The 71,162-nt window shown below is 44.2% G+C and overlaps 2 protein-coding genes across 3 annotated transcripts; one reads left to right on the top strand and one right to left on the bottom strand.

Annotated features, from left to right (window-relative positions):
- Positions 1–22,705: 22,705 nt before the first annotated feature.
- Positions 22,706–48,691, bottom strand: ELAVL1 (ELAV like RNA binding protein 1). Of its 2 annotated transcripts, none has more exons than XM_070944756.1 (6): positions 48,472–48,691; positions 37,519–37,708; positions 35,589–35,692; positions 33,039–33,192; positions 30,904–31,129; positions 22,706–24,347 (listed from the first exon to the last, which is right to left on the bottom strand). In XM_070944756.1, exons 2-6 carry the CDS (start codon positions 37,688–37,690, stop codon positions 24,023–24,025), a joined length of 981 nt encoding a protein of 326 aa, XP_070800857.1. In that variant the 5' UTR covers positions 37,691–37,708; positions 48,472–48,691; the 3' UTR covers positions 22,706–24,022. The 2 variants fall into 2 exon arrangements, with proteins under 2 accessions (XP_070800857.1, XP_070800860.1); XM_070944759.1 differs by lacking the exon at positions 48,472–48,691 and adding an exon at positions 48,102–48,151.
- Positions 48,692–54,447: 5,756 nt separating this feature from the next.
- LOC139308417 (general transcription factor II-I repeat domain-containing protein 2-like) lies at positions 54,448–64,134 on the top strand. Its single transcript, XM_070931941.1, has 4 exons — positions 54,448–54,607; positions 56,860–57,026; positions 58,254–60,072; positions 63,731–64,134. Exons 1-3 carry the CDS (start codon positions 54,448–54,450, stop codon positions 60,063–60,065), a joined length of 2,139 nt encoding a protein of 712 aa, XP_070788042.1. The 3' UTR covers positions 60,066–60,072; positions 63,731–64,134.
- The last annotated feature ends 7,028 nt before the right edge of the window (positions 64,135–71,162 follow it).

Below are 71,162 nucleotides of genomic sequence, written 5' to 3'. Positions count from 1 at the left end.
AGGGCAGCTTACAATGCGTTAAGCAATAGCCTTCATCCTTTTGTATATACCTGCTTAGTAGGGCTTTGCCCCCCCCCCAAAGTGGTGTTCTTTTTTTTATACAAAGTCAGCTTATTGCCCCCACAAACTGGGTTCTCATTTTACCTACCTTAGAAAGGATGGAAGGCTGAGTCAACCTTGAGCCTGGTGAGATTTGAACTTGCAGTAATTGCAGGCAGCTGGTGCTATTTAACAGCGCTTTAGTCTGCTGCGCCACCAAGGCTCTTATTCTGTTATTTATCAAAATAATAAAGGTGGGATATTATTATTGTTAAATTTGTCACCCATCTTGTGGTTCTGAGCTGCTTGCAATGTGATAAAAACATGCAAACATCAAAACAATTATAACTACGTTGTGCCCACGTGACACCTCTCCTGCGCGAGCTGCACTGGCTCCCAGTGGTCTTCCGGGTGCGATTCAAGGTGCTGGTTACCACCTTTAAAGCACTCCATGGCATAGGACACGGGTATCTTCGAGACCGACTTCTGCCACCAATAGCCTCCCACCGGCCAGTCCGCTCCCCCGAGAGGATCTCCTCAGGGTGCCATCGGCCAAGTTATGTCGGCTGGCGACACCCAGGGGGAGGGCCTTCTCTGTGGGAGCCCCTGCCCCTGTGGAATGAACTGCCCCCGGAAATGCGTAAGATCTCCGAACTCCGTGTGTTTCGCTGTGCCCTTAAGACCCTGCTGTTCCGCCAGGCCGGGCTATCTATGTAAATGATTTTAAATTGGGGTTTTAAATTTTGGGTTTTGAATTCGGGCCAAAATTGTTTAATATTTTTAACTATTTTAAAACTGTTGTTTGTACCTTGTGTTTTTAATTGGCTGTACACCGCCCCGAATCCTTCGGGAGAAGGGTGGTATATAAATTAAATTATAAAATAAAATAAAATATAAAATAAACTACAAAAACAGATTAAAATTACAAAAAAAACCCCAAACAATTCAAGCAAACTGATAGGAGCCTGGATAGCTCAACAGACAGAGCTCTGTAATTTAACATCAGCTGTCTGCAATTAAAGTAAGATCGAATCTTGCCAGGCTCAAGGTTGACTCAGCCTTCCATCCTTTCTAAGGTAGGTGAAATGAGGACCCAGTTTGTGGAGGCAATAAGCTGACTTTGTATAAATATACAAAAAGGATGAAGGCTATTGTTTAGCACATTGCAAGCCGCCCTGAGTCTCCAGAGAAGGGCGGCATATAAATCAAATTTAAAAAAATAAATAAATAAAGATAAAGATAAAGATAACAAATAAACTTGGGACAGCAGCTTTTTGCCAGTGCTTTTTTTTGGGGGGGGGGATGTCAGAGCTCCCCCTGCTAATGAAAAAGTGGCAAGGTTTTGGTGTCACCGTCCAAATTTTATTTCATGTGAAAATCAGAACCACTTCTGGTTTGGGTTCTGCTCAAACGCAGCAGGCCAGAACTGGGGAAGAACTCTTGGAACTTGATGGTCTTCTGGTTTCTGATGAGCTTATTTTTATTGTTTTGGACAGATTCCTAGAATTGGGATGGTTCAATGTTGGTGAGAGAAGATGGGAGGGTGGCAATATTTTGCTTCAAAGATCTCGGACCTGCGCGCTTTCCGCCATGCCATCAAAACATTTCTTTTCCAACAGGCCTAACCTCTCTTTTAAACTTTTTAAAATTCTAAAATTTTTAAATTTTAAATTTGTCTTTGAATTTGGGGTGTTTTAAATTTGTTTTTCGGGCCAATTATTTAATTGTATTTTAATAGTTTTTTAACATTTCTAATATATGTATTTTATTTGGCTGTTCACCGCCCTGAGTCCTTCGGGAGTAGGGCGGTATACAAATTCAATAATAAATAAATAAATAAATAAATAAATAAATAAATAAATAAATAAATCTGAAAGGCCATCGTAGAGAGAGTTAAGCCTAATTCTTAATTGTTCCAGGAAGTACAACATGGAATCCCAAAGATGCTTTTTCACGAGGCAACGGGATTTGCCTGTTTTTTCTTTTGAAGTCGTTTCGTTTCTCATCCAAGAAGCTTCTTCAGCTCTGACAACGACCCTCTAAAACAGGGGTCACCAACCTTTCGGACCTCAGGGACCACTAAATTCATAATTTAAAATCACGCAGACCACTAATATGATCTGCTTAATGATCGATTGGATGGGCATGGATAGGTGGGCATGTGCCTGGGTGGGCATGGCCAACTCGATGTCACTTGCTCACCCCTCCCCTCAAAGTCACTCCTCGTCTGCCTTCCTGGGCTCCTTAGGGCCCCAACAGGAAGCAGTTGTTGGAGCTAAGCAGCCAGCACCAGAAAGAGTTGGCAAAACAGCTCAGTTCAAATTGGATCTGACTGAGAAGGAGGCTCAATAGAAGCACCTCAATGAGGACTATGAGCATATAGGATGTTAGGATATGGTTTGAGCCTAACAAGTTGTCCAGGCAATATATGTGTTCTGTGACTTTAATATATATATTGTGTGACTTTAAAGTTTTACTGCTGATTCATTGTAATGCTGAATCATGCTGTAATTAGATAATCACTAGTTGTGAACGTATTTAAGAAAGGTACTGTAACGTATTCAGTTGATGATAAGCTACCATTGAGTGTGGAGTTGCTATCATTGTGCTATCATCGTTGGATGGATCTGCTACCATTGTGGTTTGTGAACCAGAGTGAGTTTGTTATTCTAACCAACTACTGTTTGTGTAGTAAGAAGAGGATTTTTGTATCACTGGACTGATTTAATTGGCAAAGACTTGGATTGATTTAAAGACTATGAGATTGTTTTTTTTTCACTATAAAGTAAACTTTTGATAAACCAGTTTGCACATCTCTTATTCATCGCTCTCAGCAACGTTTCTCTGTGCTCTACACTCTGCTGGTTGGTAACACAACAACAATATCCTTAACAGGCTTTCCAAGCAGAGGGAAGACCTGCAGGAGGGCAAGGCCAGGTACCGGCACCTGGAGGCTCAGCGGGCTGAGATAGTCATCCAGTTCCAGGCCATGAGGCAGCCCCACTGGAACAAGGCCCTCTGGTTCTTCGCCACCAGTGACGCTTCCCTCCAGCCTTCGCCCAAAGCCCCACACCAGGAGGCTGAAGCAAACCCCAAGTCGGAATTTCTTCCTCACTCCGACCCACATAAAAAGACCCTGAAGGGGGAGACTCTCTGCAGCAATACAAACATTCATTGCACGTATCTGTCCCAGGGGCCTTATTTTGAGGACCCCTGATTTAGTGCAATATAAAAAATGCAAATAATTGTTCTGCGGACCACCAAAATTTTCTCACGGACCACCAGTTGTTGACCACTGCTCTAAAAGGATGCAGATGATCAGCTGTCTGCAAGGAATATAAATCCTTCCATTCCCCACTATCCTGTCAGAGCTGAGGAAGCTTCTTGGATGAGAAGCGAAATGTCTTCAAAAGAAAGTCCAGTGGCTTCCTGAAAAAAAAGCACCTTTGGGACAAACCATGACCTGGATGACTGAGATTCTCTACAGACTTTTAGCTATACAGTTTGGGATGAACCCCCTTGGAATGGTATGGGAGTAGGAATGGATTTCCAGAGGAAAAAACTGCAGACTACAGGAACCATTTGCACCACTCAGGGGACACAGAGGACACAGAGGACACAGAGAAACCTCCAAGTGGCCTCAACAACCCTCTAAAAGGATGCAAATGACCAAGGAGTATACCGTAATTTTTGGACTAGAAGACGCACTGGACTATAAGACACACCAAGATTTTGAAGAGGAAAACGAGAAAAAGAATAGCTTTTGGCCTCCGCGCGTCCCGTTTTTGCCCTCCCCAGCCCCTAGGAGCACTCTGCAGGCCTCCAAAACTTTTGCATGTCCCATTTCTGTGAAAAACGGGCTGCTTTTGGTGAAAACGGAATGCCCAGGGTAGGGTTTCGGGAAGCCAAAAATGGCTGTATTATGTCTATAAGACGCGTCGACATTTCCACCCTCTTTTGGGGGAGGGGGGGAAGTGCCATCTTATACTCCGAAAAGTACGGTAAATCCTTCCATTCCCCACTATCCTGTCAGAACTGAAGAAGCTTCTTGGAGGAGAAGCGAAATGCCTTCAAAAGGAAAAACAAGCACCTTTTAGACAACAGTGACCTGGAGGACTGAGAATCTCTACAGGCTTCCAACGTGGAATAACTAACTTGAGTTCTAGGAAACAGACCATCCAGGAACTTTCATATAGTGTTTGTTTTTAATTTCTTGCCATATATGAATTAAAGAATCTCTTAAAATATGGTTACAAAAATACCTATGTGTTTTGTACCTAGTGTTCCATAAGAAGGCGTGCCACCCCATCATCAAATCGTGTCCCTCCAAGGTTAACAATCTTTGATTTTTTAAATTCACCCATTCCTTAATCTATGTCAAGATCATTGCTTTATAGTATGTTTCCCATGCTGCTAATCCAAATCCATCTCTGGTCCTATCATCCTGCAGTATATTTGAGTCTTGTCTGTTTTCCTTCCCCTACAAGTTTTGTGGTTATTTTATTCAGCTTTACAAAAAAAACCTATTTATTTATTTATTTATTGGTTCGATTTATATACCGCCCTTCTCCGGAGACTCAGGACGGCTTACAATGCGTTAAGCCATAGCCTTCATACTTTTGTATATACCTGCTTAGTAGGGCTTTCGGCTCCCCCCCCCCCCCAAGCGGTGTTCTTTTTTTTATACAAAGTCAGCTTATTGCCCCCACAAACCAGGTCCTCATTTTACCTACCTCGAAAGGATGGAAGACTGAGTCAACCTTGAGCCTGGTGAGATTTGAACTTGCAGTAATTGCAAGCAGCTGGTGCTACTTAACAGCACTTTAGTCTGCTGCGCCACCAAGGCTCATTATCCTCACTATCCTGTCAGAACTGGATAGCTCAATAGACAGAGCTCTGTAATTTAACACCAGCTATCTGCAATTAAAGTAAGATCGAATCTCGCCAGGCTCAAGGTTGACTCAGCCTTCCATCCTTTCTAAGGTAGGTAAATTGAGAACCCAGTTTGTGGGGTCAATAAACTGACTTATTATACATATTTATACATATTTGTGTATAAATATACAAAAGTATGAAGGCTATTGCTTAACGCATTGTAAGCCGCCCTGAGTCTCCGGAGAAGGGCGGCATATAAATCAAATTTTAAAAAAAAGAGCTGAAGAAGCTTCTTGGAGGAGAAGGGAAATGTCTTCAAAAGGAAAAACAAGCAGCTTTGTGACCTGGAGGACTGAGAATCTCTACAGATTTCCAACGTGGAATAACTAACTTGAGTTCTAGGAAACAGATCTAGAAGACACTTCTAGGAGAGTCTAGGTTTAGGAGATTGCACATTGGTAAATCCTTGTTAGGTATCTCTGCAGTTCAACCATGGATCCATTTGTCTTAGAGCGGAAGTGAGCTAAAGCCTTCGGAGATGTTTCTATTTGGATTCCTGGACTGAAGACAAGACTGGATCGAATGGCCGCTCCCAACTTTGGACTCCGTGTATGATTTTGATTGGTTTTTCTCCCTCCAAGTCATTTTTTTTTTAAATTATTCCTAGTGACCACATAGATCTATTTTATGATTTACTGCAGCTTAATGGCCTTTTGTTTCATAGCAAAACACACCTGCATTTCCTGCTTTCCTGATTTTAAACAAGAACGTCAATCAAATGTTTTATTGTTTAACGCATTGTAAGCTGCCCTGAGTCTCTGGAGAAGGGCGGCATATAAATTAAAGCAAAAAAAAAAATGTTTGTTAAGCATGGAGGAAGATAGTTAAAAACTATGCAGTTGCAATGGTATTGAAACACCTTTGGAAGCGGAGGTAGCTTTTGCCGTGATTTAGGAGTAGGTCTGCGTTTGTTCCAGGTAGCTCACCTTGAATGTTCTCATGTGACGGAGGACCCCCACAAGACTAGTTTGACCTGCCTGGCTTATTACCTGGGAGGAGGGATATGGAGATGTAGTCACTGTTTTTCTGTTGTTACCTCTTCCTGGAAACTCACAGCTTCCAAGTTTGTTTTTTGACCTGGCTCCCAAACACAACAAACCCTCTGTAGGTAAACAAATGTTCTCTTTATTAGGAGTGCCACCAGCCCTGGCAAAAAGTCTCTCTCTCTCTCTCTCTCTCTCTCTCACACACACACACACACACACACACACACACACACACACACACACCAGGCTAACAAGTCTGTCCCGCCGGGAGATGAATAGTTGTCTGCCACATCTACTCATCTCCGCCCCCTGCCTTTTCTCCCCAGAGCTCGTGTGGGGTTTCTCTAGCAGCAGTGACTCTTCCATCCCAAGGACCAGCCCATAGATTTCCGCTGCTCTCCTCTCCTCTTGCCTTCTGTGCATCTGTGCTTCAAGCACTGGACCCAGCTGTTCCTCCTCTTCCTCATCAGCCACCTCCAGACCTGGGGGCTGTTGACTCTCCATCGGAGGGCTGACAGAAAGATGAATAGATGTCTGCCACATCTATTTGTTTCCTCCCCTTGCCTTTTATCCCCAGAGCTAGGGTGGGGCTTCAGTAGCAGCGGTGGCTCTTCCATCCCAAGGACCGGCCCACAGATTTCCACTGCTCTCCTCTCCTCTCCTCTCCACTCCACTCCACTCCACTCCACTCCACTCCACTGTTCTATTCTATTCTATTCTATTCTATTCTATTCTATTCTATTCTATTCTATTCTATTCTATTCTATTCTATTCTATTCCATTCCATTCCATTCCATTCCATTCCATTCCATTCTTCTCCTCTCCTCTCCTCTCCTCTCCTCTCCTCTGCCTTCTGCGCATCCACGTGTCAGGCACTGGACCCAGCTGTTTCTCCTCTTCCTCATCTGCCACCTCCAGACCTGGGGGCTGTTGACTCTCCATCGGAGGGCTGACGGATGGCCCAGGTTCTGCCTCTCTCTCTCTCTCTCTCTCTCTCTCTCTGACAGCTCCATTCCCTCTTCCCCCTCGGAGCTCTCAGGCTGCTCTGATGCTGGTCCTGACTCCCACACCGCCTCTTCATCTGATTCAGCTGCTGGAGGGGCAAAAAGTTTGTTTGCTTTTTGCAAGCGAAACCCATATTTTGAATATGAAATGTCGCCATCAATTGTATTGGTTCTCTATAATCATATGTCGGTGGACTTCATTTTGACCGTTTTTATCTATTTTCCTGCCACATTTATATTATCATTTTTTGGGGCCATTATGCTTGAATGTTTCACAGCATGGTTTATAAGTAAACGCCAGTGTCACCTGGATAAGTAGTGGGAAGGACATTAAAAAATGTATAAATTACTGGCGGAAAATATCCACGGAGATTCTCAATTATCTAAGACAGGGGTCCCCAATCCTTCCTCCCCTTGAAGATGTTTCGCTTGTCACCCAAGAAGCTTCTTCAGTTCTGAAGATGGGGAATGAAAAGTTTTTTATTTTATTTTTTTAAATTTAATTTATATGCCGCCTTTCTCCGGAGACTCGGGGCGGCTTACAATGCGCTCAGCAATAGCCTTCATCCTTTTGTATATTTATACAAAGTCAGCTTATTGCCCCCACAATCTGGGTCCTCATTTTACCCACCTTAGAAAGGATGGAAGGCTGAGTCAACCTTGAGCCCTGGAGAGATTCGAACCTGCAGTAATTGCAGGCAGCTGTTCTTAATAACCAGCTTAATAACAGGGTGCCTTAGACCACTGTACTATCAAGGCTCTTCATAGAGCCTTCAAGTTTATATTCCTTGCAGTCCTCTGGTTGTTAGCACTCTCTCTGAGAGTCATTGAGGCCACTTGGGGGTTTATCTGCGCCCTCAGGGTCACCTGAATTAAGAGTGCAAATGGGTGTGGAGCCTTCTTGGAACTGCTGAAAGGACTGTGTGGTAGACAGGAGATCGGTGGTGTCGTATCCTTCCCCCTCTGTCGAGAGGGAGCTGCTCAATTTTAACACAGATGATCTCTTTAACCCAGTGGTGAAATCTAAATTTTTTTCCCTACCAGTTACTGTGGGCGTGGCTTGGTGGGGGGGGGTGATGTGACTGGGTGGGCGTGGCTATATAGTCATGTGACCAGGGGGGGTCAAAAAACAGAAACTCACTTTAACAATGTCCTGCTGGAGGAGCAGGGGGTTGGACTAGATGGCCTCCAGGTCCCTTCCAGCCCTAGATTGATCGCTGTGCTCTTTCAAGGTATCCTATGAAGCTGCGTCTAGTGCCAGGTTTGTGATCCTTCCTTCCTCTCCTTTTTCCCTCCCTCCCTTTTTTTCCCCTCCCTCCTTTTTTTTCTTTCTTTCTTTTTCTTTCTTTTCTTTCCTTTCCTTTCTTCCTTCCTTCCTTTCTCTTTCCCCCATCCCCCATTTTTGGCCTAGCAGGTCTCAGGGAAACCTCCTGGGAGCAAAAACGGACCCCCAACCCCCCCCCCCCATTTTTGGCCTAGGAGGCTTCAGGGAAACCTCTTGGGAGCAAAAACAGACTTTTCCCAATAGGTAGTAAAAAAATGCTTTAAAAGGTTAAAAAAAAAAAGTTCCGAGGATCACACAGCACAGCTGATTGTCACAGCTGATTGTTGGAATCTTTGTTTTTACTTTTTTAAAGCATTTTTTTACTACCTATTGCCCGAATGGGTAGTACAAAACTGCTTTAAAAAAGTTTAAAAAAAAGAGTTCAGAAGATCAGCTGTGCCATACCATCCTCGGAACCTTTTTTTTTTACTTTTTAAAGCATTTTTCCTACCGGTTAGGGTGAACCGGACCGAACCCCTTTCAAAAGACCACTGCTCCACTGAGACAGTCTTGTCTCAGAGTAGGGAGCCCCTTCTGGGACAGAAAGGGAGGCCAGGAGGTGCTCCCCCTCCTCATCTTCCAAAAGTGGTGGAGGGGCTGCCTCGTTCATGCCCCTGCAGAGGGAAAGGGCTGCATCCTTGGGGGGGGGGAGGAGTGGGCTGCCTCTCCAAGGTCATCTTTGTGGGGCCTGGAAAGGGGTGCTTGCAAGTCCAGGCGGGTGCTTCCCACCTGGACTACTGTAATGCTCTCTACATGGGGCTCCCCTTGAGGAGCACCCGGAGGCTCCAACTGGTCCAGAATGCGGTTGTGCGGGTGGTTATGGGAGCGACATGGCGCTCCCATGTAACACCTCTCCTGTGTAAGCTACACTGGCTCCCAGTGGTCTTCCGGGTGCGATTCAAGGTATTGGTTACCTTTAGAGCGCTCCATGGCTTAGGATCTGGTTATTTACGGGACCACCTACTACCACAAATGGCCCCCCACCGGCCAGTACACTCCCACAGAGAGGGGCTCCTCAGGGTGCCGTCGGTCAAACAGTGTTGACTGGTGGCCCCCAGGGGGGAGAGCCTTCTCTGTGGGGGCACCTGCCCTTTGGAACGAGCTCCCCCCGGAGATACGGAGGATCCTGGATTTACGCACTTTCCACCATGCCCTCAAGACTTTTTTATTCCAACAAGTGGGGCTGGCCTCTTTTTTAATTGCTTAATTTTAATTTGTTTTTAAAAATGGGGTGTTTTAATTAGTATGGGCCAAATTTATTGAATATGTTTTAAATTGTTTTTAAATTTTATATTGTATGTATTTTTATTTTGGCTGTTCATCGTCCTGAGTCCTTCGGGAGAAGGGCGGTATATAAATTCAAACTAAACTAAACTAAACTAAACTAAGTAGTGCTTCTGCCCAGTTTATGGACCTGGTTAAGAGGGATTCCACAAAACTGATGGGTGGTCCCCTCCCAGCCCCTCTGGTTTAAGTAATGGATGGGTTCAATTCAGGGGTGAAATGCTCCCGGTTCATACTGGATCGCCCCATCCGGTAGCGATGGCAGTGGGTGGTACGGAGAACCTATAGCAAAAATCCCTGCACCCCACCTCCATGCACAGCTGAGCCGCGCGATCATCAGAAGCTGGTTTGGTTTTTTTTTACTTTTAAAAGCATTTTTTCTACAACCTCTTCGGCCGAACAGGTTGTAGAAAAAAAAAAAAAGCACCTTTAAAAGCCTCTGGCAATCCCAGCTGAGTTGCCTGATCGTCAGAGGCTTCTGAAAGCATTTTTTTTTCTGCAACCTCTTCGGCCGAAGAGGATGTAGAAAACAATGCTTTTAAAAGTTTTTTTTTTTTAAAGTTGGTCACGCCCACCCAGTCACATTACCCCCACCACCACCAAGCCACGCCCACAGAACCAGTAGTAACAAATTTTAGATTTCACCCCTGATTCAATTCAATCCAACCTATGCCATAAGCAGGCATATAATAATGCTCTGTCTATGTGACTGTGGTGAAAATCTACCTATGCTGTCACTAGGAGCCAAAAATGACGTGATAACACAGAATCAATTACACAATTGTAGCATTCAGCCAAATTTTTTTTTTAAACCAAGTCTATTTTAGAGGGGTTCCTGCTCAAACAGATGAGCCGAGGTGGCGCAGTGGTTAGAGTGCAGTACTGCAGCTACTTCAGTTGACTGCTAGTTCAGCAGATCAGCGGATCAAATCTCACCGGCTCAAGGTTGACTCAGCCTTCCGTCCTTTCGCGGTGGGTAAAATGAGGACCCAGATTGTTGGGGTGCAATATGCTATTTAGTATACTTTAGTCTTCGGTGTAAGCCGCCCAGAGTCCTCGGAGAGTGGGCAGCATAGGAATATGACTAATAAAAAATAAAATAATAAAAAACCCAGCATGTTTTCATTCTCAAGGGTGGGAGAGGCAGTGGGCACACACCTTAACATGGCAGTGAGATGTTCCCAGAGGCACATCGCAATTAAGAGGGCTTGTGAGCAGAGAAATAAATTACAGAAATATAGAAAACATGGGGAGGACACTCCACACACACACACACACAATTCTGGTCTGGTCCCCTCAAATACGCCCTTTTGCAGGAAAGTCTCTAATCATTCAAGGATGCTATTTTCCAGGAGGCCTTTGCAGTTAAGAGACAACAAAGGATTGAAAAGAGCCTTGGTAGTACAGGGGTTTAAGGCACCCTGTTATTAAGCTGGTTATTAAGACCAGCTGCCTGCAATTACTGCAGGGTTCGAATCTCTCCAAGGCTCAAGGTTGACCCAGCCTTCCATCCTTTCTAAGGTAGGTGAAATGAGGACCCAGTTTGTGGGGGCAATAAGCTGACTTTGTATAAATATACAAAAGGATGAAGGCTATTGCTGAGCACATTGTAAGCCGCCCTGAGTCTCCGGAGAAGGGCGGCATATAAATCAAATTAAAAAAAAAAAAAAAAGGAGAGAGGTTTGGACAAAGCAGGATCAGAACACAAGTCTCGGGTCTGCTCCCCAATATTTTATTTTATTTATTTATTTATTTATTTATTATACCGCCCTTCTCCTGAAGGACTCAAGGCGGTGAACAGTTAAAATAACATATATATAAAATGTGAATATAAGATGATTAAGCCAATTTGGTTCATCGGTTAAGAATCTTCAGCATAAAGATTTAGAACAATTAGAAGAGATTTATGCCAGCCCGGCTTGGTGAAACAGAAAGATCTTAAGTGCACGACGGAAAGTACGAAGATCTGGGATCATTCGTATCCCTGGGGGTATCCTGTTCCAAAGGGTAGGTGCCCCCACAGAAAAGGCTTTTTCTCTGGGAACCACCAGTCGGCATTGCTTTAGTGACGGCACCCTGAGGAGGCCCACCCTGTGGGAGCGTGCTGGTTGGTGGGAGGTTATTGGTTGCAGAAGGTGGTCTCATAAGTACCCAGGTTCTAAGCCATGAAGCACTTTAAAGGTAAGAACCAACACCTTGAAGCGCACTCGGAAGACCACCGGGAGCCAGTGCAGCTCACGTAGGAGAGGTGTTACATGTGAGTGCCATGTCGCTCCCAATATCACCCGCGCAGCTGCATTCTGGACCAGTTGGAGCCTCCGTGTGCACCTCAAGGGGAGCCCCATGCAGAGAGCGTTGCAGTAGTCCAGACGGGAAGTGATGAGGGCATGAGTGATTGTGCGTAAGGAGTCCCGATCTAGAAAGGGTCACAACTGGCGAATCAGGCGAACCTGATAGAAAGCTCCCCTGGCCACGGCTGTCATATGCTCTTCTAAAGACAGCCGTGTGTCCAGGAGGACACCTAAGTTGCGAGCCCTCTCCGTGGGGGCCAATGACTACCTAGGGTCATTATCATCTCCTTGAATGCCCCCCTCCCCCCAAAAACAGGTGAGGCAGGGTGGGGTGGGGCTGCTCCACGCACCTACATTATCCCTTTTTCACCTGAAACTCACCCAAACCTTTGGTTCCAGAGACATGATAAAGCTTTCTTTGAATCTGCCTCCTCCCAACTTACCTGCGGGCCGCGGAGGTCTTCTCCACCACCTCCTTTCTGCTCTGGTCAGCACAGCGCCACGATGGAGAAACTTTACGTCTCTCGCTCCTTTCCAGGTGCAGCTGCAAAAACTTTGCAGGAGCCGTTTTTCAAACAGGTTCATCATGTAAAAACCCTACAAATTAAAACCATTCGAAATATGGTCCTCTTGATGTCCTGGACCGTAATCATCGACAAGTGGGGTGTGATCATTATTCAGGATTTCCACCCTGGTTTTTTTATCAGGCATTCCCAATGCTCGATCGCTTGCAGGTAAGAAGATCCGGTTGGTGGCTTGGCTACGAAAGCGTTGGATTGAAAAAAGCCAAGTTTGGGTTGCTGGTCTGATGTTTATTCGTCAAACAAAAATTACAAATTCAAACAAGCAAAATGAAATTAAAACGCGCCAGGGACGATAGGCAAGTTAGTGTACTTAGTGATGCCCCCTTTAAGGACCTCTTAAATATTGAACTTATGAAAGTTAGTAGCCGAGACAACTGAATGAGGTAGAATATTCCCAACTTTGACAACTCTTATTACCAATAGAATTTTTTTTACAATCAGAATATTTTTTTTATTTTTTGTTTTACAGTTCAGGTCTGCCTCTAGCTAAGCAAGCAATACTAGACTTTAATCTGGGGTTGTTGAAGGAAAACCATGGCTTAACAGGCACAGACGTGGCTGGGTGTTTCTTCCAAGACACTGCAATCAAGCAACATCCGGTTGACAAACTGGAGTAACTGCTTTACAAAGTAGCTTGCTCGGAGATTAACCTCCCATCCCTCTACCTCCCCATGTTTTGGAAACTTCAAGAGAAACTTCCAAAAAAGTCGCGGTGTTCTATTTATTCAACTTATATGGGCCACTCAGTCCACCTAGAGGCAACTCTCGGTGGCTAGACTTCCCCTAAAAATCAGGGAATTGTGTGTAGTTGGCCGAGGACCCTCTTAGCTCAACCGTCTGCAATGTGCTGAAAAAAAACAACTCGACTCCACCTCCACAGTGTTGAATTGATCTGAAGTGTCAGTCGTTTTTCTTAAATGTTTTCCCTCATCTAAATTAGGGCCACGGGGGACATTCAGGGGACCCACAGGCGCCTGTGTTATCACTGCGAGTGTGAATGTATCCGTGCCCACACAGAGAGCGCAAACAGTTCACTAGCCATGAGAAGCAATTACAAACAGCTGGCAACCAAAGGGATTCATTTTTACACTTAGGTCAGCTGCCACCTTGTGCGGTGCCGTGCCTCGCTGTTCTGCGGTTGACAAGACTGCATGGGGAAGCGAAAGTAGCGACTGTACCATCTCGAGACGCTGCCCCAAGGTCATCCAGCTGGAAGGAGCCAGCCACTTACCAAGCTGCGCTCGGACTGACCATTATGAAAACTCAATTGCTTACAGTGAGGTAGGAAGTGCGTAGCTGGAACAGAGAATGTATTTCATTCAAATTTTTATAGAAAAATATTACTTTTATTACCTGTTGCCTGTATTTAATTGGTGGCAGATCATTAAGCCAAACTTGCATTCAGAAAACCCCAGTTCTGGAACCTACACTTCTTCCCCTGCTTCCTACGTGTGGGTGTTATGTATCCAGTTTCCCCAGGATTAGAGCCCCCAACCCCCCCCCCCAGCCCCATAGCTTTGAAAGAGAAGGAAACTAGATTCACAAAATTGTTGACCTCTAAAATGTGTCCCTTATCATCACACCAATGTCAGGACTTGCGTGCAAGAACTAAACCATGCTGAAGAGAGAATACCTCGTCCACGCAGTGAGCCCGTATCAGACCGTTCCGCCGTTGCAGAGTCCAAAATGGTGATTGATTGACAGCCCTTTGGACAGTTTAAGATTCTCATTAAGAAGATGTGGTAAGGACTATCACTGGAGCTGGTTGTAGAGCAAAGGGCTTCGTTCTACAACAACTTTTGACCGTAGCAGTAGCCAGATTAACACTGCTCCTTTTTCTGATTATAGGGACTGTGGGGAAAATCAGTTTTCAGATGAAAGGGGCGGCTCAATAGACTAATAGACTTAATGAACTATGAGAAATCCCTTGACGGTTATTAACCACCCGTGGAACGCTGCTTTGCCCCATGAAGTTTTGGGTGCCCCTATCACTGGAGGTTTTTAAGAAGAAGCTGGACAGCCGTTTGTCTGAAATGGTTGTGGGTTGAGTAGGAATAAAAGACCTCCAAGATCCCTTCCAACTCTTGTAGGTAAGAAAGTTATCTGGAGATGCAAAAGGTGGAAATGGGGTTCTTCTGTCCCCTTTTGGTCCACAGAAGAAGTCGATGAATCAAAGGGTCGGAAGCGACCTCGGAGATCTCCTAGTCCATCCCCCGTTTGACACACCATATTTGAACTAGGAATTCTGAGATCGCCCAGGGCTCTCCCAAGGCTCCCAGAGGCAGCCGCTCCTTTGTTCGATGGCTCCATTTCCTCAAGCGTGGCGGTCACCCCGGGTCAGTGGCTCTACTGATGGGGCAGCCCAACCCTATGGAGCCCTTCGGAAGTGGGGCAGAACCAACGGATGGAAACTAGCCAAGGAGAGAAGCAACCTTGAACTAAGGAGAAAATTCCTGACCATGACGACGATTCATCAGTGGGAAGGCTTGCCTCCAGGAGTTGTGGGTAGTCCATCATTGGAGGCTTTTAAGAAGAGATTGGACAGACACCTGTCTTGAATGGTGTAGGATCTCCTGCTTGAGCAGGGGGTTGGACTGGAAGACCTCCGGGGTCCCTTCCAAATCTGTTATTCTGTCCCTGTACCTCAGAGTGATCTGTGAAGAGACTGCGGGTTGGTACATTCCCACAGCAATCCCTGACTCTCAAGATGCCAGTTTCTTTGAAGACCATTCTTCTCTATAGGTGATAGAAGGGCAGGAAGTAACCCGAAATCTATTACATTATCCCTTATGAATATGTATGCAGGTGTACCTTTCCCCTCCTTTCTGAAACGTGTAAATATGAGCGCATCTCTTTATCTGAGGGGTGGATTCTTTTGGAGGAGACTCCTCCATTACATGTAGCAGCACGGTGGCTCAGCGGTTAACACACTGGGTTTGACATCTGGAAAGCCAGCAGCCCAGGTTCGAGACCCAGACACCACGTGACGGGGTGAGTTCCCGTCCTCTCCTCAGCTCCTGCCCACCTAGCAGTTCGAAAGCATGCAAATGCGAGTAGATAAATAGGTACCACTTCGGTGGGAAGGTAACGGTGTTCTGTAATGTCATGCTGGCCACATGACCGGGGAAATGTCTTTGGACAGCGCCAGCTCAATGGCCTTGAAACGGAGATGAGCGCTGCCCCTTAGAGTCAGCAACGACTAGCAGAGTAATATCCACAAGGACTCCTTCCTCCGTTACATAGTGTCTAATAAATCACTGCAATAAGCAGGAGAAATAGACCAGTTACCGGAAAGTAAAGAAACTCAAGAAAAGGAGTCTCCAGTACACGGGGTTAGAGGGAGCCGATTCCAAAGAAAGCTTGCTACAAAAGGAAAAATACGACGTTGTATCAAAGATTAAAGGACCCAGATAGCTGCCCTCAGTGTGACCTCCATTCGCTACACAAGTCTAATTCTATTCTTGGGGGGAAAAAAACATGTTACTTGCAATGTTGCAAACCCAGAGAAAATACCAGGATCCAGTTCGGCCGCCTAGTCAGATTGTAAGGGAGATGGGCAGTGCAAAAATTTAATAAAGGCAGGCCTCCGTTTACCACCATTCATTTAGTGACCGTTCGAAGTTACAACCGCACTGAAAAAGTGAGGGGGTCCTTGATGCTCTCTGAGCCTTGTTTTCTTGCAGAGGTTTCATTACCCTAACTAGGTACCATCATTTCAAGCCTGGGCTACAAATATTCTCCTTCACTGGTGCTGAAAAAGTGACTTTAGGGCCATTTTTCACACGTTACGACCGTTGCAGCATTCATGGGATCAAAATCCGGACAGTTCACATTTGTGATGGTTTCATGTCTCGGGGTCACGTCATCCCCTTTTGTGACCTCCTGACAAGCAACGTCAACGAGGGAATCCAGATTCACTTAACAAACTTAACAACGTCAATGATTCGCTTAAGCCAGAAAGGTCATAAAATGGGGCAAAACTCACTTAACAACTGTCTTGCTTAGGAGAAGAAATTTTGGGCTCAAGTTGAGGACTTTATCTGCAATAAATCTGCTTTCGGCAAACACAGACAAACTGAGCAAAGATGACAATGTGTAAAAAAAAAAAAAAAATTGGTACGCCGGCTGCATTTGTTAAAATTTTCCGCCGAGAGCAGTTTATCTATCAAATTTCTACACCATCCATCTGACTTGGGTGACTAGTTGATATATACAGTAATGGACATTTTTGTAGATGATGGAAAAGGCTACAGTTTGTTTTCTTTTAACGACACTGGAATCCCTTGCATCAGAGTGGAGTTGGGGGTAACTGAATGGAGCTGAGCATTCACTATCCGGATACCCTTCCTGACACCTACACAGAGTTCACAGTAGATATTTTTTCTTTGCGCCAACAGAAATAAATATCTGCCGCTACGGAGGATCGAACTCATTGTGAGGCATGAGCTCCACCACCAGGCCAACATGCCACTCGATGGAAAAGGCTATCAGTCCTTTTCAAAATTCCATGTTACACTTTTAATTAAAAAAAAAAAAAAATTAGGCAAGAGGCATACAAATGTTCGGATACCTAATTCTTTCTGTTGCTACCTAACACTGCAGTGGTTTTCTGAACAGATTTGTTAAAAAGAACATGGAGGAAAAAAAAAAAGGAAAGCAGCATAGCATATCTTGAAATAAAACACCGAACCATAAATTCAGTTTAGGAAAAAGGGGATAATTCCATACAGCTAGAAATATCTGCAAATATCTAAGACTAGAGCCACATCCTTTCCCGAGACTCGGAGTGCGCTAGTCTGACTCTTCAAAAAAAAAAAAAAAAAACCAGTCTCAACAAACTGACGTATTATTAAATGACGGTCACTGGTATGCTTGCCATCCTGTGGGAGTGTAACAGCAGACTATCAAGAAGCTCAGGCTTGTGGTTTTAAACAAGAGGACTGAGGGCAAATTGATGGCGAGAGCGTAGTAGAAATTTAATCCCAAAGCGGTGGTCATGTAAAATGTCCATCCAATAACACCGGCAGTGCTCCTCAACAGCAAGTGGGAAAATATCCCAAATTTCCACCAGAAATTCCTAGTGACAAAGAGAAGCCCCCAACGCCTCCCACACTGGTCCCACCACACCGTTCAACAGCGCTCTCTCAAGAGAGATGCTGCCGGCCATGGCTCCTAATGCGCTTCCCATGCGTCCCCCCCCTTCCGAAGCCCGATCCGGTCACTTGACGAAGCTGTTCTGAGTTTGCCGTAGGTGAACTGAGATGTCTGTGGATTGGTCAAGCAAGGGGTCTTGGCCATTACATCTGAAAACAGCAGGCACTCGAAAGACACAAGGGGATTCAACGGCAGTGGACACATCAGGATAGCAGCGTCATACTTTATTTAAAGTAAACCCATGTTAAAAACAAAGTTAAAATGAAAAAAGTGGTACCTGAAAAATAAATTATTTTGATATAAAACAAAATCAATAACTTAAAAACACGCTAAATATACAAAAAAAGTTTGTCTTAAGCATATATACTTTACAGTACGGGGAAAACCGATAAAAGCCTTCCGTTGCACAGACGGACGGCTTTATAAAAACAAAAAGAAAAAAAGGGGAGGAAAAAAAAGTTAAACACCAGTTAAAAGGGAAGCCAAGCAAGACTAAAGAGGGGGGGGGGGGTGCTTGTTGTTTGTATCCTACTGAAGCTACGGCCAAACTCCCACTTGGTAAGACGCCACCGGTCCTGCCAAAAGTGTGGAGCAAAGAAAATGTGCCTCAAGGTTTCCCTTCAATTCTTCTGAAATGGTCTCGTGAAAAAGAGGTCGCTTTGTTGTGAAGTGATTTAAATTAAAACAAAAAACAAAAGAAAAACCCAAGAGAGCAAACCTGCGGAGAGTTTTAACTTGTTTGCAGAACTCAATACTACAATTAAGCAAAGAGAGACGTGGTGGGCACTTATACTGTCATGAGGGTTTTGCTACCTTCTGACAAAAATAAGGTAAATTTCAGTTCATACTACATGAAAAAAAAAAAAATCCCATCTTGTCCTCCCAAAAAAACCCACCCACCTCCCATAAAAATGCCAGCAAATCTGCCTTGGGAAGCGGGCTAAGGGAGGGGAGGGGAGGGGAGGGGAGGGGAGGGGAGGGAAGGGAGCCAAGCAGATTCAACACAAGCTGGTCACTGTGTGATGCTGGGTGTCCCCACTGAACTGTGTTGCCTGTTTATTTTTAAACCATGCACTGGGAAAATAACACAACTAACTTATTCTCAACCTGGATAACTCCGTTAGACAAGAATGCTACAAATAAGCAGCCAAACATTATAACATATCTGATTTTAAATTTTAAAAAATTGGAATTGAACTAAAATAGCCACTGATTGTTATAACCTGCACATTACAACGAACACCCTCTTAAATATATATATATATATTTATATATATAAAGGAAATAGAATACAGATCAGAAAACCCATGAACTTTCAAATGCAAGGGAGAAGAAAGCTCCGCACTTTTATTTTACCAAATGTAACTTTTTTAAGAATTGAATTTTTCTGACGCCCTAAATTTGCCACAAGCGCATTATCTTGACAAATTTTTGTTCCTTCAAGGGGATTCTCAAGTTTAAGTAGAGTTTGTTTCAGACAGCTGTCATCACAGAAAAACAGCCAAGAACTAAATGCTTGGTAGAAAAATTATTTAATTTTGGGGTGGGGGAGGATGTATCCACGCTTGAAAACAAAAAATAAGGTGCATTTGTTCATTTTTTTTAAAAAAAAATTATGCAAAGGAGCTTCCTCTTTTTGAGAACTGATGGGCTCGTTTATGAGAGAGAGAGCGTGCTATTTAAGAAGGGACACATCCTGAATTATAGCAAGCATGAAATTTGCTGCCAATCCTTTCTCCCTAAATTGTGTTCAATACACTGGAAAACAAAATGGCCCACATTTAATGTCAGAATGAATAATTCTCAGCAAATTTACTTCTAGTCAAAAGGGAGGTATTTATCCTCACCAAGCAGTGGATATGTCAGTATGAGAACTGCCAAATTTACTCATTGTGAGTAAAACCTGGCAACCCAAAGCCATCATCCTTTTTCGCTCAGGAAGGGAAAACTTGCAGTGGCTTATGAGAGCAGACATTTAAATCCATTAAACATTTGGGTGAAGGGGAACAATCCTGGATTATCTTTAAAAAAAAAAAAAAAAGTACCACCAAAGTAATTTGGGATTCTGACAAATTGCAAAAATTATTTCTGCAACGTATATAGGCAATCATTTCTCCCTCTCCAGAAAAGCAAAATAAAAATCTAATCAGATTTTTTTTAAAAAAAAAAATTCAACCCTACTCCTATCCGATCAAGAAGATATACATTTGTAGGTAGACCTTTAAAGAACGGAAGAAAGAAAAAAAAAAGACATCCAGCCTAATCCATATAAAAGGGCTTGCACTGCTGACAAGTGTTAAAAAAAAAAAAGTTTTGTCACATGAACGGACTTTTCCTGCCAACTTTGACGAATTTTTTGGCACACAACCGTAAAGAAGGTACATGGATGAAGCAGAGAGAGTTGTTCACTGCCCTAGCAGACTTTGGCAATTCTCTGGAATACGGTAAGTTTTCCGTGGACTGCCTTTAGCGTAGAATATATCTTAGTAGGGTACCATAAACTGTCCAATACCAGCCACAAGGACTACTTCCTTCCCTTACCGTCACCTCGAACTAACCAAAAAAATAAAAAATAAAAATCCATTTTCATTTTATACATACTTGTATGCATTTCTACCTGTTCTACCTTTTCCCAGATTGGCAAAAGATCCAAACTCCATATTGAAAACAACTTTTGAGAGTAGGCGACCAAAGCAATCTCATTAGAAAATCCCTTTTCTTGTTCGGAAACCAGAGAAACATCAAGAGGAGGAGAACTCTCAAACCGATTACCAAAAGCCCCTTAGATGGTCTTTTTAAGAAACTGGCTTAATTCCTTCCGAAGGCTTTTTTTTTCTCTTTTAAACATGATCCACTAAAATTGGAATTTTAAAAGGAATGTAGCAAGAGAGAATGGTTGGTCCCAGAGTGGTACAGGACCTCCTGCTTTCGCCACTTAAAGACTTTGACTCTCAGTGGTGAATGAAAACAGAGTCCTTTTAAATCACCTGTAAAAAATGTTTTAAGAAGTTGTTGTCCCATACCGTTATCTTAGCAGGAATCCACCTCGACCTCTTCCTGGAGCTAAATCGGAGCTCCAAAAAACAGATTAGGGAAGATCGGTGGGGCAAGACTGAGGGAAGATGCAAGACTGGTGAATCTAAACAAGAGCTGCTGGAGAAACAGTAAAAACCCGTAGTAGAACGGACACCAATGCTACTGGTGGTATTGGTCCTGACCAAGGAGCAGAGAAAATAGCAATGACAGGGAAAGAAGTACCTACATCCACCGTTCTAGTAGAGGGGGCAGGTTATTCCCACAACTGGCATTCACAGCGGTAACAGATGTCTATCAACATCCGTCATGCACCGTCAAAAAATTCCTCAGTCGGGAACTACAATTGTGTATCACATCTGGAAGGCGTTACAGGCCACGTGGTGGAAGCTGCCTTTAAAATGAGAATGAAGGAACTATAAAAAGAGTGAACGGGCGCCGTAAAAGAAATGCTTTCTGATCAAGGTTAGAAATGTTTTATACTCTTCATCGACATATTTGTAATCAAGGCTCCTTTCGGACATTAAAAAAAAAGAAATCAATGTTCTATACGACTGCAAAAAAAAAAAAGACAAGATCTCGCGCTACGTCAAAGAATTATCCAGTAGAAAAAGATCGCAGAGATGAATGTCAAAAGGGGAAATTTATTTCAGGAGCCCGCAATCCCCAAAATGACAGTGGTTATTTCTTCTGAAATGAATAAATTTGCACTGCAGTTCGAAGCAACCGATCTCGTAACTCCCGATGATTGGAAAGAGATTGTAAAACATGGTAGTATCAGGTTAGTTCCAACTGGAATGTCAAGGTTTACATGATGTTAATTCGACCGAAAAGAGTTAGAAGGACGAAACGGTTCTCCTCACCAAAGAAAAGATCTGTCTTGGCCCAAGAAGGTGGGAATTTTGTGAATCAACATTGCAAATGACAAGGAAAGCAAACCTGCCAGACTCCGGTGTAAACTTGATTGTTCCCAAAAAAAAAAAAAAAAACACACACACAGAGAAAAAAAAAAACACTTCAGGGCTGTACAGGAATTAAGATTTTAGAAGAACCACAAATCAAAAGGCAGCATCTCTAAACTAGGTTTTCTGAACTATTGTCACAAATCACTTGACAACACAAAACGTGATGGCAGCTAGGACAGTGGTGACTTCAAAAAGAGAGACCATCTATTTAGTTTTTTTTTTAAAAAAAAAAATAACAACTAGGTCAGCATATAATCTTGGGGCCAAGAACCCTGCTTGTAAAAGAGATCCATCCACCTTAACGTGTTAAGTTCTTAAAAATAAAGGTGCAATTGAAAGCAAAGCAGATATTCCCAGAATGGCAGCCCAAGAGACTCGAGATCGGCGGGTTGGGGGGTTCACCATGGCCGAAGTCTTCGGATGGGCCACGTTTCCTCCAATCACACACAAAAAGAAGAGCGGGAAGGTTGTGTGTCCCTCAGACACGCACAGCCATGCCATGTGAAGGATTGCAAGGCAAGCCACCCACCGTCAGAGTTTTCACCGGTGGGTCTTTTACCTGCAAGGACGGTGTGTGACGTGTTTATTTCAGCCGCCGGGGAGATTTTGAGACGCTTCTCTTAAGTCTCAGTAAGTGTCCCAAGTTCTAGATTTTGAGCACCGATTGAAAGATAATGTGACCAGAAGGGAACTTTCCACAAACAGAAAGAGATCACAACATCACAGATCCAAAACGGGATCAGCCCTGCCTCTCAGCTGACGTAAGCAGGAGAGATCCCCAAAGGTTGCAACAGGTTTAAAGTGGGTTTTTAGAATTAGGATAAGGTTTCTCTTCACCCAAAGGTTTGGTTTATAAATCTTACAGATCTAGCCAACTGTGTATGTTATGGAATATCCAGTTTAAGTTGTAAACTTTGTCTGGATTGTAACTCTCACCGTGTTGGTTGAAAATGATTGCAAATGTGTTAATTCCTGATCGCCTACCAATCGGTTGATTTTAAAATCCCCAAATGATTCTTATTCGGAAACGTCATCGTTCAGGTTGGGTACTGTGAAACATGGTGAGGAGGGGGGGAGAAAAATTAAAACAACAAACCAAAACAAAATTTCAGCAAAACCAAATCAAATTTAATTGGTCTTAAATGCAAAAGTAAAAACAAACAAAAACACAAAAAAGCAAAAGAAAATTAACAGAAAACAGAACTCAAAAGTTTCAAGGCAGCCTGAAGAAAACGTTGGGGATTAATTAAAACATTTAAATCTACCAAAAAAAATATTGTAATCTCAAACTTCCAAGTTTTAATGTACCTTTCTGCTGAGCGTTTCAAATATATAAAGCTATTTGTCAAAACAAATTCAACTATTAAAATATGAAAAAAAAAAATCCTAGTAATTATTAGAAGGGATGCAAAAAAAATTATGATGCTCAAATGTTTGTAAGATCTTCACAAGAGAATTCTAAGAACTCGGTTATTCCAACTAAAAATATGTGAGAGGAGATTAATGTTAAATCTTGCCACATTTGTTTTACCAGAAAGCAAATGCACAAAAACATGCTAATTGGAACTAAGAATTCGGAGAAGGTGGCAATGTTGGGACTGGAGTTTCTTTTTTTTCTTTTCCTTTCTTTTACTCTGAAATCACCCCAGAGTTTTCTCAAAACTCTTTGGTCCTTTTTATGGAATCTGGGCTTTTAAAGGGGGGGAAAACACACTATAAAAAAGGTGATTTTTTTTTTTCCGTTTCGGTTTTGCCTACAGCGGTCGAAGTTGTTACCCAGGGTTGGGATTTCATATTCTCCAGTCTTCCCTTAAGTCATTTTTCACCCATGAGTTAATTTTTCACTAGCAAATTTCTTGACAAAAGGAGAAGATGCTATTAACTAAGAGCATTGCTCAAAAGTACTGGGGTTAACAGGATTTTTGGCTGATGCCCTGCCTTAGCAAACTCTATTCAGTGAAATTAACAGCAGTCTCTTAAAGGAGATGTTTCACTGGCAACGGGTGCAAATAGTTTCATCCATTGAAATTTGGGGGGGTGGGGGGATGTCAAAGGGGAGTTTGCGAACAGGACTACTTCGAAAGGAACTTTAAAAAAAAAACAAAAAAACCCAAGAATAGAACCATTATGGGACTTTTAAAAACCCAAAACATTTGAACATGTGGGTGGCATCCCAGAGTATAAAACCCCCTTTTTTTTTTCCTTCCAACTTTCCGTTTAGACTAAAGACAAACAACTTTGTGAAAATTGGCGCCAAAAAAAAAAAAAAGGAAATGAATTGTACACTAACCAAAAAAAGAAAAAAAAGGAAAAAAAAAGGCTCAAACTTTTTTCGTCACTCGATTATCTATTCCATACAAAAAAACAAAAAAAAAGAAAAAGAAAGAAAGAAAAAAAAGGGAAAAAAAGCCACGAGAGCGAAGTTATTTGTGGGACTTGTTGGTTTTGAAGGAAACCTGCAAGATTTTGTCCCCCAGCCGGTAGCCGTTAAGACTCGCTATGGCCATCGCGGCGTCTTCATAGTTTGTCATTGTCACAAAGCCAAAGCCTTTACACTTGTTGGTGTTGAAGTCACGGATGACTTTCACATTAGTCACCGCGCCAAAGGGGCCAAACATCTGCCAGAGGATTCCCTCATCGGCATCTTGGCCCAGGTTGTAGATGAAGATACACCAGCCTGAAGAGGAGTTTCCTGGGACATTTACACCAGAAAGCCCACTCATGTGATCTACACCCATGGGTGAGAACCTAGCAAATAAAAAGCACACAATAGTTCATGTAAACAAAACAAAACAACAAAACAACAAAACAAAACAAAAAAGAAGTCAGTTCAATCAAGCAAAAAACTCAAACAGGGCTCAAAGATTTTTTTTTTTTAAAACCACTGGGAAGGTGGGAGGGGGGGGGAGTGCCGGGCAGGGAAACCCGGTGGCTCATCTGAACGGGGTCGTCCATGGAGAAGGGAGTGTGTCTCTCTCGTCTCCCTGCCGTGGGCACGAACGATAAGTTAAAAGGCAGCAGGCGGGGCACCGTATTTGGGAGGGGGTGGAGGGTCAGGGGGAACCATTGCTGGGTCAACCTTCCTAGGCTAGTTCACACTTCACCAGATGTGTGAAGGAACGCTGCTCCCGCCCCCTCTCCCATTTGCTGAAGAACCCGAAAATGAGGGGTGGGTGGGAAAGGGGAGCAGGAGAGGAAAGTAAGAGGCAGGCTGTGGTCAGAAAGCTGAGAGAGAGAGAGAGAGAAAATCAGCAGCAGTTGTGGGTTGAGTCACAACTTACACACTAAGGAAGAGGGAGCTCTTCCCAGCAAGGAGGGCCACTGCTGATTTTTTTGGGGGGGGGGAAGGGGGAGGGCTTTCTAGCTAAGTTAGGCTCGTTTAATATAAGTAATATGAAAGGACGCCACACAGCTCGTTCCAGAGTGGGTGACAGGACGCAGTGGGTTTCTTTCATCATCGTCCTCTTTTAATGACCCCATTAATCCCTTACGGGGTGGAGTCTGGGCAACTGAATGGAGCTGAATGTTTATTGGCCGGATGCCTTTCCTGTCGCCAATGCGGAGTTTTGTTCAGCAGATACATTCTCATTGTGCCCAGAGAGAGAAATAGCTGCCTCTACCTAGGATCGAACTCACAGCCTCCCAATTGTGAGGCGAGAGCTCCACCTCTAGGCCACCGCACCACTTGTGGGTTTCTTTCATAATACAGGTATTAAATTTGCCTAATGTCACTTCTTGTAACGAAGACCACAGCTGCAGAGATTGCTTCCCTCCGTTTCTAAATCAGGAGTGGCAAAATTAGGTAAGATGCTGCTTAATCCCAATTCCTAGCGGGTGGAAAACAAAACGAGTTATCCGGAAAAAAAAAGAGAGAGAGAGAAAAGAAAAGAAAAAACCAATGGAAGTTGGGGTCCAACACCATCTAGAAGTCCCTCACTCCGCTTGGGAGACCGTCGGGGCCGCAACACCAGCCCTTCCTAGCACCTGGCAAAGTGGGCTCTACTCCACGGAAGTTTGTGCCACGTTAAATAAGGTTAGCCTCTCTCTGGTACTGTACATTTCTCTGCTGCTTGCCCACCAGCAAGGTTTAAAATCTCCTGAAAAGAGTCTGTGAAGGCAGAGATGATCTACCAGGAATGTCTCCTGCATAGGGTCCACGTGAATTGAACAAAGACAGGATAAAACTGTCCCTTGCCTATGTCAAGCCAGGACTCTTCCTCCAGGGCCATAGCTGGAGACCAGGCCTCCTGCATTCAGATCCTCAGTATCAGGAACACGGACAGGGCACACTGAAGAGTTGGCTTCTTTCGGGGGCCTTGGCTGGCAATGACAGTACTGAGACGGGTGACATTTGGATTCAAAGTGCTCGGTGGGAGATGAGACAGGCAGGGAGGATTGGCAAGTGGAGAGAGATGCTGGCAGACCAGGCATGGGGGCCCTCCTTCCTTCCCACCCCCCGGAAATCCCGTTCTCCCACCCAATCCTAACCACCCAAGGAGTCGTTTCCAGGATGTTGTGTGGGCCATCGATGATTCTCCCCACTGCCCCCAAACCCAGATTGTCATTTTTCCCTCCCACTGATCTAGGAGAACGAAGCATCACACTACTTTCTCCCCTGGCATCGGTTTACGGGCCTCGAGATGACTGCGATGGGGCAGAATCTCCAACTCAAGAGACCTGGGAAGGTTTTGGGGGGGGGAGGGAAAGGGGGAACCTTCTGTTCAGGTGGGAAGAGACTGCTTTTCTGACGGACAAAATAATGCCTAGTTGACGAAGCAGGAGGGCCAGGAGCCGAGTTGCTAGCCTCTACTAATCTGAAATGACACTCCATTTTTCCATGGGGAATCTACGGGCTGCCTTCTCTCTCCGCTTGGGAGAGTCAGCGTGTTTAATTGTCTGACCGAAATTGTCATTCGAGGGGCAGGAGGGCCTACGCAAGGTGACCATCTATGAAGAGCCTCTTTTGAAGTCAGTCCGTTTTCCACCACCACCACCACGTGGTGGTTCACTTCTCCTCTCTTTCACGTCCTATTTAGGGGTTAATCTTGGCTTTTTCGTTGACACCCACTGCAGCCAATTGTTCTTAGTGGAACAGGGGGAAAGAAGTGGCCATATCTCCCTAAGACTCGGGGTCCCAGGGAGCTAAGGATTCACACGTACATTCTTTCCAGTTCAGCCAGCTCAGGGAGCTTTCAAGATAGACCCCCCCCCCAAAAAAGCTGATCCCCACACTTTCTGCTTGTGTTTCTCTATCCTGGCAACTTTAAGATGGGTGGACTCCAACTCCCAGAATTCTCCAGCTAGTATGTGGGAGTCAGAAGTCCATTCACCTTAAGGTTGCAAGTTTGAAAAAACACTAAGCAAAAGAGACTAGCTGCATGTGTCCAGGTCGTTCAGGATCCTTCCAACCACATTGTCCTTCCCTTTAAAAGCCACTTCACTTGGGGGCCGGGGTATTCTCACCTTACACGGAAGAAGCCGAGTACAGGCAGATAAAAGCACATTATTTATTTAACAAGTGACAAGAATTCTAAGACAAGAATTCTAAAAGAAACCCATCGGATGCCACACAACTTCAGGAGGCTGGCAACTTTTTAAAAAGACATGCAAGGTTTTTCACGGGAAGGAACTCTCTAGAAGGAATTTACAGTTAAGAAGGCATGAAGATGAGTGAGATTTGAAAAGTAAGAAAAACAAAACAGAAAAAGCACATTAAGAGCGTGGAATAGGATATCCAAAATCAGAGAAGCAGTAAATTAAAAAGAGGGCCATTTTCAAGATTGGGATGGAGTTTACAAGTGTATATATAATATACACAGCCTAGGGAATTAAAAGTGTCATTTATCCATATAAAATCATGAAAGAGGAATGGAAGAGGACATGAACAGGACTTTCAAGAAAGAGGGGATATATGAAACAAGCACTTTCGCTATGGAATTTGTAATGCCATGTTTCAAATACAATTTCTCAATAATGACTGTTATTATGTCCTTAAGGGACGAACTAACCACTAACTTCGTTTTGCTTTAAAAACTACGAGCTACTAATTAAATTGGTGGCACTCTCATTTCTGTTCTAATGCAAATTTTTTGAGAGCAATTGATTAAAATTCTAATTGTTACCGACTTGGTCATTATTCTCAACAGGAGGAATCATTAATGAGATGGCACTTAACTAATCCTCAGCTTACTATTCTCATCCCACTGAGGAATTTAGGGAAATATTGTATTAGTGACTTTCTGATTTACCGGTTGAGGATTAGCAACAACAAAGTTGTTGGGGTTTGCGTTTTTAGCAGAGGGGTGCCAAAGGGGGTGCCAGTCCTATGCGGACCAAAGGCAGTGGCACCTAGAAATATAAGATCCCGAATTAGCTTAGTGACTTGCCCAGTTTGTATTGGCTGCTTTTCTCTCCTTCCCAGTCTCGCCAGTATGCAGCTTCTGTCGAAGGCAGAGTGAGAAGGGAAATTCTCCATTCCTTTTTTTTTTTTTTTTAAACTTTGTGAACCTCTTCAGTTCAACTTTCAGTTTTGATGCTGGGCTTTCCCTCTGCCGGAAACACCTGTCCATCTGCATGGACAGCCGACCGTCACTCAAGAGATCAAAGCATTTTCCCAGCTAGAGGACAATTCTGCATGAGTGGAGTAGGAAAAAGATGCTAGAAATCCTAAAAGATACTTTAGAAAGAGAACAAAAAAAAAAAAAAAAGCCAGTAGCATGGCAGGTAGAGCTTGATATGCTCATCTCAACCTGGGTTATCCAGGAAAGAGATAGCCACAATGTGGCTTATGAGGGGGAGCAGCCAGGACCATCTCTTCGTCCAGCCTTCTCCAGAAAAGACAGATGCAACATGAATTTAAACAGCTCATCAGTCAGAATGCAGGAGTTGTTTGCAAGATTGAAAACTATAATAAAACTTCTGAAACTAATCTGGAATTAATATGGGAAGCATGTAGGGACAATCAATACTTTTAATACTTTTATGGGAATCTGACTTTACATTTGGAAAGAAAATCGTAAATATTATGGGAGTTCTCGCTCTAACCTGCTATCAAACTGGAGAGTTTAGGGATAAAATCATGGGCATTTGCAGGGCAATTTTAAAAATACCTCTGCAAAACTGCATGTTGGGCGGGTGGAACAGGGGTATTAATTTTTATTTATTTATTTATTGCCGCTATAAAAAATGGATGACTTGAGAATGTACATGCTTTAACAAACTGGCATGCATGCTTCCAAACCCCGTATTTGTTTAATCCAGAACTGAGTCCAGAAGGGTGGATTATACAGTAGGGGCACGCAAATACGATTCGCACCATCTCTCCATTCTATTTTTAAAATCAAAATAACTCTTGAAAGACTGCAAATCAGCCTGTTTTAAACGTTTTGCCCCCTCTGTACATTTCTCTGCCATGTAGGAATCTTTCCTCTCTCTGGTGAGGAGGAAGTGGTGGTGGTGGTGGGGTGGGGTGGAAAATAGAAAGACTGGGCTGTAAGCCAAAAGTTCAAGGGAGGGAGGGACGAAGGAAGGAGATATAGGTTAGAAAGAAGGAAAGAGGGAAGACAGGAGGGAGGGAAGGAAGGAAGGAGAGGGAGGGCGGGACGAAGGAGAGATAGGTTAGAAAGAAAGAAGGAAGGAAGGAGAAAGAGGGAAAGGGAAGGGAGGGAGGAAACTGGGAAATATGTAAACAATTCTACGACACGCTTGGTTTAAATCCTTCTGCTGATTTACAATTATTGTGTCTTGTCCAACAATGGCAAAGGAGGGAGGGAGAACTGTGTGCTTTTCAATAGCAATAGCTGAGCAGATTGTTTCTTTCACTTTCACACGCACACAAGCATTGGTTGCACACACCTTTCGGGGCTCTTATTCGGACACTAATCCACAAAGGCAAATGTACAAATTTGAGACTCTTAAAAGACCACGACAGATCTTAATTCCCTTGCAAAGGCCACTGTCAAGTACAGCTATCAGAACCTGGGGGCTGATTGGTGGCTTTAACATGAATGACATCTGGGTCTATTTAATGGTTTTCAGTTTTGTGACTTACTGAACTCTTCTGTGGCTTTCACTAGTTTATAATTTGCATTTTTTTCCCCTAGTTCTATAAATCACTTGAAGCAATTATTTTTTAAGTCAGAAAAGCAGTGTAAGGAGAGTTTTTTCAGAAGAAAAAAAAAGAAAAAAAACAATAACAGGGAACCCCTTGGTATAATGGCTCTGGCTATTTTAGACTTGGGAGGGAAGAGAGAGGGTTTTAAGTGCTGGACTCACGCAATTTGAAAAACCAATTTTTGCAATGAATACCATGTCACCATTTTTTTTTTCCAGAAAGTTTTAAAATCTTGTATTTTTAACACACTGTTATGAAGCATCAGATCAGACAGACAAATTTTCAATCTTTATTAATAGGGGAAAGAGGATCTGAAGGGCTTTTTAATTCTCTATTTAAATGAAACTCTATGAGGAAAAAAAAAAGAGAGAGAAAGAAAGTGAGAAGAGTAAAAAATAATCTGAGAGAACAGAAGATAAAAAGAAGAAAAATAATAATAATAAGAAGAACAGATATGGACATCCACAATGATTACTGACATACTTGGGGAGGGGGAGGGTACATATTCATTTGGGGTCAAAAACACTCCACTGCCATTAAGTATGAAAGAAAACTGTTTCAGAGCTTTCTAAAATTATACAGAATGTGCTTAAAAATCTAATGGAAGAAGTTGGAGGTGCAATTGGGACCGAGCTGATGGGTTCCACGTGAACTGTCAAGAAATATCGGGAGAAGAGTTGGTTAAAGTAAAAAAGCAGAAATCACTAAATACAAATTTACATAGACTGCTATTGCCATCCCTTCACAAGGCTGTTCTCTGGTGAAGCCTAGAAGCTACGGTGGAATTAATCAACAGGATGCCCTGCTGTTTAAATTAACCCATTCGGAGGATCGGGCTGGGTGAACGGAGGGAGGTGGGAGGGAAAACCGGCAGCATCCCCTCCCTCAAAAACGGGGCTTTTTGCAAATTGGCACACAAACTCATCACACAGAATTAGCCCTAATATTGTGGGATGGGGAATGTTTATTTAAGCCAGGGGGTTTTTTTTTCCTCCTTCCACTGACCTATCTATTGGAAGACTCAATGCTGTGTCTGAGAATGAACAGCAATGACTTCAAAAAAAAAAACAAAAAACAAAGAGCAGAAGAAGCAGAGAGAGAGAGAGAGAGAGAGAGAGAGAGAGGGAGGGAGGGAGGGAGAGAGGGAAGAATAGTACAGACCTCTGGATTATTTCGTTCTTCCTAACCTACCTGAATCTCTGGGCCTGGTGATGGACAGGCCCCCCAAACCGTCTAGCTGGGGAGTGGTAGAGCTGTGACAGGAGGGCCACGTTTTTGTTCTGGTTTGGGTTGGCGGCGAACTTCACCGTGATGGGTTCGGAGGAGCCCGGCGGCTTGTGGCCGTTGAAGTTTGAAATGGCTTCCTCGGCTTCCGATCTCTTGTCAAACCGGATGAAAGCAACCCCACGGGATAAGCCTTGAAGACAAAGGGAGGGAGGGGAAAAGAAAATAATATGAAGGATCGGTTTCCTGCCTGGGCCAGACTGCACAACTAGAAGCCAATAGGCCGTTTACCAGGGAAGTGGGAAGCAATCCAGACGTCAGGAGATGCCACGAGGCCCCATGGACTTCAGAAGTTGCCTGAAATGGTATAGAGTCTCTGGCCAGAGCAGGAGGTTGGACTAGACCACCTCCAAGGTCCCTTCCAACTCTATTGTTTTGTTGTTCTGTTCTGTTCTGTTCTGTTCTGTTCTGTTCTGTTCTGTTCTGTTCTGTTCTATTCTATTCTATTCTATTCTATTCTATTCTATTCTATTCTATTCTATTCTATTCTATTCTATTCTATTCTATTCTATTCTATGCCGGATTTAGATGAAAAGAGGCCCTAGGCTATTCCACTTATGAGGCCCTTTCACCTATAGTGAAAATGTAATTTTAATTTTGCTAACAATTTGAATGTAGGCCCCTCTTGATCTTGAGGCCCTAGGCTGAAGCCTAGTTAGCCTATAGGAAAATCCGGCCCTGATTCTATTCTATTCTATTCTATTCTATTCTATTCTATTCTATTCTATTCTATTCTATTCTATTCTGGGGATGCCGTAATGGTCGTTAAGTATGAAAAACGGTCATAAGTCAGGGGTATTTTTTTTAGTGACGTAACTTCAGTCACTAAATGAACTGTTTTAAATCGAGGACTACCTATACCCAAGTGTTATTCAAAAAGGGGGGAAATAATTATCAGTAGGTATACTTTAAGAGATATGGTGGCACAGTGGTTAGAGTGCAGTACTGCAGGCTACTTCTGCCGGCTGCCTGCAGGTTGGCAGTTTGAGTCTCACCGGCTCAAGGTTGACTCAGCCTTCCGTCCTTCCTTCTGAGGTTGGTAAAATGAGGACCCAGATTGTTGGGGGGGTGGGGAGGCTGACTTTGTAAACTACTTAGAGAGGAATGTAAAAGCACCGTGAAGCGGTATATAAGTCTAGGTGCTACTGCTATTCTCTCCCTCCCTCCTTTGCACCCTTTTCTTTCTTTTCTTTCCTTCCCTTTACTCTCCTTCCTTCCCTTATTTTTCTTTCTCTCCTACTCCCTCCATCTCTCATTTCCCTTCTCTTTTTCTCTCCCTCTTCTTTCCTCTCCCTCCTTTTTCTCTTCCTTCCTTTCTTTCTCTTGTATAAGAGCCGTGGTGGCGCAGTGGTCAGAATGCAGGGTTGCAGGCTAACTCTGCCGACTGCCAGGGGTTCGATTCTGACTGGCTCAAGATTGACTCAGCCTTCCGTACTTCCGGGGTTGGTAAAATGAGGACCCAAATTGTTTGGGGGGGGGAGGCAATATGGTGACTCTGTCAACTGTTTAGAGAGGGCTGTAAAAGCACTGTGAAGCGGTATGTAAGTCTAAAGTGCTATTTTTTTTTTAATTTGATTTATATGCCGCCCTTCTCCGGAGACTCAGGGCGGCTTACAGTGCGTTAAGCAATAGCCTTCATACTTTTGTATATTTATACAAAGTCATCTTATTGCCCCCACAAACTGGGTCCTCAATTTACCTATCTTAGAAAGGATGGAAGGCTGAGTCAACCTTGAGCCTGGCAAGATTCGATCTTACTTTAATTGCAGACAGCTGGTGTTAAATTACAGTGCTTAGTCTGTTGAGCTATCAAGGCTCCTTGCTATTTAAATTAGTGTTTCCCAACTTGGCCAATTTAAGAGGGGTGATTTTCAATCTCCCCTATCTGGGGAATTCTGGGAGTTGAAGCCTGCCCCTCTTACAATGGCCAAGTTTGAGAAACACTGCTGTGGCAGGATCCCCACCCCTTGGGACACTTTCTGGAAGTAGATCAGCAGCCAGCCAAGTGGGTGGGAGACTGCACTTGCTTCTGGCTCACACACCTGTAGTCTGATCAACCAGCACGCGCGAGTTGATAATGCGTCCGAACCGTGAAAACATGTCTTCAACGTCCTTCTGTGTCATTGTCCGAGGCAGCCCACTTATGTATAAGTTTGCGTCTTTAATCACCTCAGAGCTTGGCCGAGCGTACGACACCTTCGAAAGAAAGAAAGAAAGAAAGAAAGAAAGAAAAATGGAAAGCACATGGTGAATTCATACAGCTGAAAATACCAGAAGAAATTTCTGGGATTTGGTAAACATACCTGGTCATGCCTGAAAAACATTATTTCAGATCAATAAATGATCCAAGTAGCTTATCCAAGAGATTGGATAACCATTTGTCTGGAATGGTGTATGGTTTCCTGCCTAAGCAGGGGGTTAAACTTGAAGACCTCCAAGGTCCCTTCCAACTTTTCTTTTTTCTCTTCTATTCCTATATTCTCTTCTCTTCTTCTTTCTCTCCTCTTCCCGTCCCTTCTTCTCTCCTCTTCCCGTCCCTTCCCCTCCTCTCTTCCCATTCTCTATTCTATTCTATTCTATTCTATTCTATTAATTTCTAATTCTAATTCTACTCTATTCTTCATGCCAATATTTTCTTCTCTTCTGTCTCAAAAGTGCTTTTTCAAAAGGCAACTGGACTGCTTTTTTTCCCCTCGAGGAGGAAGAAGGGGGTTCGCTTCTCATCCAAGAAGCTTCATCAGTTCTTCACCATTGTCAGAACTAACTCCTTCCATCCCTCCCATCATCCAGTCAGAACCGATGAAGCTTTTTGGATGGGAAGTGAAACGTTTTCTTCCTCCTCTAGGAAAAAAAAAAAAACCCGGCATTTTGAAAAAAGCACATTTCAGACAAGTGTGACTTGGATAGACTGAGAATCTCCATAGCTGCCACTAGCAACGCAGAGAGATTGTGCTGTTTGTGCTTTTACTCGCTTCTGTTCCCAAAAGGTTTTGAATTTAATTTAATTTATCGCATTTCTATGCCGCCCAACTCCCAAGGGACTCTCATTTTGAAATTCATTCAAAAATGAATCCTCATTTTTCGCCAAAAGTCTGCCCTTTACGCTTTCCTCAGCAAATAAAATTGTTTTGCCAAATCCAAGAGCAGATCAAACATAACACAAACGGAAAAAGCAGCTATATCTTTCATACGCAAGTTACCTGGTGGAGCAAAATGCTTTGGCAGATCTTAACAGCAGGACCCAGGGAGAAGTTGGCACCTGCTGGAATCACATACTATGCCAGCCTACTCCAGCCTGAGGCCTCCCACATAATGAGACGCTGAACAACATTTCGTAACGTTTTCAGCTCACAGGACGCTGCAGGAGAGGCGCTAAGCAGTGAAGCAAAAGACCAGCCCTCCGCAACGACAGCTTAACTCACAAACCTGCAACTCCATGAAGTATCCAAATGTTAGAGTCCCCAGTTGGGCTTTCCAGAGCTGAAGAATGCCAGCTTTGAAGGGGACAAGGAGCTCATTCACAGGGGTGTGGCAGGAGGCCAGATGATTCCAGTGGCAAAGCCAGGCAGCTGGATTGCTCAGACCGGAGGCCGCCTCCTTCCTGATTCTCCGAAGGGAGGGTCTGCGCCATCCCCTGGGGAGCCACGAGGCAGAGGGGGAAGAGAGAGAGAGAGCCAAACCCAACTCGCAGTTCTTACACTGACACCCAGGGGAGAACCCTGGGTACGTTATTATGCTTAGGGATAAAATATTCTTGTATTTTGATTTTTATCACCCTTTGCCACGAAAGTTCTCAAGCAGCTCAGGGGCAGAGAGGGAGGGAGGGAACAAGGGATGGATGATGGATGGATGGAAAAAGGGAGGGAGGGAGGGAAGGAAGGAAGATGGAGAGAGGGAGGAAAATGAAGAGAGAAAAAGATGGATGGATGGATACAGGAAAGGAGGGAAGGAGAAAGGGAGGGAGGGAGGGAAGAAAGGAAGGAAGGAAGATGGAGGGAGGAAAAGAGAAAAAGAAGGATGGATGGATACAGAAAAGGAGGGAGGGAAGAACAAGGGATGGATGGATGGATTGAAAAAGGGAGGGAGAAAGGGAGGGAGGAAGGAAGGAAGGAAGGAAGGAAGGCAGGCAGGCTTAATATATCTGAAATGTGTCAGCTACGGAAAGCTGGACAAAGCCATTACTAAGATGTCTTAACAAGTAGCTGGACTGCAACCCCTATTTAAAAAACAATAAAAACCTACCAAATGCCAACTAGTATCTAAGGAAAGACATTTCTTCTTGCAGGCATACAAATGTCTCACACAGGGAGATTGGCCTCCCCAGGGCAGATTTCACTAAAGAGCAAGGACAGGTAATGTCATCTCCATCCTCATCCTCATTTATCTGATGGATGAAACTCTGGCCTTAATATATTTCTTCGCATCACCTCCAGGAGGGAAGAAACGGTCTGCCGGGAAATAGACGGGACAGGTGACGCTTACGGCCGTCCGCCACTCAGAAGAAAAGAAGGGCAGCGATCACCAAGCCTAGGAGAAGTCTAGGGAGGAGGAACAAGGCTTGTAAGCCTAGCCATCATTCCAGACGTTTTTACCTTGATGGTTTTAGACTGGAGTCTCAGGCCGTTCAGTGTGTTTATTGCTCTTTCCGCGTCTTTCGCAGTCACGTAATTCACAAAACCATAACCCAAGCTGTGTCCTGTAGAGAAAAAAAGTCTCTTTTAATTTCTTTTCAGAGAGGGAACAGGAGGGGCAGAGGGGGGGAAAAAAACCCCACCCTCCCATCATTCATTGAAATGAAAATTCCACATTTTTAAAAAGAAAGTGGGTTTTTATAAAGGAAAATATAAATATGAAGCATAAACGGCTGCCGATAAAGGAGAATATTTGTAGCTCAGGCTTGAAACGAGGCCGTCCTTGGTGCTCCCTGAGCTTGGTGGTTTCCTGGCAGACGTTTCATCACCCGACTAGGCAATGTCATCAGTGCTAGGGCTAGTAGTATTGATGATGTTACCTAGTTTGGATCGTGAACTGTCTGCAAAGAAAACTACCAAGCTCAGGGAGCACCGAGGAGCCATCATAAACGGCTACATTTTCACTCCGGAGCCTGGGATGTACCCAAACCTGCTGATAAGCTTCTCCTTTGTATAGTAAACGAATCTTGATATTTATTTCAAAAGCTTCTGCTTCTTCAGTGATCTTTATAATGGTGGGGGGGAGGAGGGGGTTAAATCCACCAGTGGCCTAGGAATTGCGAAAGTGGGAAAAACTCTTTCAAGGCCCATCAAAGCTTTAGTAGATAGATCACAGCAAATCAGGGTGGATAAAAATTGATGATTTTTTTTTAAAAAAATCAGATTTTTTTTATTTGATAAAAAAATTGATTTTTATCAAATTTATTTTAATAAAATGCTTTTGGGAGTAAAGATCTACCTAAAGATAGTTTTCTATTTAAGATACATTCATAATTTAGTTTATTCAGCATGAAATGGAGCTTAGTTATGTAGCATGAGGCTGTAGACTCTGCAATATTGGGACTGTCAGTGAGTCAACAGCAGGTCAGAGGGGGAGCCGCTGCGGGACAGAGATGACAGTTGCTCTTTAAAAATTATGATTTAAATCAAGTGGATTTAAATCAAGCCTTTTTACTAGTGAGTTAAATCGTGATTTAAATCCACTTGATTTAAATCAAATCCACCCTGCCGCAAATTTTAATTCTGCTTCAGAAAAGTCCTTTTACTTATAAGCATGGAGTTCTTTTGAAAGTTACTACAGAGTTTTAAAAGTGGGCTGCCACCCAGTGGCACTCAGTGTGATTTAAGATACAAGGGACTGGCACCACCATTCTCTGGATCTTTAAAAAAAAAAAAAAAATCCCTCAGAAAGGTCAGATTCATTCTTCAACAACTGTGTCAGAAATCAGGAGGCATGACATGGTCATAAGGAATGCTTTAACTTTCAGCCACACAGACACATCAGGCTGACACCAGTGTATAGGTAAGGGAGACATATAATTAACTGCCGAATTGTAATTTTGAATCAAGAGGAACAAATGTGCTTTTCCTTAGCAAAAAAAAAAAAAAAAAATTGTTCTCCTGTCTCATTGACAAGCAAGATTTTAGATAGTCCTTGACTTAAAACAGTTTTTTCAGTGACCGTTTGAAGCTAACAGTGGCACTGAAAAAAAAAATGACTTATGACCGTTTTTCACACTTGTGACCGTTCAGCATGCCCATGGCCATGTGATCAAAATTCAAAAGCTTGGCAATTGACTCGTATTTACGACGGATGCAGTGTCCCGCAATCCCATTTTGCAACTTCAAGCAAAGTAAACGAGGAAACCAGAATCCCTGAACCATCAGGTTACTAGCTTAACAACGGCAGCGGATTCTCTTAACAACGCAGGCAAGGAAAGTCATGAGACAGGGCAAGATTTACTTAACAACTGTCTCACTTAGCGACAGAAACGGCTTGATCGTCGTCGTGAGTTGAGGGCTCGGCTGTATTTTAAGAGGGATATTTTACCTGCCACTTTGTCGCGAATAAGCTTGGCGGATTCGACCTCCCCTATGCTGCTGAAGAGGCTCCGTAACTCGTCCTGGGTCATGTTCTGAGGAAGGTAGTTCACGATTAAATTTGTCCTTCCGATATCATCCCTGCAGTCGTCGGCCATGTGATCCTCATAACCATTAGACATCTTCACGAGAGATGAAACCTGTCGAAAGGCAAGCGCATTGCTCGGTTCGGCCTTTTTATGCTTCAGAGAAAGGCAAAATGACATCGAAACTAAAGCTCTCTAAAGCTGCCTATCCTGCAGGTGCATTTATAATGGCAGTTAGCACTAGCATTTAATATTTAAGACTTATATACCACTTCACAGGGTTTTTACAGCCCTCTCTAAGCATTTTACAGAGTCAGCCTATTGCTCCTTCCTTCCTTTCCTTCCTTCCTTCCTTCCTTCCTTTCCTTCCACTCCCCCTCCCTCCCTCCCTCCGGAAGTTGAAGTCCACAGGTCTTATAGTTGCCAAGCTTGGACAAGCCCTGCTCTAGACAGTCAACAACAGATGCCCAAACACAGCTCTGTCCTCAATACAATGCCCAGCCTACAACTAGCTGGATCTGTGTGTGCCAGCCACACAAGAGCCTGCTCAAAAGCAGATTCTTCCTTCTTCCTCCGGATACACTTGAATGACATCACAATTTAGCACAAATGTATGTCTATGGAGGACATTTTCAGTGAAACTGCTAGCGGACACAAAGATTTTTGAACTAGACCACGGACTCTTCCTAGGGGGCCAGTCACTAAACTGCTATTTTCTATTTTCTCTCTCTCTCTCACACACACACATACACACACACACACACACACAAGAGAGAGAGAGATAAAGAAGGTGCAAGGCCATACTGTTTAAAGAACAACTTTCAGCAAGAACGTGTTCCAATTTATTCTGGAAATAATACCTCGGTGGGAGTCATACCCTGCCCTTTCCATTCCGCACACGTACACTACGGAACCAATGCTAATTGACATAAATTTTCCCAGGGACAAAAGCTTGTTTCATAGCCAGTGGTGAGAAAAAAGGAAGTAAAATTCACTGGGGGTGAGAGTGGACAAAATACATGTCTAAGTTAAACAGAAAAGGCCTTTCAGCAGGGGAACTGTAGCACTCTTCACAGTTGAAATTTTTTTTAAGTCTGGTGTATTATTTCCACATAACAATTACACAGAAAGTTCACCTTTAACAACACTGCCTATTACACAAGAGCCTGACCGGTAAAGGTATTAATGTGCAGTTTTATTAAGAATAATCCAATAAAAAAAGGAAAAGCAATGTTTAAGAATGCTGTCTATCAGTTACAGAAACTCAGGTTTTGAACAAAGGAATTATTCCTGTTTACCCCTCTTCTATTCAGCCACTATAGCCTATTTATTTGAAAAAAATGTATGTTTCAATTATGATTTTTTAAAAATCTTTCTGTGAGGAATGGACCTACTGGCAAAACAAAAACTATTTTTAAAAATTTGAGGAAGGTGTGGAAGAAGGTATGACAGGGTGACAGCGAGGGAGGGTGGGAGGAAGAATTTCCAATGTTCCCTGGCAGATTCCTACAAGGATATTCACTGGGGAAGCCAGCAGGAAGTCGAAATGCAGAGGGAGCCCCTGCTCCCTCTGCATTTTTGCCCATCCAGGGTCATTCTGTTTCGCTTTTTATTTATTTAAGGAAATATCTCTGAAATGATGACTCAACGTGGCACAGGTTGTCTAGTATCTATTCCAAAGTCTTCATTGATTTTCTACCAATTACAATACCGTTGATAGCTGATTGTAGGGCAGATACTAATCATCAATTCTACAACTGGTTACTACGCCTGTTGTCTGCATATAATTTAAGATCTATACAAAGCTAACTTTTGTTTTAATGAGCCATTTGGGAGCCCATCTGTACTTCCATTAACTCCTAGTGTACATCATTTGCATAAATTTGCCATACAAATTGTCCAGTCAGAAGTTAAATTGAGCACACCTAACAGAAGTGAAGTCAAGCTCAATTTCTTCTTCTTTCTAGCGTATTCCCTTAAGTGTAGGGTCTGCTTTTCGGATCATTGAGTGTCACTTTGCACAGTCAGATGCATCTCCAGGGCACAGGCCCGTGGCTTGCATATCTTTGTTGATGGTGTCTTCCCATCTCTGTTTGGGACACCCGCGAGGTCACCGGCCATTGACTTCTAGTTTATACGCAGTCTTGGTTGGTGGTGCTCTCCGAACATGTCCATATCAACGGAGCCGGCCTTCTCTCATCTTTTCTGTAATTGGTGCCACAGCAAAATGCTGTCGAATGGTGTCCTTTGTGATGTGGTCACAAGGGAGATGCCCAATATTTGATGGAGCATTAGCATTTTCATGGCATGGAGAGAGCTTTCGGTCCCTGTTGTTGCTGCCCAGCATTCAGTGCCATGCAGTGGAACAGGGTGCATGGTTGTCTTGTAAATCTTAGATTTAACACAGGTTGGCATTTATCTGTCACATAACACACCAGTGAGTTCTCGCCAATTTTAGGTTTTCTCCATTGATTTGAAGTGTTCCAGGGGTGGTGACAGATTCACAGTTTTCTTGATGTTGAGGCGGAGTCCAAAATGGTTGAGAGGATCATTCCATGTGCAGTTCACCGCTGGTGGTGGAAGGTCAAGCTCCATTTATTTATATGTATATGTATATATGTATATAGTTTTTTTTTCTGTCGAAGCACCTGGTCTACCCCAATATGGGAGGGAGCATTCTGCTTCCCTTTCGCCTCTCAGCTCCAATCCAGGAGCCAATCAGAGCTAAATGGCTTGAAATAGATCTATACTAGTCTCCCTTTATTTCTTTTGATCAACAAAAATTTATATATATATACACACACATACACATACACATACACACACACACATATATATATACATACATACATATGTAGGTCTTTGGTTATTCGGGTTTTCTCCCACGTAAACTTGGAAGTGTCTTGGCGACGTTTCGACGAAGTCTCATTCGTCATCTTCAGGCTGGTGTTTTCGGCTTCGTGCTTCTAGGAGCAATGTGTGATCGCAGCTGTTTCTTCCTTTTAACTGCCAGTGGAGGTGTGAACTGATTGGGTGGGAGCTTGGTTGTGTTCTGATTGGGTGGAGGTGTGTTCTGATTGGGTGGGGGTTTGGCTGTGCTCTGATTGGATGGGGGGTTGGCTGTGCTTTGATTGGATGGGGGTGTGTTCTGTTTGGGTGGGGGCTTGGTTGTGCTCAGGTTAGTCTGAGTTGCAGGGGGATTTCAGCTGGTGAGCTGCGTTGCTGTTGTTTGGCTTCGTGATTGTGGTCGACCCACATCTTCATGGTGGGTGTCAGTTTGCTTCAGGTATGGATTGGAAGGATTTAAAGTGGCTAATGATGCAGCTGTGGTCTGGCTTCTGGTTTGTGGTCATGCCTCATCATCGGTGTGGGTTTGAGTTTGCTTTTTGTGTGGAAGTATGGTGGTGACATCCTGTGTGGTTTTTGTGAGTGTGGGTCTGGTGTCATTCTTTGTGTTAGGGACTCGTTTGTCAATAAGGGCAGGTTTCCAAATGGCTGGTAGGCGGGAGGTATCGTCTCGTTTGTTCATGCTGTGTGGGCGTTTTTCTATCTCGATGGCTTCTCTGATTATTCTGTTGTTAAAGTGTTCAGTTTTGGCGACTGGTCTTTTTAAAGTCAATTTCATGTCCTGTGGCTTTAAGGTGTTGGACCAGGGAAGAAGTTGGTTCTCCTTTTCTGACTGAGTTGTTGTGTTCTTCAATGCGTGCACTTATTCTTCCGTTGGTTTGTCTGATGTATGTGGTGGGGCAGGCGGTGCATGGGATTTCATATACTCCTTGATTTTCTAACTCAATTTTGTCTTTGGGGTTTCTTAGGATGGTGGATATTTTTCGGTTTGTGCAGAATGCTGTCTTGATGTTGTATTTGTGGAGGATCTTGCTGATTCTGTCTGCGGTGCCTTTTATGTATGGGAGGAGAGCTTTGCCATTTTCTTGTTCTCTGTCTTGGATTTTAGTGGGGGTTTCTTTTTGGATTAGGTTCAATCAGAACACAGCCAAGCTCCCACCCAATCAGTTCACACCCCCACTGGCAGTTAAAAGGAAGAAACAGCTGTGATCACACATTGCTCCTAGAAGCACGAAGTCGAAAACACCAGCCTGAAGATGACGAATGAGACGTCGTCGAAACGTCGCCAAGACACTTCCAAGTTTACATGGGAGAAAACCCGAATAATGAAAGACCTACATACAAACACCCGCGAAAACCTCAGAAAACATACATACATACTTATATATATATATACACATATATTTCAGAATATATATAATATAAATAATATACATATAATCTGAAATCTGTGAGGTCCCGTCAAATAAGGTTTTATTGTTTTCCAAACATCCTGCACACTACCAATGAGAATTCTGCCAAAGAGTGTATTCGTTCTTGCTACCTTTTCCTTTCTACATATGACAAATGGAATTCTTCCAATCCTCAAGCACAGATTCTCACAGCCTTTTTACTTCTTTATATCACTTTTTCTTGCACATTTTTATAGTATTTGCTTCAATGCTACTCTTAGCATTTGTGTACAAATCTCTAAAATATTATTTCCCTTTAGATTATTCCAAAATCATTTTATTACACCTATTTTTAAAATCAATTCACCCTGAATTTAAACTGAAATTTAGTTATTTCCATATAGAATTGATACTTTCCCTGCCTATAATTGTTTTAGTTTATTCATTCATGTCTTAAATTTCCATAGCTGACTATCTCACTGCTGCAACTCTGGGAGGCTTACAGAGTTAAAACAAGCAATACAAAGAGAAAAAAACCCTGCAAAAAACATTAAAACTATTAAACATTAAAAGAAAATCTGCAGGGAAGTACCATTCCATTCCTAAAAATATAACTATAGGTAGTCCTCAACTTACCACAATTGAACTAAGTAAGAAATTTGTTAAGTGAGTTTTGCCCCATTTTACAACTTTACTTGCTGCATTTGTTAAGTGAATCACTGTGGTTGTTAAATTAGCAACATGGTTATTAAGTGAATTTGGTTTTCTCACTGACTTTGCTTGTCAGGTCATGTCTCCATGTTTACATGTCTCTTTTTTTTTTACGGGTTTTCCTTTGACAATACCAAAATCCATCCCACTCCACCATACTCCTCACCATCTTTATATCCTCTGTTAATTGCCTCAGTCTGTCGTCATAAATAATCAATCAAATCATTATTTTCAATTAATATAAATTCATTTGCCATGCTATATATGAATAAACTTGCTTAAAATCACACATTTGACTTTTTTTTCCTAAACTGATACTCATCGGTGACGGTCCTCCTTTATTCAGGTGCATTATGTATCAACTTTTAATCATCATTTTCCCACATCTATTCCAAATCACTATTTCCATACACAACTATTAGCAAAATAAAATGAGTCCAAAAATAGACTTCTGCTGCCCTTTGGCTAATCAAGGCTTTCACTCTTTTTATTACTTATGCTGTATAGAAACGATGTGGAGTATTTTACCCAGATACTACTACGCAGGTAGCACTAGTCGGTGCTACTAAGGGCAGTGCAAGTCAGCATTAGCACATTCTAGTCAATGTGCCTTAATGCTATTCTGTGCAACCTCAGATCTGTACCCTAGAGGCTATTGTGAAAGCTAATATTACGGGACCGCCTACTACCATCATCAGCCTCCCACCGACCAGTACGCTCCCACAGAGAGGGGCTCCTCCAGGTGCCGTCGGCCAAACAATGTCGGCTGTCGGCCCCTAGGGGGAGAGCCTTCTCTGTGGGGGCACCGACGATCTGGAATGAGCTCCCCCCAGAGATACGGAGGATTCCGGATCTGCGCACCTTCCGCCGCGAGTTGAAGACGCTTTTATTTCATCAAGCTGGCCTCGCCTAAATCTTCTCCTTTTTAAGTGTAAATTCTAAATTTTAATGGATTTTAAAATATGGGTATTTTTAAATTATGGGTATTAATTCAGCCAAATTTATTTAATCCATTTTATTCAATTTTAAATTTTGTATATTTATGTGTTTTATTTCATGGCTGTGCACCGCCCTGAGTCCTTCGGGAGTAGGGCGGTATAGAAATTCAATAAATAAAATAATAATAATAAATAATAATATACCCTCACTTACTTCCCATCAACCAGTTATATGCAGTATACTGACATACATTCATGATGCTTCGATGACTTTCCCTCCTTCTAATTAAAGTAGAATCATAGAGCTGGAAGGGACCTCGGAGGACTTCTAGTCCAACCCCTTGCCTAAGGCAGGAGTCTTTATTCCATCTTGGACAAACGATTGTCCAAAAAATTGCACAGCATGGGATACTTTATTACTTATTAAACCTCATATTTGATGCAACTTTTTTTTTCTTTTTAAATACATTCTAATCCCAATTGTACATGTATCAATAAGTTTTGTTGCATTCAAGACAGACATAAAGTGCTTATCATATTATTTTCTTTAACTTTTCATGAGAAAAAGGCTGGCCTAATATTGATCTGTCGTGGAAAGAACAAAGATTCTAACTACTTCTTACTAGATGTGACCAGTAAAAGTTGGATCTTCTGATACCTTTGTATTTTTATTGTGAGGTACCAGGTCTTTAATTCAAACTGTAGTGATTCTAAACAAAGCATGGAAATAGTAGCACTATAAAAATAGCTCACAGGGAAAGTTCCCATGCTAACTCACCAAACTTTGGGCTATTTTATGGAGAAAAGCACCATAGTGTGTCTTTCTATTCTTTCTCTATAATAGGGAAATAATAAGTGCCAGTCTTCCAACTCTCAAGCCAAAAAGGCTCAGAGTTTTTTGGCTCGGACTTTTCGTCGGGCTCTCAAAACCTATTTTTTTCACTTAGCCGGGCTGTCCTGATTTTATGATTGGTTTTAATAATTTTGATATGGCTTTTAATTGGAATGTTTTAAATTAATGGGCCAAATTTATTTAATTATTTTTAAATTTATTTTAACTTTTGTATATAAAATGTTTTATTTTTTGGCTGTTCACCACCCTGAGTCCAAAAGGAGAAGGGCGGTATAGAAATTTGAATAAAGATAAAGATAAAGAGGCCACTGCAATGATTAGAGATCCAGGTTGAAAGTTCTATTCAGCTATGCAGACATTCGATTAACTTCAAACTGACCACAAAGCCCAACTAACTTTGCCTAGAATGCTGATTCAGTTAATAATTCTGAATGAGGACCTGAGGACACAGATAAAACATTCAAGTGCTAAAAGGATGCAGATTACCAGTTGTCTGCAAGGTGTATAAATCCTTCCATTCCCCACTATCCTAGCAGAGCTGAAGAAGCTTTTTGGAGAAGCAAAATGCCTTCAAAAGGAAAAACAAGTCCAGTTGCCTCATGAAAAAGCATCTTTGGGACAACCAGGACCTGAATGGCTAAGAATTTGTACAGACTCCTAAATGAGGACCATAAATACTTATAGAGTATCAACATTTTAGATCACTGTATGTGCCATTAGGCCAGTGTTCACTCTTAATTATCACAAACACTGGCTGCTCCAGGATACACTATTTAGCTTTACCTTCCTGACAGAAGTGTTATATACAAGTAATCCTCGACTTATGACCACAATTGAGCCCAAACTTTCTACTGTTAAGTGAGACATATGTTAAGTGAGTTTTACCCCATTCTATGGCCTTTCTTGCCACAGTTTTTATTGCTGTGAGCCGCCCTGAGTCCTTTCCGGAGAGAGGGCGGCATATAAGCTTAATTAATTAATTAATTAATTGTTAAGTGAATCACTGCAGATAGTAACTTGGTTGTTAAGTGAATCTGGCTTCTCCATTGACTTTACTTGTCAGAATGTCGCAAAAGGGGATCACATGAGCCCCGAGATGCGGCAATGGTCATAAGTATGAACCAGTTGCCAAGCATTTGAATTTTGATCACATGATCATGGAGATACTGCATCAGTCATTAAGAATGAAAAACGGTCATAAGTCATTTTCTTCCAGCACCATTGTAACTTTGAACGTTCACTAAATGGACTGTTGTAAGTCGAGGACTACCTGTATTAACAGCAATAGTAGATTATGTAAAATGTTAAATCATATAGTGGCAGAAAGGAACTACTAACATCTGAGTCAGTCTCCTATAAACAAGTTTGTAAACAATCTTTCAGTTTTTTGAGGATTAGAGAAAGGTATCCCTGAAATAAAGTTGGTTTGCCACAGATTCTTTAATTCACAAGGTGGTTTTCATTTAGCCCTTCTTAAAAAAACCTAGTAAATGACTAGCATCCACTATGAGATTTAATATTTTATGTAATCTATGGACTGCAAGCTATGTCCTTACTCTTCTTGTGTAGTCTTATAATATTAAAGAATATTTCTAGCTAGGGTTAAAATGTGGGGTCTTTGTGCTCACTGAGCTGAGTCGTTGGTGGTAGATATTTCTTCCATATACTGATGATGTTATCTAGCAAGGTAATGAAAAGTCTGCAAGAAAACAGAATAGAATAACAGAATCACAGAGTTGGAAGGGACTTTGGAGGTCTTCTAGTCCAATCTCCTGCTCAGGCAGGAAAAACTATAGCATTTCAGACAAAAATGGTTGTCCAATCTCCTGTTAAAAACTTCCAGTGTCAGAGCATTCACAACTTCTGGCGGCAAGCTGTTCCACTGATTAATTATTCTGTCAGGAAGTTTCTCCTTAGTTCCAGATTGCTTCTCTCCTTGGTTTCCATCCGTTGCTTCTTGTCCTGTCCACAGGTGCTTTGGAGAATAAATTGACCCCTCCTCTTTGCTATAACCCCTTAGCTATTGTACAGCTGCTAACATGTTACCCCCCCTCCTTCTTTTCATTAAACTAGAAATACCCAATTCCTGCAACTGTTCTTCATATGTTTTATCCTCCAGTCCCCTCAATCATCTTTGTTGCTCTTCTCTGCACTCTTTCTAGAGTCTCAAAATCTTTTTTATAGTGTGGTGACCAGAACTGGGTGCAATATTCCAGGTGTGAGTAACAGAATCACAGAGTTGGAAGGCACCTTGGAGGTCCTCTAGTCCAACCCTCTGCTCAGGCAGGAAACCCTACACCACTTCAGACAAACGGTTGTCCAGTCTCTTCTTCAAAGCCTCCAGTGATGGGAGCGCCCACAACTTCTGGTGGCAAGCTGTTCCACTGGTTAATTTGTTCTCACTGTCAGGAAATTTCTCCTTAGTTCTAGGTTGCTTCTCTCCTTGATTAATTTCCATCCTTTGTTTCTTCTCCTGCCTTCGGGTGCTTTGGAGAATAGGTTCTTTGAGGCAGCCCCTCAGATATTGGAAGGGGTGCTATCATGTCATTTCCCCCCCACCCGCGCCAGTCCTTCTTTTCATTAAGCAAAATCAGAGTGTTAGAAAAGGGACCTTGCAGGTCTTCTAGTCCAGGGGTGGGCAATTGTGGCTCTTTTACAACCTGTGGACTTCAACTTGAAGAGCACCCGGAGGTTCCAACTGGTCCAGAATGCGGCCGCGCGGGTGGTTGTGGGCGCAACTCGTTGAGCCCACGTGACACCCCTCCTGCGCGAGCTGCACTGGCTCCCAGTGGTCTTCCGGGTGCGATTCAAGGTGTTGGTTACCACCTTTAAAGCGCTCCATGGCATTGGACCTGGATACCTTCGAGACCGTCTTCTGCCATCAGTAGCCTCCCACCGGCCAGTCCGCTCCCACAAAGAGGGTCTCCTCAGGGTGCCATCGGCCAAGTTATGTCGGCTGGCGACACCCAGGGGGAGGGCCTTCTCTGTGGGAGCCCCTGCTCTGTGGAATGAACTGCCCCCAGAAATGCGTAAGATCTCCAATCATTTCGCTGTGCGCTCAAAACTTTGTTGTTCCGCCAGGCCAGGCTATCAATGTAAAGATTTTAATTGGTTTTAAATGTGGGATTTTAAATTTGGGGGTTTTAAAATTGGGCCAATTATTTAATAATTTTAATATTTTTTTTAAATTTTGTGCTTTTAATCAGGCTGTATGCCGCCCTGAGTCCTCCGGGAGAAGGGAGGTATAGAAATAAAATTAATAATAAATAAATAATAATTAAATAAACTCCCAGAATTCCTGAGACAGCCAAGCTGTTGGAAGTCCACACAGGCTGTAAAAGAGCCACAACCGCCCACCCCCTCCTCTAGTCCAACCCGCTGCTCAAAAACCGTACCGTTTCAGGGGAAAACGATGGCCCCCCTTCTCTTCAAAACCACCCCTACCTCAGAGAGCCCCGCGCCTCATCAACTACCGTCAGGTAGGCCATTTTGCCTGGAAACCTGCCTTTTCCACCCTCAACCGAAGGCAGAGGGAAAGGGAGAGGTCGCTAAAGCGTTTCTACGTGGGGGATTAAAAAAAAAAAGGGGGGGTCAAAACGTCGGGGGGGGGGAAGGGGGCGATCCGAGGAAGGGCCTCCCTGCAGGGCCTTCCGGGCGAAAAGAGGCCTGTACGCTCGCCCCTCCCTCCCTCCTCCCTTCCTTCCCTCCGCAACAATGGCGCCGCGGCCTCCATGCCCGGCGTGAGGAAAATGGCCGGCTCGGCCTACCTTCTTTTTCAAAACTGAGGCCTCGTCGAGGAAAACGCGTCTCTGGAATCCGCCCGGGGAAAAAAAAAAAAAAGGAGGAGGAGCTAAGAGGAGGTCGCGCGCGCCGGGCAATTCTACCGCCGGTCCGGGGATTATGACGCAATTCCCGCGCCCTGTGACGTCACGGCACGCCCCGCCCACGTAAGGGCCCTGCGCCGCGGCTTTCCCTCCCTCCCTCCCTGGTCGCGCAGCCGCAGCACGCAGGCCACGCCCCTTTCTCGTCAGAAGAGCTCCGCCAGGCCGCAAAGCAGCCCTTCCTCACTGCCGACACCTCCTCCTCCCCCCCCCACTTTCTCCCCCCCCCACGCCCAACCGACTCGGCCGCGCTCACCTGACGACGGCTGCGGCGAGGCGCCGAAGAGAGGAAGATGGCGGCGGCGGCGGGGAGAAGGGGAGGGGAGGGACGAAGAGGAGGAAGAAACGGCGGCAGCGAAGGGACGGAGAAGGAAGAAGAAGGGGGAGGGGAGAAAAAAAAGCTGGCGGGGGTCCCTCCGGCCGCGCGACGAGTCGCTCCCTCAATCAGCGGCGGCAGCAGGAGGAGGAGGAGGAGGCGGGTGGCGTTGGTGGCCACGCCCACTCCCCGCGCCCGCCGCTCATTGGCCGCGGCGCGGGTGACGGGCGGCGTCCATTGGGCCGAAGCTGCGCCGTTCAAAAGCCGCTGTCTCGCGCGAGCGCCGCCAAGCAAAGGGTGGGGGGGGGGGTAGGAAAGAGGAGGGCGCCTGCGAAAAGGGGAGGGGGGTGGCCGCTGGAGAGCTGCGCCTGCGCAGTTGCGCCCGCTTGGGCTCTGGTTTCCCACGTTATTTTCTGGCCCGACTTGGAACTGGGTGGGTGGGCTAGAAATTCACGCGTGGGGCGGGTCCCCATATTGCAAAGGCAAAAGGTCCAACCCCTCCCCCCCAGCAGAAGACCCTATCCCTTTTTTCAAACAAGTGGCTGGCCAGTCTCTTCTTAAAATCCTCCAGGGATGGAGCACCCACAACCTCTAGTGGCAAGCAGTTCCACTGGTGAATGGCCCTCGCTGTTAGGAAGTTTCTCCTTCCTTCCAAGTGGCTTCTCTCCTTGAATGAAAGTCTGTAGCGATTCTCCCTCATCCAGGTCCCTGGTTGTCCCAAAAGTGTTTTGTTTTGTTTTTTCTTTTTCTGGAGGCAACTGGACTTCCTTGTTTTTTTTCTTTTGAAGACATTTCGCTTCTCATCCAAGAAGCTTCTTCAGCTCTGACTGGATGGTGGGGAAGGGAAGGATTGATACTCCTTGCAGACAGCCGGTCATTTGCATCCTTTTTGGAGTTTCCATCCGTTATTTCTTGTCCTGCCTTCAGGGGCTTTGGCGAATAGCTTGACGCTCCCTCTTCTTTGTGGCAGCCCCTCAAATACGGGAAGGCTGCTATGATGTGCCCCCTAGTCGTCCTTTTCTCTAGACTGGCCATACCCAATTCCTGCAACCGTTCTTTCTTTCTTTTATTAGATTTATATACCGCTCTACTCCCGAAGGACTCAGGGTGGTGAACAGGCACAAAAATATAATACATAAATACAAAAATTTAAAAGCAAAAATAAAACCAGATTAAACCATTTAGCCCGAGACAAATTTAAAGCATCCCAATGTTTTAGTCCCTAGGCTCTTGATCATCTTAGTTTCTCTTCTTTGCACTTTTTTCTAAAAAATCTTAATCTCTTTTTTTTTTTTGTTTGCTTGGCTGGCTGGGGAATTCTGGGAGTTGAAGTCCCCATGCCTTAAAAGTTGCCGAGTTTGAGAAATATTGCTACAGGCCCTTGCTGCCTCTGCGGCTGTTTCTTCATCTCCCTCCCTTCCCCAGTATTGCCATCAATAATTCCTCTTCTCTCTCGCTTTCTCTCATGCTCTTTCATCCCCACATCCTCCTCTTCAATCTTTCCTCTGCTCTGGAGGTTTCTCCCATCCTAGCCAGCCCCTCTGTTGCATGCAAAAATCTCCACCATCTCACACACGCAAATTGACAGTCAGATCACTTCCTTGGACAAACGTCCATTCTTTGCAGCACACCTGATACCTTCCATCTCCATTGCTGCCACTCCTTTTATATAGCTGATTCTATAGCTGCACAACTCAAATCAAGCGATTAAGCGGCTTACAGTTCTAACATTACGGAATAATTAATTTAATTTAATATTTAAATTTATTTACCGCCCTTCTCCCGAAGGACTCAGGGCAGTGAACAGCCATAGATAAAAAACATAGAATACGAAATTTAAAAACAATTTAAAAATATATTAAGCAATTTGTCCAACAGTTAAAATCCCCCGTTTAAAATTTAAAATTAAAATTACACCATTGGAGAGTTAGGCCAGCCCGGCTTGATGAAATAAAAAAGTTTTGAGGGCCCGACGGAAAGTACGTAGATCTGGAAGCATCCGTATCTCCAGGGGGAGCTCATTCCAGAGGGCAGGTGCTCCCACAGAGAAAGCTCTCCCCCTGGGGGCCACCAGTCGACATTGTTTGGCCAACGGCACCCGGAGGAGCCCCTCTCTGTGGGAGCGTACTGGCCGGTGGGAGGCTCTCGGTGGCAGAAGGCGGTCTTGTAAGTATCCAGGTCCTAAGCCATGGAGCGCTCTAAAGGTGGTCACCAACACCTTGAATCGCACCCGGAGGACCACCAGGAGCCAGTGCAGCTCACACAGGAGATGTGTTATATGGGAGCGCCAAGACGCTCCCATAATCACCCACGCATTCTGGACCAGTTGGAGCCTCCGGGTGCTCTTCAAGAGGAGCCCCATGTAGAGAGCGTTACAGGTGGGAAGTGACAAGAGCATGAGTGACCGTGCGCAAGGAGTCCCGATCCAGAAAGGGACACAACTGGCGAATCAGGCGAACCTGATAGATAGCCCCCCTGGCCACGGCCGTCACATGCTCTTCTAAAGACAGCCGTGCATCCAGGAGGACACCCAAGTTGCGAGCCCTCTCCATGGGGGCCAGCAACTCGCCCCCAATAGTCAGAGATGGAACCAACTGACTATATCAGGACGCCGGGAGCCACAGCCACTCGGTCTTGGATGGGTTGATCTTGAGCCTGTTTCTCCCCATCCAGATCCGCATGGCCTCCAGACACCGGGACATCATGTCAAGGGCATTATTGGGGTGGTCTGGGTGGAGGTGTACAAAATGAGTATCATCAGCGTACTGATGGTACTTCACCCCAAAACCACGGATGATCTCACCCAGCGGCTTCACATAAATGTTGAACAGAAGGGGCGAGACGACCGACCCCTGTGGCACCCCACATACAAGGGGCCTCGGGGTCAACCTGTGGCCCCCCGTCAACACAAACTGCCACCGGTCAGAGAGGAAGGAGGAGAACCACCGTAGCACAGTGCCCCCCACTCCCAACCCCTCCAACCGGCACAGCAGGATACCATGGTCGATGGTATCAAAAGCCGCTGAGAGATCTAATAGGACCAGGACAGTGGAACCCCTGTCCCGAGCCCTCCAATGCCATTTCCGTGCTGTCCCTAGGTCTGAATGAAAATAATAAAAATAAAAATAAAAACATTCAGAAAAGAATTGGTGCATTTTCACGTTTCTCCGTCCTTCTCTTTTTCCTGTTTTTAGAAAGGATCTTACCATTGTGAAAAATAACGCACACGATATCATATGAAAGTGGGTTGTCCTCCACTTTCAAAGGCTCACTTAGTGACTGGTCAAAGTTACAACGGCACTGAAAAAAGTGACTGATGACCATATTTCACACTGACCGTTGCAGCATCCCCAGGGTCACATTTATGACGGTCGCAGTGTCTCGGGTCATGTGTTCCCCTTTTGCAACCTTCTGAAAAGCAGTGGGGAAACCAGAGTCCCTTAACAACCATGCAACTAAATTAACAAATGTAGTGATTCACTTAACAGACGTGGCGAGAAAAGTCATAAAACGGGGCTCAATTGTAGTCGTAAATTGAGGACTACCTGTCCTTGCTTTTCACCATTTCTGCATTGTTCTCCATTTCTCTGGTCAAAGCACAAATTAAACTTGGTTGTTGACAAGCTTCTACTTGCATTTTTTTACCTGCTTTTGAACCGCTAGGTTGGCAGAAGCTGGGACAAATCAAAGGAGCTCACTCATTACGCGGCACTAGGGATTCGAACTGCTGAACTGCCAACATTTCGATCGACAAGCTCAGCGTCTTAGCCACTGAGCTAAGCCACCAGATAGATGATAGGTAGATAATAATGATGGATGGATGGATGGATGGGTAGAAAGGGATGTAGATGATAGATATGGATGGATGGATGGCTAGGTAAGTGGATGATAGGAGGTAGATGATAGATAGATAAGGATGGATGGATGGATGGATGGATGGCTAGGTAAGTGGATGATCGGTAGGTAGATAGATGATAGATAGATAAGGATGGATGGATGGATAGGAAGGGATGTAGATGATATGGATGGATGGATGGATGGATAGCTAGGTAAGTGGATGATAGGTAGGTAGGTAGATAGATAGATAAGGATGGATGGATGGATGGATGGATGGATAGGTAAGTGGATGATAGGTAGATAGGTAGATAGATGATAGATAATGATGGATGGATGGATAGGAAGGGATGTAGATGATAGATATGGATGGATGGATGGATGGATGGATGGATAGCTAGGTAAGTGGATGATAGGTAGGTAGGTAGATGATAGATAAGGATGGATGGATGGATAGAAAGGGATGTAGATGATATGGATGGATGGATGGATAGCTAGGTAAGTGGATGATAGGTAGGTAGGTAGATAGATGATAGATAAGGATGGATGGATGGATAGGAAGGGATGTAGATGATAGATATGGATGGATGGATGGATGGATAGCTAGGTAAGTGGATGATAGGTAGGTAGATAGATGATAGATAAGGATGGATGGATAGGAAGGGATGTAGATGATAGATATGGATGGATAAATGGATAGCTAGGTAAGTGGATGATAGGTAGGTAGGTAGATAGATGATAGATAAGGATGGATGGATGGATAGGAAGGGATGTAGATGATAGATATGGATGGATAGCTAGGTAAGTGGATGATAGATAGATAGATGATAGGTAAAGATAAAGGTTCCCCTCGCACATACGTGCTAGTCGTTCTTGACTCTAGGGGGCGGTGCTCATCTCCGTTTCAAAGCCGAAGAGCCAGCGGTGTCTGAAGACGTCTCGTGGTCATGTGGTCGGCATGACTCAACGCCAAAGGCGCACGGAACGCTGTTCCCTTCCCACCAAAGGTGGTCCTTATTTTTCTACTTGCATGGCCTAGATATTAATATATCGACTGCTTATTTTATTTGCATGAACCCGACATATCTTAAAATGAAATTTGTAACTTAATATGTAACTTCTTGAATTTCTTAAACCTTACAAAATACATAATATAATACATAAGTGGTTCTCCACTAGGACTCCCAAGATCCCTCTCGCAGTTACTGCTATTGAGCCAGGCACCACCTATATTATAACTGCGCATTTGGGGGTTTTTTTGGCCTAAATGTAGAACCTTCCTTTTCTCATTATTGAATTTCATTTAGTAGGGCCCAACGTTCAAGTCTGTCAAAATCCTTCTGTATCGTAAATCCTGCCTGGGCAAGGGGTTGGACTAGAAGACCTCCAAGGTCCCTTCCAACTCTGTTATTCTATTTCTATTCTAGCTATTTTCGGAAGTGTTGGCTTATTCCTGCCAGTTCGATGTCATCTGTCAAATGTATTGAGTGTCGAGGTCCTGGCCAACTTGGCTGATTTTCCCAAAGCAAAAAGCATGATGCTCAGATTTTTTTGGGATGGGAGACCACCAGGAAATCTCAAGCGGGGAACAAAGATCCCGGGAGAAAGAAAAGGAGAGCCGCCCGCTTCCACACTGCCAGCCAGAAAACTCCATGGTGCCACAAGCCAAAGCTACTAGGAATAAAATAAAATAAAAATTAGAAATAAAATTATTATTATTAATCAAGGTTTCTTTTCTTTATTTTCTTTTTTTTTTTTTTGCAGCATGGGGGATTCTGGGAGTTGAAGTCCAGGCATCTTAAAATGGCTGCCTGTTTTTTTTTTTTTTTTAAAAAGGGGGGGTAAACTGAACCAACGGTGGACCCGGAAGTGCTCTCCGTGCTTGCGCCTCTTGCTTGTGAGTCTATGGAGAGGAGCGGCGAGGCGGGCATAGGCGGGGCCTGTTGCTGGGGAAAGAGTCTGAGTCTGCCGGCCGGCCGGCGCATTACGTCATCCCGGCATGCTCCGCGCGGATCCGACTTTCCACACACACCCCCCACCTCATGTTGTCTCCTCTCTCCCTCTTTCTGAGGTAAATCCAAGATGGCGGCCAGCAACTACTACAAGCGGAAGGCCGCGGCCGTCGTTGGGCCCCAGCGCGGGTTTTTTAGAAGGGGGATTTTTGGAGGGATCGGGTCTGAGGCGGCCCTCCCCGCGTGCGCCGGCTGGGCCTCTCGGCCGTCTTGTACAACAACCTTGCTAGGTAGGCCGCTGTTCTTTTTCTTGGTTTTTTTTTTTTGTAATGGCGGTTACTCGCTGGAGTGGTTGGGCCGGCTTTTTCTTTTTTTTTTTTTTTACCTCTGCCGGGGTAGAGGTTTTCGCGTTATATTTATTATGTTTGTGTGTGTGTGTATACACACACAGACACACACACACACACACACACATATATATGGGTATATGTAAAAATAAAATAAATAAATAAATAAAATAAAATAAAATTGTAAGCCGCCCTGAGTCTCCGGAGAAGGGCGGCATATAAATCAAATTTTATATATATAAAAACATTGATAGGACGAGATATGGCTCCTGTCATTCTCCAGCCGTGGATAATGGGGCTTGGAGTCGTCGTCGTCGTCCCCCCCCCCACAGAGGGGAAGGAAGGAGTCCTGATGGGGGGGGGAATTCTTGGAGGGTTGTTTTTTTTTTCGGGGGGGGGTTGTTGGGTGGAGCTCATTCCAGAGGTTTTTTTTTTCTACAACAGCCCGACCAGGTTGGCCAGGGCTGGAAGAAAGCACCTCTGCTGGTGCCCTGCCTGCTCTGGGCCTCCCTCACGAGGCTGGCCGTGGGGTGGGGGGGGTGCTAAAGGGTCCTTCTGGAAACCACCACCACCCCCATTAGCCCCCTCCAGTAGAAGAGACTGGAGGGATGAAGACAGGTGGGGATGGAAAGTTAGCACTTTTGAAAAATATATATATATATAAAAAAAAGGCAGAATATTCTATTCCCCCAAAGGAGAAACGTTTGTGCTCTTGGAAAGCAGCCCCCAAGTCTTTCTTAATAAGCCCCCAGCAGGACTGGGCCAGCCTGCCTGTTTATTATTTATTTATTACATGTATTTATATGCCGCCATTCTCCCGAAGGACTCAGGGCAGCGAACACAAGTTAAGAAACAAGTACAATAAAATCATAATTTAATCCAAATAATTAATTAGTAGTAAATAAATTAATAAATCTATTAGTAGTAAACAAATCTATCTACAACAGGAATCTCCAACCTTGGCCACTTTAAACTTGGGGGACTTCAACTCCCAGAATTCCCCAGCAAAGCTTTGCTGGCTGGGGAATTCTGGGAGTTGAAGTCCCCCAAGTTTAAAGTGGCCAAGGTTGGAGACCCTGCCCTGATATACAAGAACAAAAGACCTTCAGCCTCAGGGTAATGGGATTAGGCAGGATGGATAAAAACCGATGTTTTATTTTGTTTTTAATCAGATTTTTTTAAAAAATTAAATCGGATTTTTTTATTTGATTTTTTTTTTATCAAATTCATTTCAATGAAATGCTTTCTGGAGTGAAAAAAATCTATCTAAAGATAGTTTTCTATTTAAGATGCATTGATCTATTCATTTGCTTAGCGTATGGCGAATAGATGGACATAACATAAAGGTTCCCTTCGCACATACGTGCCAGTCGTTCATGACTCTAGGGGGCGGTGCTCCTCTCCATTTCAAAGCCGGAGAGCCAGCGTTGTCCGAAGACGTCTCCATGGTCATGTGGCCGGCATGACTCAATGCCAAAGGCACACGGAACGCTGTTATCTTCCCACCAAAGGTGGTCCCTATTTTTCTACTTGCATTTTTTTTTAACGTGCTTTCAAACTGCTATGTTGGCAGAAGCTGGGACAAGGAACAGGAGCTCACCCCATTACGTGGCTCCAGGGATTCGAACCGCTGAACTGCCGACCTTTTGATCCACAAGCTCAGCGTCTTAGCCACTGAGCCAATGTTAATGTCCAGTCCACCCAGCCATTCAAGGATAGGGTGGTCCACGCTGAAAAAAACATCAGTCGCCAGGCCAGTGCAAGCACTTGATGGACATTCAAACACAATGTGATGGACATTTTGTCGAGGAGCACCACAGTCACGCTGAGGACGATGACAACTGTGGGGTCCTTGGTGCTCTCTGAGCTTGTTTGTTTTCTTGCACATGTTTCCTGACCCAACTAGGGAATATCATCAGTGCTAGAATGGGGGAGTAGAACAAGGAGGAAAGGTGGAGGAGGAGAACTGTGGGGTCCTTGGTGCTTTCTGAGCTTGGTAGTTTTCTTGCAGACATTTCATGACCCAACTAAGGAACATCATCAGGGTTGGAATGGTGTGGGGTTTGCTCTGTTCATAAACAGTGATTGTCCTGCCAATGCCAAGGTTCCCTTGGTAGTTCGGGTATCGCATGATTGTTTGTCTGACTGAAAGTCCTGGAGGTTTTTTAGATTTTAAAGGGTCTTTTCCTGTTTAGGATCTAGCCAAGTTCAGGTGAGGAAGAGCCTAAAATCATCAGAAGAGGTCAAAGAGGTGCAAGCAATGGGGGCGTCTGAGGCCGAAGAGCTTCCGCTTGGCAGTTCTAGAAAGAGTTTTGGAGACCTGCGTGATGTGCAGCCAATGGGCCACAATTACGTGGAAGAGGTGAGTCTGGGAATTGGAGATGATCTTTTGCCATGAGGACGATTTTTTTATTGATTTGCTGATTAAATTTATACGTCTCCTGTCTCACAATTCAAAGCCACTCTGGGCCCCATCAGCTGAAATTCCTAGCTCCTATCAAGTCATTCCCCTCTTTTCTGTGACAGCTCCTCAAACACAACAATATTTTGTCTTCACCACCACCACCATCCGATCCTTCTCTTCGATAGGCTAAACCAGGGGTCCTCAAACTGGCCCCCAGGCTGGATACAGCCCACCAAAGCAATTTATCCGGCCTGCACGTCATTCTGAGCCGGGACACACGCTGAGCTGTGTGCCAGCTGTCCCTCAGATGTGCAACATGTACAGTCTCCTGCAGGCCTGCCGCCGTCTAATATCCACCTGCTGGCTTGCATGTATAATGAGTCCAGCAAGGTCTCCTGGAGAGCACATGCATCGGCTGAGTCCTTTATAGTGCCCTAGCTGGCTTAGCCTTTGCCAGAGGAGAGACAGAGACAGTTTTCCCCATCAGTTGGAAGGGAAGAAGAACCAGGCAGCAGGCTGAAGAGCCATCTAAAGGGCTGCATAACAAATATTAATTAGGACATGATTCTCTCTTTTTTAGTTATGCTGGCTGGCTCATTTAGCACTGTATTTAGGTTGCTATTGGAGATATGTGTATAAGGACACTGAGGATTGCTAAGGTGAACCTTTTACCAAGGCGTACTTTGATTTTTATTTTTAATCAGGATATGTGCCTTTAATATGTGCAAATTATCAATAAATATAATTAATACAATAATATATTATATATGCTCTCCTTGGCAATCTTCACATGTCTCCATACACATTATATATACACTTTATCTCCATTAGCAATCTAGTGACAGTAATAATAAATCTAATCTGGAATCTGGGGAGAATTAACTGATTCTTGCAGCTGCAATGACAAGTGTAAGCGATCGGCAGCCACTCCTACACTTGTACAAAGTATTGACAGGCTGAGAGACACTGGCACTGAATGCACAGATTCGTACACCCGAGGATTACCACTAGCTGTATTCAGGGGCGATCCTCCAATCCCAGCCAAAGACAGCCCCTGGGTGTGTGGATCTGTGCATTCACTGACAGCTCCTCTCAGCCTGTCATTACTTCTGTGCTATAGTGATCCCTATTTTTTGTAGCACTGCTTTTATTGGTATCTTACTAATAGCAATTTTTAATCCCTAGGAAAGGATTATGTCCAGGAAAAGAAAAATTGATTCTGAGTGCTGGATCTTCAAAGAACAGTGGACTTACGATTACTTTTTCATGCAGTATAAGGAAAGAGCTGTTTGTCTGATATGTCATGATTTAGTGGCTGTGTTCAGGGAATACAATTTGCATCAACACTACGAAACTCGACATAAAGACAAATATGATTGTTTGGTCGGACCAGCAAGAAAATACAAAATATTAGAACTGAAAAATGGATTGATAAGTCAGCAAAGTGCTTTTGTGAAGCAGGAGCAGCTAAATATTTCATCACTGCGAGCAAATTTTCAAGTTGCCAAGCTAATAGCGCGCACTGGCAGACGATTTGTAGAGGGAGAATTTGTTAAAGAATGCCTCCTTTCTGTTGCCAAAGAGATCTGTCCAGAGAAGGTGGATTTATTTAGTACAGTGAGTCTTTCAGAACCTACAATTACAGAAAGGATTGAAGAAATGGGAGGCAATTTGCATCAGCATTTGCAAAACTCCTCAAAAAAACTTTGTTATTTTTCGTTGGCACTCGACAAAAGCAATGATGTTTGTGATTCTGCACAACTTCTAATTTTCATTCGTGGGACAAATGATTATTTTGAAATCACAGAGGAGCTTGCTGCACTGAAAAGCATCGAAGGAACAACAGCAGGAGAGAGTATCTTTGAAAAGGTTTGCCAAACTATGAATGATTTGGAGCTGGACTGGGCTAAACTAGCCAGTGTGACAACTAATGCTGGTCCTAGCATGGCGGGGTGTATGAAAGGAGTGGTTGCACGCATTAACAAAGAGATGGACAAACACAATCACTCGCATCCAATAGCCATACACTGCCTCATCCACCAAGAAGCACTGTGTTGTAAATCACTGAAGTGGGACTCTGTCATGAAAGTTGTGGTATCTTGTGTTAACTTCATTAGGGCACATGCACTAAACCACAGTCAGTTTCAGGAATTTCTATCTGAGCTAAACGTTGCCTATGAAGATATTTTTTACCACACAGAAGTCCCTTGGCTGAGTCAAGGAAGAGTTTTGAAACGTTTCTATGACTTACTTCCACAGGTTTCTGCTTTCCTAATTTCCAAAAACAAAGAGGTACCAGAGCTCAAAGATGAAGGATGGAAATGGCACCTTGCCTTTCTGACAGATGTGACAGAGTTACTCAACAGTTTCAGTGAGCAGCTCCAAGGCAAGGGGAAGCTCATCTGTGATATGCTTTCACATGTGAAGACATTTGAAGTAAAATTGAATCTCCTCATTAAACAAGTGAAGGAGGAAAACTTTTGCCATCTCCCTACTGCTCAAAAGCTGTTGGCTGAAAAACCAACAGTTGCATTCCCAAACAAAAAATGTGTGGATTCACTGGAAATGTTACAAAGGGAGTTTCAAATGAGATTTAAAGAGCTTCGTGCACATGAACAGGACATTCAGCTTTTCCGGAACCCGTTTTCTGTTGACATTGAAATTGTGGATCCAATTTTCCAAATGGAACTGGCCGAACTACAAAATTGTGACTCTCTGAAAGACGCGTTCAAGTCAAGCAGCCTTACTCATTTCTATGCATCTCTCCCCTCTGAGACGTATCCTCATCTCAGGAACCATGCACTCAAAATGGTAACCATCTTTGGCAGTACCTATGTCTGTGAACAGACTTTTTCCCGAATGAAACGTCTGAAATCCCCAACCCGATCCAGACTGACTGATGAACACTTGCATCACTTGTTACGACTGGCAGTGACAAATATGGAACCGGACATCGACTATCTCATCAGCCAAAAGCAGGCCCACACTTTCCCCTGAAATACTAGTAGGTTTCTGTTGGTTAAAATTGTTCTTCGTTTTAAATATTATATTATTTCATGTTTTTTTTGCAGTACAAGTAAGATATGTGTAGTGTGCATTGGAATTCTTTCATGGGTTTTTTTTTTCAAACTATAGTCCAGCCCCCTCCCCCAACAGTCTGAGGGACCGTGAATTGTGGCCCCGTTTGAAAAGTTTGAGGACCCGCCTGGGGTAGACATACCTAGTTTTATTTATTTGGAAAATTAATATTGCTGCCTACTTGCTCAAGGCGGCTTACAGGAAATAAAAACACAGTATAAATGAAATAAATAAAAATAATAACCCCCCATCCCCGCTCACTCACACTCATACCCCCCATTTAATGGCCTCTATCCTGCTCTGGGTTCCCCAGGCCCGCTAGCAGAACCACATCTTCAGGGCCTTCCGAAAGAGTGTCAGAGGGGGGCCGGTCTAATTTACGAGGGGAGGATGTTCCAGAGGAAGGGAGCCACCACGGAAAAGGTAGTTGCTTCAACTCTTCATCATACAATTTAACCTCTAGTGCCCCTGATCATCTTTCTTACTCTACAACAAAGCTTTAGCTTTCCATCCCATCTTAGGGTGCTCAGTGTGGTCCAGTCCTTTCTCTATACAATTCAACCGATAAAGAAAATGTGTAATATTAACATTCAAATTAAAAATAGTGTTATAAAAAATTAAAATCATAGAACCATGACAAGCATCAAAGGAGGAGGGGAATCCTAAAATGGCCATTTAACATTGGATTAGCTCTACAAACAAACTGATTGCAATGCCCAGCTTTTGACAGGTTGGGATTGCAAGGCAAGGCTGTGGGCGGTAGGAGGGGGCAGTTTGTTTCCTTCATTCTCTTCCCCAGCTGTGTAGGATGAAAACTCTCCAGCCAGCACAATAGGTATTGTCATTCAAGAGCGTCAGGTTAGGGAGGCTGTTCAAGGAGATGGCAAGCAACCATCAAGACAACGTACCAACCACGTTCCTTTCTAGGGTTAGGCATGGACTGATCCCAGGTGAGTTTGGACTGGTGCCCTCGTCTAAATCCACCGGTTCCGATTTTGACTTAAGAAATGAGAGCAAAGGTATTAAGCCTGTTTTTCCCAAGATAATCCTCTTCAGCTGCTTCAACCTTTGGCCCCTGAAGTTCCCAGCAGATGTGGGTGAGCTAAAATCGACAAGGCTTTGCATAGGATGAGGACCCAGATTGTTGGGGGTGATATGCTGACTGCCTGCTGTAAAGCACTGTGAAGCGGTATATAAGTCTAAGGGCTATTGCTATCTGTCTACCTACCTACCTTATCTGTCTATCTTAATCTCCCTCTCTATCTTATCTATCTTCTGTTTATCTACAATCTCTGCTGGCGCAGTGGTTAGAATGCAGGCTAATTCTGCGGGCTGCCAGCAGTTCAATCCTGACCGGCCCAAGGTTCACTCAGCCTTCCATCCTTCCAAGGTCGGTAAAAGGAACACGCAGATTGTTAGGTGCCATAGGCTGACTGTCTAAACTGCTTAGAGAGGGCTGTAAAGCACTGTGAAGTGATATAGAAGTCTAAGCGCCACGGCTATTGTCCGGGTTGGAGTGTACCAAATGGAGCCTCCACCTGGCTCTGGGTCAGCATTTCTGAGTAGCAGTGTGTGTATCAAGCTACATGCATGCAAACCCCGATAATAATCATTCCCCCCCCTCACTTTCTACCAACGGACATGACTACATGGCAATATGTACGTAAACACACAACACACACAAACCCCTCAGCAAAATTTCTTTACCGCTTGCCCAGTTGCATAGGTAGTCCTCATTGAATGACCACTTGTTCAGGGATTGGAGTTACAGTGCCGCTGGAAAAGGGAGGCTTGTGTGTTTTCTTGCAGACTTTTATCAGTGAACTGATGATGCTATCTAGTTGGGTAATAAAACATCTGCAAGTAAACAACCCAGTTCAGGTCATAAGGAAGGTTGTAAAATGGGGCAAAACTCAGTTAACGTCTTGATTAGTCACACAAATTTTGGGCTCAGTTGTGATTGTGAGTCAAGGGCTCCTATAATGTGACCAAGAGCAGAGAGCTGTCTGGTTCCTACTTGGCAGCAAATGGCTCTTTCAAGATCTGCCAACTCCCAGATTAAAAAAGAAAGTGAAACAACACAAACACCCATCTTGCCCGGAATTTCTTGCAAGACGTCAGCTGCTGAAGCAATTTCCTAGGAGAGGGGATTTCCGAGTGACCAGCTCTGTGCCCAGTTTTAACCATTAGTAGCTTTTAAGTAGTTTTCCTTCTCGTTTGTTTTTCTCCAATGCCACTGTGATAGGAAGACCTTCCAGATCTTTGGTGGGAGATCCCATCATCCACCTCTTGGTACTGTGCATACTTTTCATTTTGGAGCTTCTGTGGTTCAAGGTTGTGCTCTAAACCAGGGGTCCCCCAACCCCCAAACTGGGCTATGCAAGCAAGCACCCCATCCGTGGGATGCAGGCATCATGTGAAACCACATCCTTTCCAGTCTGCGGAAAAACCTTACTCCATGGAACCGGTCCCTGTTGCCCAAAAGATTGGGGGCCACTGGTCTTAACTGTGTACAGACCAAAAAAAAAAAAAAAACCCCAAAAAAGTCAGCAGCTCTTGGTGGCAATGGATGAATCTAGCTGTTTCTATTTTCCTCTTATTTTCCCAATTTTGAGTTTGGTCACGGGATTTAGGGGAAAAAAATTAACACAGATCATCTAATGCATTTTCATGTGTATTTTTCCCAAAGATTTATGCACTTTTTTGAGAATTAACTACAAATACGAATTTCAAAGGAAAGCTATGCGCTATTTGCCTACTAGTCCTAGAGCTCAGTATGAAGTAAGGTACCTACCAAATTCTATTGGCAAATATCTATTTGTTCATTTATAGTTGCTTTATCCTCCTCTAGTGAACCCTCAGGGCAGCTTCAAGTTAATGTATTGGACCATAATATTTGCTGGTATTAACTTATTTAGATTTGTGTGTGTGTGTGTGTGTGCATGCACGAATATCTCTCCGTCTTCTCCCTCCCTTTCTTCTTTCCTTCCTCCCTCCCTCTTTCCTTCCTCCCCAGAGTTATTCTGCTGTAAGATGGGTGGCCAATAGAATTTATAAATAAATAAATGGGATAGCGTATTTTTCGGCGTATAAGACGCACCTTTTTTTCCCCTTAAAAGTGGGTAAAAATTTAGGTGCGTCTTATACACCAAATGTAGCCCCGCCCACCCACTGGCCCCCACCCTTTGGCCTCTGCCGCGCAGGAGTTACCTCCTTGCAAGCAACAGCAAGAAAAAAAAACAGCTCCTTTCAGCTTCAGCACAGCCTAATTAGCACAAGTTGATTAGATCAGCCTCCCAACTCAGCTGATTTGCTCTCAGCTGTTTTGCGCAGGGCTCTGCTGTTTGCTTGCAAGGAAGAAAATTGCTGGAGAAGATTTTTTTTCGCTTGTCCTAATCAAGCTATGCTGAAAACGAAAATGAAAATAAAGCAGGCTGTTTGCTGTAAGAAGGCAAAATTGCTCAGAGGCAGAGGGAGATTTCTTTTTCTTCTTTTCCTCACCAAAAAAGGTAGGTGCGTCTTATACTCCGAAAAATACAGTAAACAATTAAAATATTTCAACACCCCTTTCTTCTCTCCTGCAGTTCTCAGCACTTGGATAGATTCCTAGTTGAAGTGCCCCATTCAGTAGTCGGAATCATGCAGGCTGTGCTCTTCCTCGATTCCCTGACCGTCTGTGGAATCCAAAGTTGGATTTTGAAGAAGCAGGCAAGACAGAGTATTGGCGCTTTTGAACTTCAGTGTTGCAGAAGACCATGGACAGCCAAGAAAACAATAGGACAAATCAGGCCAGAATTCTTACTCAAGTCCACGATTACTTCAATTACTTTGCCAATGTTTTTTTTAAACAGTTTTATGTCTATATTTTCACATTACATACATAAGTGCTTAGTGAACAGCACTTTGTCTGGATCAATTTATTTTTATACAATAATATTTTCCCACTCCTAATTTCTACCTCTACTGTCCAACCATTTATAAAACAAGTCCCATGTTCAAAAATATTCTGTGTCATCTTTTTCTTTTATTTTTAATATATCTATTTCTGCACAATCTTAAAATTTTTAATTACATCTGTGGGGGGTTTCTCATTTTTCCAGTACTATGCTTAAACAATTCTTGCTGCGGTCAAGGCATGTAATATTAAATATAGATTCCCTTTTTCATACCTTTCAGGTATTATGCCTAGCAAGAATATTTCAGGCTTATAATCTATGTGTTGTTTTAACATTTTCTCCAACCACGTGTGTATTTTTGTCCAATATTTCTTTGCTTTTATACATGGCCACCACATACGATAATACGTCCCTGGTGTCTGGTTACATTCCCAACATTTGGCGGACATACTTTTAAACATCTTTGCTAATCTTGCCAGTGATAGATGCCACCTATAGAGCATTTTATATAAATTTTCCTTATACTGTATGCAGTTGACATTGTCAACTTAAAATTTCTTTCCCAAAGTTTTTGCACATTAGTCTAATCTATAGTACAGTGATGGCTAACCTTTTCTGGACTGAGTGCCCAAAGCACGTGTGCATGTGAATCCCCAAAATGCAATGCGTGTGGCCCCTGTGCATGCACCCCGATCCCCATGCATGCATGCACATGTCTCTGCACCTGCAGCCCCCTGCACATACCCCGCCCCCTGCACATATGCTGCAGAGACCCGAAGACCAGCTGGCCGGTGAGTGGCGCATGCACAGCAGAGCTGAACTAGGGGCGACAGCTCGTGTGCCATCAGAGGGCACTGCATGCCACCTCTGGCACGCGTGCCATAGGCTCGCCATCATGGCTATAGTATATCCAAAGTTCTTTGCCCATACTACCTGTGTTTCCCCGAAAATAAGACCCTGTCTTATTTTTTTTTTTGCCACTAAAAAAAGACACCAGGTCTTATTTGGGGGGAGGGGGGGTTGTCGTCCACTGACTCTCCTCCACTGACTCCCCTCACTTGCGCATGTCGCCCCCAATCTCCATTGACTCATTGTTTCCAGAGATATTTCCTTACCTAAAAAGAGAAACAAAATCACCAACGGTAAGGGAAAAAAGCAGTGGGAACAACTTCCTTCTAGCTTCCTCATTAAGTTTCCTTGTGGGAATCAGGCAGGAAGCATCAGCAGGCAGGTAAGTGGCTGGAGACAGAGCGAGGGGATTGCAAGACTGGCTGGGAAACTGTCACAGAACATTGGAAATAAAGATCCTATGACCTTCAGCAGCCAGTAGCATTGAAGCAGCCACAACTTCCCCAAATGTCATTCTGGAGCCATGGGCCGCATTTTGGGTGCATTCTGTAAATTAGCCCATCTGAGGTATCTTGGTTCAAAAATTGTTGTCCCGTGATGTGCCGTTTTCACACAGCTAAAGGTCATCACAAAAAGACTTTTGGATTGAATTGGACTTCCAGTCGGCTCCAGAATTCAATGGGGGGCTTCTGGTTAGGACCTTTGTGGCTCTTTTGAGTGTTTAAGGTTGCCGACCCCTGGTATAAACTATTGGCCAGGCCAATCCAGGTTTAGGATCTCAGTCAGCATCTCTGGATAGGGTCAGTCAGTCAGTCTGTGTGTATCTGCGTGTGTTAACAAAACATTACAGTTTTTTGTTTTTGTTTTATTCTTATTTATTTATTTATTGGTTCGATTTATATGCCGCCCTTCTCCGGAGACTCAGGGCGGCTTACAATGCGTTAAGCAATAGCCTTCATCCTTTTGTATATACCTGCTTAGTAGGGCTTTCGGTCCCCCCCACAAGCGGTGTTCTTTTTTATACAAAGTCAGTTTATTGCCCCCACAAACTGGGTCCTCATTTTACCTACCTCGGAAGGAGGGAAGGCTGAGTCAACCTTGCCACATATGCTATTGTCAATCCTCATACATATGCTTGTGTTGTATCCCAGTTTTATAGCTCATTGTCCATTGAGTTATAAAACTGGGATACAACACAAGAGTAGACTCTTTTTCTTACTATCTTGTTCCTCAACCATACCGGACAGAAAAGTGCCTTATTCTTCATGTCGCTGGCATCTTCACTTTAATTTTATCAATGGAAAAGAAATAGAGATTCTCAGGGCTTCCTCTCCACAACTCTCCCATTAGCTGGAGAAAGTACTTCTTCTTGTGCCATATCCGCCATCGGATGTTGTCGATCATGCTGTCGATCTTATTTTTATCAACAGCCAGACGAAAAACCTCTGTTGAGTTTTGTCCAAACCAGTCCCTTAGATTTTGAAGCCATGATGTTCTTCATCTGCCTGGACCTCGTTTGCCTTCAGTCTTTCCTTGGAAGATTAAGTGACATGGCGTGTTAAGTGGCGTGTTTTTCTGGGTGTCGCATCCCATGTCCAAAATATTCTAACTTTTCGCTTTTTTATGGTTTTGATGATTTCCCTTGGCTTTTCCCAGGCGGCTGATCACCTCCTCATTTCTGATTTTGTCAACCCAGCTTATAACAGCTGCCTGTAACAGCTGCATTTCACATGGAGAAGGTACTGAGCTTGGAAATAATTAGTTTTTTTTTGTTCTTAAAAAAAAGCAGCATTCAACTCTTAAAGGATTCCACACTCTGTGTTTAGGTAATGAGTTCTTGAATCCAAATATGTGACCAGGGGTGAGACTGAAAAATTTTAGCAACTGGTTCTCTGCCCGGTTGCTGGGTGGGCGTGGCCATGGAGGTGTGCCTACTCGGTCTCCTGTGCCATGGTGGGGGGGGGGGTGTTTTCATCCTCCCCAGACTCCAGAGGCTTTCCTCGAGCCTCTGGGAGAGTGAAAACGGCCTCCCCTGGGCTCCGGAGGCCCTCCAGAGGCTGGAAATGGGTCTGTTTCCAGACTTCTGGTACTTCGGTAGGCCTGTTTTTCACCCTCCCCAGGCTCCAAACGCTTTCCTCGAGCCTTCAGGAGGGTGAAAACCGCTTTCCCTGAGCTCCGGAGGTCCTCCGGAGGCCGGAAACAGGCCCGTTTCTGAACTTCCAGAACTTCCGAGAGGCCTGTTTTTGGCCCTCCCAGAGCCCCCGCCCATCCAAGACGGGCTGTGTGGAGAGTCCTTGCAACTACCAGTTCGGTGAACCAGATGTAAAACTAGCAATCGTTTGCCTGAACTGGTCTGAACCGGCTGAATCCCATCCCTGGATGTGACTGAACAAAGGAAGACATTTGAAGGCCTTTCTAAAATAAAATTGAGCCATTTTACCAAAAACCTTTACTCAGGTTTGAAGCTCCAGGAATTCCACTTCAGGTGGATTAAGCTCTTTATACCATTTTTTTTTCTTCTTTTAATGCTTCACTACTTTTTCCACCCGATCCGAAAGGAAATTCGGCTCCGACTGTTCTTTGGAAGGAGAGATGCTGAAGAAGCTGAAATACTTTGGCCACCAGATGAGAAGAGAAGACTCTGGGACTGAAGTGGTGTAGCGTTTCCTGCCTACTGTATGTGGCGGGTTGGTCTAGAAGACCTCCGAGGTCCCTTCCAACTTTGTTAAATTATTATTAAAAAGACCTCGAGGTTGGGAAAGATGGCGACGGCAGAAGACGAGACGATTAGATAATGTAATCGACACAACGAACGTGAATTTGGGCAAAATCAGGGAGATAGTGAAGGATATGGGGGCCTGATGTGCTATGCTCAGTGGGGGTCATGGAACAGTCAAGACACGACTTAGCAACTGAACGATCTTTTATTTTTAGTTTATTTATTTTATTATATTTCTATACCGCCCTTCCCCTGTGGGACTCAGGGCGGTGTACAGCCAGGATAAAACATAGCATATAAAACTTAAAAACATTTTAAAAAACAATTAAATAATTTTGGCCCGAATTTAAAGCAACCCAATTAAAACCGAAATTCGATTAAAAAAAACTGAGAGGATGGGATCAAGCCAGCCCAGCTAGATGGAATAAGTGTGTTTTCAGGGCCCGACGAAAAGTCCGGAGGTCTGATATCGTGCGTATCTCAGGGGGCAGGTCATTCCAGAGGGCAGGTGCTGCCACAGAGAAGGCTCTACCCCTGGGGGTCGCCAGCCGGCACTGTCTGGCCGACGGCACCCTGAGGAGGCCCTCTCTGGGCGAGCGAACCGGTCGGTGGGACGCTATTGGCGGCAGAAGGCGGTCTCGCAAATACCCCGGCCCTAAGCTATGGAGCGCTTTAAAGGTGGTCACCAACACCTTGAAGCGCACCCGGAAGACCACAGGAAGCCAGTGCAGCTCGTGCAGGAGAGGTGTTATATGTGAGCGTCCCGTCGCTCCCATAATCCCCTGCGCGGCCGCATTCTGGACCAACTGCAGCCTCCGGGTGCACCCCGAGGAGAGCCCCATGTAGAGAGCATTGCAGTAGTCCAGGCAATGAGTGCTTGAGTGACCGTGCGTAGGGAGTCCCAATCCAGAAAGGGACGCAACTGGCGTATCAGGCGAACCTGATAAAAAGCCCCCCTGGCCACGGCCGTCATATGCTCTAAGTTGCGAGCCCTCTCCGTGGGGGCTTCTGTGGAATATAAAAAATAGAGTAACAGAATTGGAAGGGACCTTCGAGGTCTTCTAGTCCACTCCTTGCTCAAGCAGAAGGCCCTATCCCAGGGGTGTCAAACTCAATTTCATTGAGGGCTGCATCAGGGCTGTGATTGACGGTGGGGGTGTGGCTGACTGGGTGGGCATGGCCAACTTGATGCCACTCACTGGGCGTTGCCGACTGGGTGGGCGTGGCCAGCTTGACGCCACTCCCCAAACTGCCTGCACGTGTCCTCTTCGCATGGAGTAGACCAGGCTGAAGCCACTCTGGCCTGATGTTTCCTCTTTGCATAGGATAGACTAGGCTGAAGCCACACAGGCTGGCGCTATGGGCCGGATCCGGCCTACGGGCCTTGTGTTTGACACCCCTGCCCTATAGCATTTCAGACAAGCGTCTATCCAGTCTCTTCTTAAAAACCTCCAGTGTTGGAGCACCTAAAACTTCTGGTGGCAAGCTGTTCCACTGGTTAACTGGTCAATTCTTCCATTGTTTTGAGGTTTCCTGCCCCATCTAGTATCTCTTTATATTTTACAGTTTTGCCCAGTTCCAAAACATTGGGGCATATTATTGCCTCCATCGTGGATAGCCATCTGGGAATTTTAGTATATTGTTTTTGTCTTATTTCTCCCCTGGTTGACATTAACGTGTCCCTTATTTTATGTTTGTGGAAACAAGTTCTTGTTCTTTTCCCTGTTTCCCAAAGATTAAGCATGCCAACCCTTCTGGAAGTCATGCCCTTCCAATGTCAGGATTCTTTTGTTTCCCAGAATTGCCCACTCTTTTAACCATACTAAGTTTGCTGCTTTGTGATAAGTTTCCCAAATTGGAAGTCCAAACCCCCCCCCCCTCCTTGATGAGTTTCCATCCGTCGCTTCTTCTCCTGCTTTGAAAAATAAGTTGACCGACCCTCTTCTTTGGGGCTGCCCTTCAAATATTGGAGTCCTGCTCTCCTGCCACCCCATAATCCTTCTTTTCATTAAACTATTGCTTAACGCATTGTAAGGTGCCCTGAGTCTCCGGAGAAGGGCGGCATATAAATTAAAGCAAAAAAATAAATAGAACTAGATTCATCAAATCTGCTAGGTTCACACATGGTTCTGATGTAGTTCACCATGGTTCGTGGAGTAATCTGGGTTGAGTTGCCTTCAGCTGAGCTAAACCAAGGCCACGTTTGGGCTCAGGGCCACGTGTGGCATGCAGACACCGAGCTTGTGCAGAGCAAGAGCAGAGAAACATCTATTCCTTTCAAATAAGGCAAAGGTTCCCCTCGCACATATGTGCTAGTCATTCCAAACTCTAGGGGGCAGTGCTCATCTCAGTTTCAAAGCTGAAGAGCCAGCGCTGTCCAAAGACGTCTCCGTAGTCATGTGACCGACATGACTAAACGCCAAAGGCGCACGGAACAGTTACCAAAGGGGGTCCCTGTTTTTCTACTTGCATTTTTTTTTTACGTGCTTTCGAACTGCTAGTTTGGCAGAAGCTGGGACAAGTAACGGAAGCTCACCCTGTTATGTGGCACTAGGGGTTCAAACCGCTGACCTCCCAACCTTTCGATCGACAAGCTCAGCGTCATAGCCACTGAGCCACCACATCCCTACTCCTTTCAAATGCACCTTTGCAAATTCTCCCCTGCCCATTTCAGTTCGCCACGCGGCTAGGAAGAGGAGAAGTCAGAAACTGGCTCGGGTACAATCCCGCCCATGTGATTCAAAACGAAAGCACGGAGAGGAGAGCAAGGACCTTCCGTGCCCCACCTCAAGCCTCGGCCTTTTTTAGAAGAACCGGAGACCTCTCCTTGACACACTTGTAGCCACCCCGCCAGGGTGGTGGACGGCAGCTCAGATACTTAATGCCTCCCTATTTTTGCCACGGCTAATCTCTCTGGATCTTCTTTTTTCCAGCAGGCTAAGCTGGTTGAACACATTTAAACTACGCTGTAGGATTTGAGAAGGAAGGCCGCGGAGTGGGACCGGAACACGGGAGGAGCTGAACGGTGTTTTGACCTCTCCACCAACAGGCCGCATCGCGTCGCGTCTCCCATCGAAAGAGCAGTGAACCAGAAACTAGAGCTGCACATTTGTGCATAAAATAACTTTCGAATGAACGCAAAGTTGCCCAAGTTGCTCTCCCTTAGCAAAGATTTGCCCATCGTCCAGAAGAGAAAAGGAGAGAGGATTTCCCCAAATGCAGGTATTGGTGTGCCCAGCAGGGGGCAAGTTACTACAAGCAGCCGGATGTGGGTAGGGACAAACTGGATTTTAACACATCAAGATAGTTTCCAAATTCAAAATTGCACCACCTCCTCTACAACTGGAGTTACCTCATAGTTTGTTCTTTGTTGGTCATTTAGATTTCTGAGACCAACCACGATTCTGCGTGATTCATGACCAGAGTATGTTAAACCAATGGATTTACCACCATAAACTGAGCCCACATCATTCAATCCAGTTAGACTCGCAAAGTCTCGGGCCCTTGGGAAAACGATCAGATCAAGGCACATTTCAAAGATCAGGGTGAAGG

This window comes from Pituophis catenifer, unplaced genomic scaffold (genome assembly GCF_029215685.1).
Source record: "Pituophis catenifer annectens isolate HBS135680 unplaced genomic scaffold, rPitCat1.0.hap2 SCAF_1, whole genome shotgun sequence".
Lineage (NCBI taxonomy): Eukaryota > Metazoa > Chordata > Lepidosauria > Squamata > Colubridae > Pituophis > Pituophis catenifer.
This window is presented reverse-complemented; position numbering and strand designations above follow the sequence as displayed.

Excerpts from the sequence above, each read along its gene's own strand:
- ELAVL1 (XM_070944756.1), bottom strand. The coding sequence starts at position 37,690 with ATGTCTAATGGTTATGAGGATCACATGGCCGACGACTGCAGGGATGAT. Across the intron at positions 35,693-37,518 it reads TATTCGCGACAAAGTGGCAG|GACACAGCTTGGGTTATGGT; the intron begins GTAAAATATCCC and ends TTTTCTCTACAG. Across the intron at positions 33,193-35,588 it reads TCCAGTCTAAAACCATCAAG|GTGTCGTACGCTCGGCCAAG; the intron begins GTAAAAACGTCT and ends TTTCTTTCGAAG.
- LOC139308417 (XM_070931941.1), top strand. The coding sequence starts at position 54,448 with ATGGCGGCCAGCAACTACTACAAGCGGAAGGCCGCGGCCGTCGTTGGG. Across the intron at positions 54,608-56,859 it reads TTGTACAACAACCTTGCTAG|GATCTAGCCAAGTTCAGGTG; the intron begins GTAGGCCGCTGT and ends TTTCCTGTTTAG. Across the intron at positions 57,027-58,253 it reads GCCACAATTACGTGGAAGAG|GAAAGGATTATGTCCAGGAA; the intron begins GTGAGTCTGGGA and ends TTTAATCCCTAG.